Source organism: Caloenas nicobarica, chromosome 2 (genome assembly GCF_036013445.1).
Source record: "Caloenas nicobarica isolate bCalNic1 chromosome 2, bCalNic1.hap1, whole genome shotgun sequence".
Taxonomy (NCBI): Eukaryota; Metazoa; Chordata; class Aves; order Columbiformes; family Columbidae; genus Caloenas; species Caloenas nicobarica.
The window spans coordinates 94,527,101-94,599,189 of NC_088246.1; positions in this window are offsets into that span (position 1 = coordinate 94,527,101).

A 72,089-nucleotide genomic window follows, 5' to 3' on the forward strand; every position below is an offset into this window, starting at 1 on the left:
GAAAATTCAATGGGATTCCAATGTGGCTCACACTGGTTTTAAAATCCTCAGTCTGCAAGGTTTTAATGGTATTGAAATGGCCACATATAGTGGAGTCAACCTGACTCAGACTTAATGTCACCCACCTGCCACAAACCCTGCCTTCCCTGATTTGTTTCTTCACTAAAAGGATTGATAAAAATGTCAACATTTTACAATTAACACAGAAAATGGTGTTTAGCACTTTGCTCACCTGAGACTAAATACTAAACATAGATCACTCATTGCTTTTATGATTGATGTATGTCTAAATAAAAGTCTATCATTATACTAACAACACCAACTGTTCTGTATTTTAGTTTTGAGAACACTGGCAACTTTGACTTTTATAAAGATAATTAACCTAATCCTATGTGGTTCAGGAATATATTAATGCACAACAGAAAAGGAAAAGCTCGTTTTCTGTAGTTGTTCGAATGGTGCAACTGAAAACAAAAATAACCTCAATTAGTATTGTTTTGTGGCCAAAAATTCAAGCATCTAGAGTATAAATTAGAAGGATGCCATGAGACATAAACAGATCCAAATATGATCTGACATTCTGGTTACCAAATTAAATATATCAGAATACAGGTAGTTATTTCAATCTCCCTGACTGTATAAACAAAGGTCTCCCTGCTACAGTACTGGAAGTGAGAAATTCCCTGAGCTTTCCCAAGAAAAAGGGAGGCTCACAAAATCTCATGACCCAAATAACATAGATACAGTTATTTGTACAATACACCGCTATTAAAGTACACAACAATAAAATAAGATCTCTAAGAATACTTTCCATATTTTGAGACAAATAAGTGTTTTCAGTACAAAATCTCTGGCTAAACTATACTATAATTTCTGCTGATTTACAATCTTTCAGCTTGTGTATGAGGCAATCCTTCCCTTTCTTATTTAAAAATACTAAAGGTATAAAATATATTAAAACTTGCTTGAATTTGGAGACAGGAGCAGAGAACAGTGAGAGTACCTCACTATCTAAATTGCTGTATGTATCAACATCCTGTCACTATTTTTGGTATTTTTCCTTCCACACAGTCACCTACTCTTGCAAATAAAAAACAAGGACAAAGGGTGGGGAAAAAAAGGATGTTCAGAAAGCTGGTGTTAAAAATAATAAAAAGGATGGTATGGGAAATAGAAATCTCTCACCTCTCAGAAACAACTGAATGATGTTAGAATGAGAGTAGGGTGTAATGTGCTCTCTCAGACTTTCATACATATTCAGTCATGAAGGGCTCACTGACCCATGAATATTAGCTTGACAATTTACAGCTTATGCCTTCAACAACCTAGCTAAAAGATCCAGTTTCCTCCAAGTTCTGCAAATATTTTTTCTTTTTTTTTTAATAGGGAAAAAATACTTTAAAAGCATCTGTATTTAATAGAAAATGCATTTATATATTCACAACAGATGACAGGAGAATGTCAGAACATAGTTTAATAACAACATCAAGCTTCCCAAAATTGTTCTCTCTGAAAAATGAGAAATTAACCACTAAACAAGTTATCTGGCTAGATTTACTGGATGCACACTAGGATCTCTCAGCCAAGATATCAGACTCAGGCAGAGATTTAAAAGTCAATTACTAGCCAACTTCTGATGTTAAAGGAGATTAATTTTATTTCCAAAAACTGGAGTGAGATGTAATACATGACTAAAGCTCTAATGAAGGCAAGAGCTGCTGATGAGACATCACTTGAAGAATTTGACAAAGAAGATGACTGGTCTGATCTTTTTGGTCTAGATTAAGGCTCAATGGATGAGTGATTTTTTCCAATTCAAAGGCCAAAGTAGTGAAAACATATTTCAAATAAAGCCAAAAGTAAGATTTAACATAATACTTTGCATTTAAAATCAGAAGTTTTGTTAAGTTAAAAGCAAAATTATTTAATTACATTTTCAACTTTATTGGTTGAAGTGGAGGGATAGATGAACAAAGAGAGACACCTGCACAGCTAAAAAAAACTTCTAGAGAAAAGAGTTATATTGTTCTTTCTACTTTGTGAATATCTGGTTAGATGATTCCTCTGGAGAGCAACTCTCAAATGCACTTTATGCACCTTCAGAGCACTTCCCCAAACTTTAAAATGTAAGCTATTCTGGTGCAGACTTGTCTCAGCTTCCTTTTAAACAATTTCATTTTATGACATCTACCTAAATAAACATTAGAACAGGGACTGGAACCCATATCTTCTGGACTGTAAAGATCATTCTCACATTAAAAGAGTATAAGACAAAATTGTTAACACTGAACATCTTCAGCAAGAACGAACAAGAAACATCCATTCAAAATTATCTTTGTTCATTATTTATCTATCTTCTTAGACATGGAAGACTATTTAGTAAATTTGAGGCTGCAACAAGCTTCTGAAAAGGATCAGCTACCTCCTCCAAGCTGCTTTTATAAATGTTGCTACATCCCTGATGAATCCAGACAGAAATATTTTGAATATATTCCAGAAAATGTTATTGTGGAAATCCTTTTAAAATTTAATATCTGAAAGTATTCACCCAATTTTACAAGTCACAAAAATTTCAGGTTGACTAAAACTGCAGTTTTCACTGAATAAAATATTCACTTTGAAAACAATACTTAACCTCGTTAAGAGACCATGAATGAGCCAAAAAAGGGAAATTCTGCAAAAGAGATGCTATCAGGAGATAACAGGAACAAAAGAGAAGCTAATAGGAAGCTTATAAAAGACAAAATAAAGAACATATTAGACTAACATCAAAAGGAACAGAGACAAATATGATGAAGGTGATGAAGATTAAAAATACTATTATAGATTCTATAGCCAGAAGGCCAAACATAACACCTAAGGGGAGGGAGGAAAAAAAAAAGCAAGAAAAAAAAAAGAAAGAAAACAACACAAAAACAAAAGGAGAAGCTGAAAGCCAAAAGGAAGAGGAGGAGTATAAGGTAATAGACGAGAATGAAACACAAAAGGAATTCAGTTGAATTTAAAACAAAATCCTGTTCTCAGCTGAGCCAGGGTTTCAAGTAATCTAATCTGCTACCAGTGTAAAGTAAATGGTTGCAATTGGTAGACTACCCAAACAGTATTTAAAAGGAAAAACACACGAAGTGAAAAATGCTGTAGACTTAAGGAAAGACTTTGGTTTTACTCTCATTTGTTTGTTTGGTTGGTTGGTTTTGTGGCTTTTTTTGGTGCTTTCATTTGCATGAAATGCCTTGTGAAAGTAATTAGGAATACTTAACTATTCAGTAATACGAGATGTCAATATCTCTGCTATGTAGCACTATGACTGGAGCTAGCCATACTATTACAAGTGCCATTTTTCAAGCTGACAGAACTTGCCAATATTTGACTGAGGAATTTTATTTTTCTTTACAAATTCTCAACATTTTTGATAGATCTTTGATTTTGCTGATACAGTTGTTTAGGAAGTACTCACTCCTGCAACAATCAATAAGCCTCACCACAGTCCATGCTTCTGCCTGTTCCCACACAACAAAATACAGAATCATTTTTAAATGACTGTAATACTACATTTAAGAAGAGCACGTTTTTAGTCTGTGACATTTATCTCACCTAAAACAAGCTTCCTTTGCAGAAAGCCACATCAATTCTCAGATAAATCTAGACTGTAAATTTGTTGCTTTGAGAAAAAGCAATTAACTACTGCCTAAGCAATGGAACAGGTCTCCTTGAAAAGTTTATTTGTGACTTCATAATCTAAATCTCTCACTCACCAGCAAAACTTTTTGTTCTTCCATTCATCCAGCTCAATATTCTTTCCATGATATTTTGCTCCTTTGTAGTGATATTTTTCATGCTATTAGTTATTTATTGCTAAATTGGTTTCTAGATGTTATATACATAAGTTGCTACGAATCAAAATGAAAGATGCATTTGATTCAGTACTAGAACTGAATATATCATTGGGATTCTGCCCACATTAATGTTTGCAGGACCTCAGGTCTCCAGAGGGACTGGTCTCCTGCTGTGCTATATTCTGTACAAGTTCAGGTGACATGCAGAGGAGCTGCTCAGCAAAGCTTATAATCACACACACTCAAAATGGAAAAGGGAAACTAGAGCCTATTGCAAGGAAATTGTAGAAATCATCAGATATTCAAGCTTGATTTACTTTTCCACAATTATTATTCTTGTTTCACGACCATATGCCTCTCCTCATTAGAAAACTTCTCCTAATTTCCAGTTTAAAATCTATTATTGCTCGTGTCCATTTATCTCCTAAGTTTGTAATTTTGCTTAAGGAATTTTTCTTCCTCAGTATTTGGTGCACTGACCAATTCAGAGAATTCAACATGCGCCTTTTCCATCTTTGTTCCACTAGCTGCAAGTCAGGCTTTTGTCATCTCCTTCCCAGGCAGCACTGGCTTTCCCTTCTCCTGCTCAGCTTAGCACCTATGCCAATTTAAACCATCATTCTTAAATATGACTGTCAGGTTTTCACACAGTATTCCTACTTTTTACTAGTAATATCTGTGTCCTATACTTAGAAACAAAAGATGAAGAGATTTTTCTGGCAAATTAGTGATTCTACTACACAGGTGTCAAACACCTGGCCCGTGGGTCGGATCTGGCCCACCTCCTTGTTTTATCCAGACTGGCACTTTGTTTCTACCCAGTGACAGCACCGAGCTCCTTGTCCCCAAGCTGCTGCCAGCGCTGGTCACCTCTGCAGTGTGTGTGACACACATTGTGCTGCAGGAGCAGGAGAACGGTGTTTGAATGAGTTTGATATCCCTGCATTACAGGATTATATCATCGTAATAAATTTATGGCTAGAGAAAACACCTTTTGGGATTTCTCTGTGCACAGAACAAATGGGCCTTGCAGAATAGAGCACAGCATAGTTTTTAAAATAACTTTGCTCTGTTTGTTTTTCTCTGAGGTATTTATAATTTTACCAGCTGTATATTGCATTATTAAGTGATGCCAGCATTTCCCTCTTCTGCTTGGGCTAACAGGAATATTTCAAGTTGCTCGAGCAAAGTGTGGAGGAGTAATATGCTGTAATTCCTACGGTATTTCTTATTAGAAGATGTGTTCATATGTAACCGTTTGGAGAATGAGGGTCAGAGAGGAGAGAAGTATCAAAAAAGCTAAAGGCTGCATAACAGTACCTGAATGTTTTATCCCTTTTTAGTTAATATGTAATTGCAGTTATTGAGTGGAAACTATTTGGTTTCCACTAGTGTCATTTAAACTGGTGAAACTAGTAGATTATTACAAATATTTGCTTTTGTTAATTAAAACCCAATCTAGTGTTCAAAAATTAAAGACTGAAGTCTATTTGATTTAGTTAACATAGACCTTTTAAAACAGGACTGTATAAATAGTCCTAAAATTACATTCAGCCCTTTGAAGACAACTGCGAGGCTGATGTGACCCCCAGTGAAAATGAGTTTGACACCCCTGTTCTACTAGGAAAAGCATTCAAGGAACCTCAGCTAGCTGACATCAATAATAAGCCTCCCAACAAGATTTTTTGTGTAATGAAATGTGCAATGTGTTGTGGTGCTACAATCTGACCTCTGCAGAACCACTGTAGCAAAGAAAGATATGAACCCACTCAACTAAAAAGTGCCAGATTTCTATCTGTGATAAAACTTTTATCATATCAATTCAAATAAGAAAATAGGCACTAAATTAAGGAACACTGAAATAAATGTTTTCTAACATTTCCAGCTATAATATCTACCCATTTTTCAAACTCAGAGTATTATATTTAAACATCTCTAATACACAGCTGAAGAAAAATGTAATACCAAATAAACAGATACAACTCTAAGCACAAAGGATATATGTACATGCAAACATACCTGACCTGTTAAGAAAGGAAAGGAGATTTTAGAATCAGTTTTTGAAACATAAATGCAATTTAAATTTGGGCTGAAAGTATCAATATTTGCTAAAACATTGTATCTGCCACCATTATCTCCTATGCCAAACAGCTAAAGTGGGGTACTCTTATTAATACCTTGTAATAATAATATTTTAACATTTAAAATAATTCATATTTTCACTACATAGGAGAGACCTAGATAAAATCTATTCCAACATATGAATGGAAATGTAGCATAAGGAGTATATGAATCGTATGTTATACAGTTAATTAGTTCACCACAGAGAGTTTGCTTCATAAGAAGTATAACTTATTGCTAGACTACATCACTTAACCTTTGTAACTAATTCTAGTGACCTAAATGTTTTAACCTATTTAACAGTACATGAGTCATATATACTTCAAGTTCTGACGGTTTCTGTAAATATCCAATACAAATATATTCTGAATATTGATTTGATAATTCCAGCAAACAGTATGTAATAATCACCGTAATCCTTTCTGGGCAGCCAAAAGAAACTGGATTAGATGAGAGGCAGGCAGACCAGCACATAGCTGTAACAACAAATGCTCAAGAAGTAAAGCACACCATCTTCCTTTCTATCTCTCAAGTGATTTCACCTTTCCAAGGAGCTTCAATAAACAGCAGCCTCTAGAAGAAATCACTGAACGTACAACACTGGAATAAGTACAGGTGGAGTTTTTTGATCTTCTGAGGTTCTTTTGATATCAATCTCTTTAATTTAAAAGAAGAAAAAAACTAGAACAATCTGCAGTCTATAAACCAGGAAGGAATTTCAGATGTTCTCAGCATTACTCCTTTAGACGTTAATAGCAATATTCTCACTAACTTTACCGGTAGATAAATTTTGCATGCTTTTCAAGAGAACCCTTGATTACCTGCAAGGAACAGAAGCCTTATATTGAGGAATTTGTATTGAAGAAACCAATGAGTGCGTTTGGTTTAGACCATATACAGTAAATTTTACCACAAGTTACCTCTGTAAAAAGCTATGAGACTAGATCTGGAGCTGTCCGATGCATCAAAAATTATTAGAATTACAATTTTAGTGGGCTTATACAGGCTGTAAGTCTTGTAAGTCTCTTGGATTCCACTGCTTTGTTCTATTCTGTGCTGCCTCAACTGGACACTGAGAGTCAATTTATTCCCTAAAGAGTTCACATTTGTGTGAGAAAGTAGGAAAGCAGAAAAAGCAAGGATAGAATTACTTGCAGATCCTTTGAAAGGTTAAAATATAGTTTACAGCTTTTGGTGGATTAACTGATGTTTATTCCTATGACTGGCTTGCTTAACTTTTATGTTCATCCTCACCATAACAGCCATATTTACATAAAAAATAATAACTTCAGGATAACGATTCAAGTGTCTGATACATAAATAGGCCTATTTTTGATGTCGAACCATTCCTTATTGAGTCTTCTAAGGAGAGAGGGCGACAAATGTTCCTAAAAACATCCCTATGGAACTAAGTGATGTTCTCAGATGTGTACAACAGAGCTCATAGGACCAGGGCTGTATTCTTTTTCTAGCAGGTAGGAACCAACAACTTTATTGATTTATTCCTTGACACAGCCAAGCTAATATGCATCCCATGACTCTAATTTGCACATACACAGACCAGACTTGATTATGCAGTTATGACCATCTGTACTATCAGCAGCTGGTTACTTCTCTAAGGAGTAAGAACAACCATTAGAGAATTGAAAACTCTGATCAGATGTTTGCTCTCTAACCTGGACTCTAAGGGGACAAATCTTGCACAAATCTATTATCTGAATGTTTAAATATTCTTTTTTGTCTATTGTCAATAATTTTCTAATAAGAAACCAAATGAAACAGATATTCTGATGATACTAAGCTCCTGTAGGAACTTCAGCACAAGTTCCTGAATCCAGAAAGACTAGCTGGTGAAAACAAAACAAAACAAAACAAAACAAAAAAACCTATTAGTGCCACAGTAAAAAAAGATCATACTGTGAAGTGTGATCTTAATAATAAGACAGAACAAAATTCATCTGAATAAAATCTTCAGCTTGAATATATACCATTAGAGAATATCCCGTGTATTGAATGTCATAGGAAATTCTATTTCAATTACTCTGCCACTTACAAAAATTTGGGATCTGCAGAGGCAGGAAGAGGGAAATAGGGGTTTTTGGTGAGAGGGATTGTTTCATTTAAGCTTGGCACCACAGAGAAACTGGTTGCATTATTTGTTCATTTCTACTAGTTCCAACACACACAGGGTGATTTAGCACCTAAATAATATAGAATATGTGTCCACCTCCCAAGAGATCTTTTTTGTTTTCTGAATGAGAAGGTATAAAGACTAAAGTAATTTTTTTTAATTAGACTATGTAGCTTCACTATACCTCATACTTAGATCTGATTGAAGCAGTTTTCCTATTTATTGTGTAATTAATCCAAATGCTGCAATTTCCACTGCAGAATTCTGCTTCCATGTCAAAACTGTATTAAAAAAGGACATCCTTCATTAGCGTTTTCCATCATGTTGTCCATGCTCTGATCAAGGGGACAATAGTCACAGTCACGCTCAGTCACAGATGGCAAAATGTAATTTGAAGGGGTTATAAAGAACTAATCTCCTAACAGACTAGTTGCCTTACTCCCTTTAAACAAAGAAATGAACTAATTCATCCCCTTTTGAAAATTCAATTTAAAACCTAGCTCCATCTCTAGGCCTCTGAGTACTTCTGCCAAGCTCTAGCTTTGCACTTTTTTCTCAGGCTCAGTTCTGAACTGGCAATGCAGTTGCATCTATACACATATAGAGTTGCCAGTGAAAATTCATTTACATATACCAGCGCAATACCTTTCCAAAATGAAGACAAGTGTTCAGAAGCCCAATGCAAAGGGAAAGAAAGAAGAAACAGCCCCAAATATGCATTATATCCACAACACTAGAGGCATAGTATATCCACAACACTAGAGGCATAGTAACAGAATAGTTAGCAAAACTAGGCGTTGAACTGTACCATTTAAAATCCCACTACAAAAAAACTATATCTTCAAGACTCTGTAATTAACTGTCATCTATTGACTAGCAAATACATCCATAGGAGAATTACTAGTCAAAATCCTCAGACATGAAAACACCTGAATGAAAATTTCCAATTTACCTTAAATTATCTTGGAATACTAAGTGCTTAGCATCTCTCAGAATTTGACTCCAGGGAGGGGACAATTCAATACTACTGTCCGCATTGTCAGAACCATGAAAAAAGGGCCCTTTCTCAATTTGCCTGAAAATCAGGCAACTGTATTGAGAAATCTATTATAGCTTGTTTTTAACTGTAACTCGAAGCTCTGTGCTGTGACCTTGTCACAGTCTGGCAGGCCAAACCAGAAAAATTAGGTGTAATATGACAAGATTCCCTTACTTCTACAGTCAGAGCACTTGACAAGCAGCTGTAGGACAAGCTTTGGAAACATTTTAATCCAAATCCAGATGTCAGAAGAAGAATGATACTACTTAAATGGAACTTGATCATGTAAGAAAGGGGTAGAAAAACATGCTGATAAAAAATAAGCTACTACATTTAGTACTTGTTTTAATTTTACCTTCCCCAATTCCTGGGTCTTTCTACCGCTAAGGGCCACCACACACTTGGCCTCCACCACTCCCTGAAACACTTTAATAGTCACATATCATGCTGTAAAATGAGCAGAAAATTTGCAGTGCATCAATTACATTGTCGAGCTTGTGACCAGATATATTAAGAAATCATAACTACCTTTCTATTGCTCATTAGAAAGGCATGCAGAATTTTCCAATGACAAGTTACCTTACAGAAGGACCTTTGTTGGGAGGCAGAAGTCAACAAGTTGTCTGAACTGGGAAGGCTGGGAGTAAAGAAGCCCATGATTTGTTTTCTGTCTGTTGGGGTATTTGCTGATAGAAAAATGCTAGGCAGGAGAGGGACTTTGACTCAAGCAGAGATGTGTGTGAAGCAATACCGCAGTAGAAAACCCAAAGGCAGTTTGGATGTCCCTGTAGTAAGATGGGTCTGTGAGAGTTATTGCTCCCAAAACAGTCTATTGTTCATTTTCAGCCAGGTGCTACAGATATTTCTTTTAAAACACTATTAAGTACTTTTAAAGATATGCACTTGCTCCCAAACCTAAGTCACTATTACTGAAGTTTAGTTTGAGGTCACTTTTAAACATGAGTCTTTAGGCATATTTTTTCATCCTTCATTTTTCTGTGCTGTAATTTTCACACATGTCAAATGGAATCAATAATGTTACCTTAGCTCTTTTGAGCATTTTCCTCATTAAATTAAGGTTGCATAGAACTGCAAAGTTTGAACACAAAAATCCTTGCACATAAGTTACAGTAAGGCCAAAAGTTCTACTTCCCAGCCCCAAACTTTGATTATTCCCACTCATCATTCATCTTCAACCTCCAATCTTTTTTTCCTACTATGAGGAGTTACTCTGAATAAAACTGGTTGGATGGATGGAGAAACTGCCACCCATTGAATTTACCATGTTACAAACACAGAACTTCATTTTGTGTGAGGTAACACACTTTAATTTTTCTGTACAGTAAGAAATGCTCTTTCAAAAGTATTAAAAAAAGCAGAAATGTAAAGAGGCTTAATTTTTCATACCTCTCTCACTCACCATACAAAACCAAACAGGAGACCTTGGTAACCATTGCCCGTTTAAACATTGCTCTCAATTACAGCTGTCAAATATTTTTCTCTGAATGAACCTATAGCCATCAGAAAATGTAACAAAATCAAGGCTCTGTGATAACATAATACTTACCCCATACTTTTAGAAGTTTCTTACATCTTTTGCCCTTAAATCCATTATTTGTTTATAACAGAATGCTGCACAGCGTTACATACCAAAATGAAGACATTATTTTAGATCTGTCAAAAAAAAATATTCCAAGATCTCAACTCAATCTCACATAGCCACCAAAAAGCTTTAGAACTCTTGAAAGTCTACAGGGAACAAATATTTCATTTTTTAGTGAGCTCTGCCACCATCTTCACATTTAGAATTCTAAACTGAATGTGAAAAACTGTTCCAGTTCAGTTTTTTAACACAAAGTGTGAATTGACAATGGTCAAGTTTCACCTGGGGTCGAAAGGTAAGGGAGACTTGCATCATAAGAACTTCATGCCCTGTGAAGCATCTAAGAAATTCTATAAAAATTCTACAAATTCTACAGAAACAGAAAAGCTTTACTCCTTATCTGCAAGGCTCCAAAATGTCTCTAGACACACTGGTACAGAGTACTTTCTGCAAGAACTTAGGACACAAAGGTGGGCAGGCACTTTAGATAGTCAATAAAGATGATGAAGTTCTAATATTTCAACTAGGCATAAAGCATTTGAGGACTGAAAACAAACAAACAAACAAACAAACCCAAACAAACAAAAACCCCACAAAAACAAAAACAAAAATACCCAACAACAATAACAAAAAGCACCAAACAGCCAAAATTCCCCACAGTTCTAAAGACTGGGCATTACAATAATGCCTTTATTAATAGAAAATTGCCACAAGCTACTCTACTGTAAAGTTATTTTGATCAACTTCTAAAAAGCCAGTGCAAGAAGAAACCACAACAAAAGACTGCAGGACCTGTTCTCTTTATGACATATGAGACTGGATGCTTAAAATCCTCATACACTTTAGCACATTTCTGCCTGTGAGAAAAAAGGCAAAGATTTAGAAATAATTTAGGAACCCTCATCTTGCAGAATACAGTAAACCTATCAGCTTTGAAAATGCACACCTACAGCCTTTTTCATTTAAAACCATTTAAAGACCTTACAGTGTTAATGTAAAATAGAGAACATCTATTTCATCATTTTAACCCATTTAATTCTTATTAAATTTAAAACAATTAATTAATCAGAATTACAAAGTAATTTTAAAATAATCTTAACATAAATTATTCCTGAACTTTCTCTGTCTTTTCTTAAGTAAAGAATTGCACCGGGCCAACATACAGACAACATTTTAATATGTGACTTAAGGCATAACCATTCACATATTCGTGCATTTAATGGTACTTGAATTCTAGCCTTATACTTCATCAGAATAAATGTTCTATTGCATCATAATTCTAGTTCTGAAAACTACCATATGGGGGGACCAAATGTCAACATTTTCTAGGATCTATGCTTTCTGAAATTAAAGATCTCAACACACAGTTTTGAAAAACTTGGTCAAGGACGGGATTGCTCAGAAAGCACTGGAAAGATATTACAACAAAAATATAATCTTTTGTCAGAAATGAAAAAAAACCCAGAGCTTCTTGGTTTGCAGCTAAAAGTTCAGTGTGCCAATGAAAAAATGATCCATCCACCCAGTCACCTCTCTTCCTTCAAATAAAGGTACTGCATGCAAATTTAAGATAAAATGCCATAGCAAATTCTTTGGGTGTTTTTACATTCCTGTAGTTATGGAAATATCTAATAAGCATGAATGGGCTCATACACGCACTTTATCACATATGAATTAGATGTCCCAGGTGAAAAAGAAACAAACAATAGCATGTGAGAAGTTTGAAAAAAAAATCAAATTATACATATCTTTATATGACAATATTTTCACGATGAGCAAGTATTCATTCTTCTTCTCAACTATTACAGCAGACGGTCTTCCTCACTTCTCTTACAATATGTGGAACTAATGGATCTTTTTGTGTATGTGTAAATTTCTACCCAAAATCATAAAGAATGGCAATATAGCGCAAGACTGGCAAGGAGGTTAGTTAAATGTAAATACGCTCAAAGTGACTTGCACCCGTCTGTAGAAAAAGCACATACATCACACTAATTGTTTTACTGACCTTGTGTGCTTGATGAGTAGAACCTCTGTGTTAGATAACATAGGCCTGTGAGAAATTCTAGGCACCTTATCACTATGTCTGAGATTTCTGCTTTGCTGTGAGAAAGAGCAGGAGGCTGCACCTGCCTGAAGCCTTGAAATCCAGGCGGGCTCAGCAGACCCAGTGATCTTCCAGCAGGGCTGAACTTACCTGCGCCTGCGTCCCCCTTGTGTCACCTCTGCCTGGGAGCTCAGGTGCGACTTCGGAGATCCCCCAGTAGAGAGGTAACTAAAATAAAGCTTGCTCTTTAAGTGGGAATCAAAATGCATTCGTGGCCTCTGTCTCTTCTTGCGACATGCCTGAGTGTGTGTACACAGAGCCTATAGGTTTTAATTTAATGTCCTGCTGTTTTTTAAAGCCTTCCTTTTCCTCTCTTGGTGTCCTACAGTCCAAATTGTATGTCATCTTTTTAATGTGGGCTCATCGGAAACTGTCAAGACATGACAACAAACCATTATTAATAGCATCAAGAGGCAGAATAAGCAGCAGGCAGGAGGTAGCAGCAGACAGACGGACAGCTGCGGACAGTATCTAGCGGCTCTTGCTGAGACAACCATGACCCACTTGATTGCTCTACTCTATACACATAATGCATTTGCAATGTCTGCATTCAGCAGCTGTGTCACCAAGAAAAAAGTAGTTGATCTGAAGTATATCTCTGTTCTCCTTAACATGCACAACAAGAAGTAACATACCTACATTGCACCTGCAAATGCAGGCAGAATTTGGCCTGTTACAGTTGCCAAAACCGGAAATACCCACACACAACAAGCTTCTTTGCTCCTGTCACCTGTTCCTTGTGTAGTTTGTCAAATTGAAAGAATGCTGTGCTCCTTTACTGAAAAGCTCAGATTATGGTAGTGTCCTAAATTGCTTTATGTAGGACTATGCAAATGCATCTGTTTGCATATCTGGAGCTGTACATGTCAGAGGCCTAGTCCAGTACCCATTTTAGAAGAAATGTAAGAAAAAAAAGTCCAATATGTTTGGTATTAGGACTTATTATACAAGGCAAAACGGTATGAAACATGGTGAGTGAAGCTTACAAGAATACAATTCTATAAAACAGTTACTAAATAATGACATAGGTCATACATTTTGATTCCCACTTAAAGAAAAAAGCAGCCTTCTAAGAGAAAGAAATCATTCATGGAAATGTCAACACAGCCATTTCCAACAGCAAAAAAATCCACATCCTTTAATTTAAAGTATTACTTCTTTTCTAAAACCCATCGACCTAGTTTTAAATGAATACGGGATCAACCAAGCCACAAAATCTAAGGCAGTATAATGGGACTGCTGGTCACAATGTTGAATAAACACAGAGTCACAAAAATACTTGTTAAAAGGATCATCTAGGCTTACAAGTCTTATACAGCCTGGGTTGGTCTCATCTCCTGTTAACTAAAGTAGCCCAAAACACTCAGAATCAATAGGTTTTCGAAATAGTACAAATACAAAATTTAGAAGAGGGTCAGGGAAAAAAACATGAAAAGAAGGAGAATGTTACTCTTTGTATAACTTTGAAACTCCTGAGGGAAACAAAAGCAGTGATTCATAAAAGTAAAAGAACAAAGCTAAACCTTTGCCTACTCCTTGGTAAGTATTGTAGTTGTTTATTACCATTGAATTGGTGCCTGCTAGAAAACTGATGGAACATGCTTGAAGTATTAGCTATGGATTCCTCAAACAGAAATGAGATATTTGGACATTCCTACAATTCTAATGCACACTCTGCATTCATCAGGTAAATCTTATTTTCTGAAAGTACAAAGCACACGAAGTACTCGAAGGGATTTTTAAAAACATAGAATTCTGAATCATACAGGTTTTGAATGCAGTATTTTGAATAAATCTTCCAATTCTCTAAAAATTAATCAGTTGAATTACTTTTTCCTTAAATGAGACACATACTAGCTTCATTCAGTCATATGCCCTGTTGTATTTTCTAAAGGAAAAAAAAAATATAGAAAGGGTCTTAACAAAAAAAGTTAGAGCTTCTATCTCTAACATATTCAACAGCCTGAAGAGAGAGAATTACACAGAATTGTACCTCCTTGCTAGGCCCTTGCACAATAAGTCTTTAGTTTCTGTCTTGCAGATTATTTCCCCAGGACTCCTCTGCCCAGCACACTGAAGGTTTAAATTTCCTCTTCTCCCTTACATACATTTCCTCTCCTCCATACAAATTACATCCTTATTGTGGGGTAGGTTACAAGACCAAATAATCTGTTTCTTCCTATTACTGGAGAGGAAGGACAGAGTACTTATACCAAAAAATACCAAAGACAACATCTATATTTACTTAAACTTATCAAACCTATCTCCTTCCAAGATCCCATTTTCACTTCGGCACAATTCTACTGGCAGTATTTGCTGTAGGCTGAATGTTTTGGAGAGCCATCATGAAAAAAATAGCTTCTTTTAAAAATCCAATAACTTAAATATAAAAATCTGAGCAGTCATTCCACAGGAAAACTCTAATTGAGTATCTATGGGACAAAGATTAGAAGTTTGTGAAAGACAGCATCCACCTTACGCCAAGCACATGCTATCTAACAATGATTGTCTGTCTTCACATAATAAATAACAGAAAAACTGTATTTTGCATATACTGAGTGCAGGTTTCTTTCCTGAAGACTTGGTTTTTAGGATTTGGAAGATGCCTTCTCCAAACAACACGTATCAATTAAGTAGTACACCCCATAGCTAATGCCAGGAATTTTGCTCTGCAACTTCCTACCATGACCTGTTTTAGAGGCAGGCAAAAAGCTAGAGAAATTATTAATCAGTGCTGCTGATGCCCCTCCTCTGCAGATCTCCTCTGGCATAGGGAGAAACAACCTGCCTCAGCAGGGCAGAAGGGCAAGCAGGCAAACTGGGGTGTGCATGAAGAGTCTGGAACTGACAGAGCAGAGACACTTGGTAAAAAGAAACAGTGAACAGGAAAAGAACAAAGCTCCAGGGGCATTGGGAGGGATAAGCAGGTAGCAGAACATACTAAATCAGGAGGGACTTTCTCTGACACCAGCATTGACCTTCTGTTGAGCAGCAACAGATGTTACAAGATGAGTTCTGACTGAAACCACATACATCCTGATATAGACCAAACTGCACTTTTTTTTCTAATAAAATATATACTTAGTCACAGAATACATGCAATCAAGAATGCAAGTTTTTTCTTTATATCCTATATTTAAATTGGAGCCCATTGCAAATAGAAAATCTCCTTTGCTGCTCATTTGCCTTTGATGCAGACAGAAGATTTCCTACACAGCTTTGCATGACGAACAAAATGAAAAATAAAATGCCTTTTCAGGTGACCAAACTTGTTTGCATGTTGTTCTCCGTAAGGCCTTACAGCAGCCACTGCCACACCAGCAACCTGCAACAGCAATGGGAAAGGAAACTGAAATTCAGGTAGTGAGGAAAACTCCTTGCGTCTTTCAATCCCTTCATTAAGAAAGGCTGGGACAGCCTAGAACAAGTGATCTAAGAAAACAGAATCTGTGGAGGAAAACTTGAAGTCAACAGGAGGTACTTGAGAGCACTCACTGTGGCTTGGAGACTGATTAATTTCTTTCTACTTTCCATGCCTACAATGTAAATAAATTTCAACAGAGATAAATTCACAGGACAACCAATTTCCATTTCTGTTGATTGTTCTACAGATTCTATTCTCAAGCTGTAGACTGACATGCATGGGTGATGATGGGAAATGAGGAAAATAAATAGAGACAATACTTCTTGAACAAATTCTAACACAAAATTGGAGAAGATACCTATCCTCTCTGAGTATACAGTACATTTTTATAACATCTCAGACAGCTGGTCCTACACTGCGTTATATTTTCTTCCAGTTTCTCAACGTGGTGTTGAAACTGAAGAGTACTCTCCAGCAAAATGAGCTGGTGAAATCAGGTGCATCAGAAAGAATGCAGGAGAGACTAACACACTGTATAGCTTTTCACTGAGTAGAACGAAAAGTACAGATCATTTATTTCCAAGTAGTGACATGTGTTACATATCCAAAAATAAAATAAATAAATAAATAAACAAGCAAGCAAAACAAAACAAACCACCAAAAAACCCAAACAAACAAAATTCTTCAGTCTGTATTAACTTTATTAACTTCTAAAGTTTAAACAATTTCGGTTTGTTACTGCATAGGTTTTGCTTTTCATGTCCGATTCCCGACATTGTTTCATTTATATTTTCAAAACCCAAAAGGATTGCATCTGTTGCTTTCCACTGAGAAGTCTTCCGATCATTACAATGTCAGCTTTAGCAAACCACAGCTCACAGGCTTTCCCCTTCCACAGTAAAATGATGTTGAAACCTTATGGCAGGATGGGGACAGATGGGGGACACAAACCAGTCTCAACTTTTCCACATCACAGGTTTTCTGATAAAACAAATGATGCATCTTTTTTAAAGCTAGGCTGTCAGTTTGGAATTCCATCTTCATGTTGGTTCTTTTTTCTGGATAAAAGTGTAAGCCTCTTGTGGTTTTCCATTTTCTTGTTCATTGTGGCAAGGGAATTTTTTTTGTTTGCTTTTTGGTTTTATTTATATATTTCTCTCTATCCTCAACCTTATCCCTCCTCCTGTCTTACTTCTCTGCCACTTTTCCTCCTGGCCTCTAAGCAAAAGAAGCAGCTTTTTCCTCCTATGGTGAATCTTGTTGTGCAGAGATAAGCAAGTGTGCCTATGAGACAAGAAAAATAAATGTTTTACTGTATGAGTTCCATTATCTGCCAAATGGTCCTTGAAAGTTAATGAGGATTCTCAGGCTGGTTCTTTCTCGTTACATGTAAAATCATCTATAGAATTTTTATACTGTTCACAAATAAATTTGATTTTGCGGCCTGCATTCTTTTCAGCTTCTTGAATTAAGTTTACAGAAAATTTAGTTGCTGCTTTTCCACTGTAGTAAATAGCCACTTTAAGCCTTATAAAAATCAGGTGTTTGTCTTTATTGAAGTAAACTATGGTAAGTTATTTCCTTTACAATCTGATGTACCAAATCAATGAGAGAAAGCATGAGTATGTGTCTATCTTCCTATAGATCAGAAGTAATGTGAACACTGTTCCAAATAATCACAGATGACTTATTCTCATGCATAGTCTCTTCTCTTTCAATAATTGAACTTGTTCTACTATGTACAGACTGACAATGAGATGATTGCCCAGACCATGTCCAGACAGCCTTTGGTAATCTGCAAGGATGGAAACTCTACAACATGCCTGGGCAATCTTTGCCTCACACTGAAAAAGTGTTTCTTGTCATTCAGAAGGAACCTCCTGTGTTTCAGCTTGTGCCTGTTGCCTCTGGTCCTCTCTCTGGACACCCACTAAAAAGAGTCTGGCTCCATCCTCCTTGCATGCTCCCTTCAGGTATTTATTAATAAAATTCCTCCTGAGATGCTCCAGTCCCTTAGTCATCTTCACGGCCTTCTCTGGACTCTCTCCAGTATGTCCATGTCTCTCTTATAGTGCGGGAGCTTGGTACTGGACCCAGCACTCCAGGTGTGAGCTCACCAGGGCTGAGCAAAGGGGAAGGATCACTTCCCTCCATCTACTGGCAACGTTCCTCCTCATGCAGCCTAGGATACCATGCAAAGGCATGTTACAGGGTCATGACCAAGTTTGTGTCCACCAGGATCCCAAGGTCCTTTTCTACAAAGCTGCATTCCAGTCAGCCAGCCCACTCCAGCATATACTGGTATCTGGGGTTGTGCCTCCTAAATTGCAGCACTACCCAGCGCAGTAACCTAGTAATGATACAGGTTGGAAACAATTACTGTCTTCTATAAATAAATACAAATATTTATTTTCATGTGTGTATATATGTATATAGCATTTATTACTTATTTTATTTTAAATATATGTAATGTGTACATATAAATATTGTATAAATTAAACAACTTATACTTCTTACAGATGCAAGAACTTATGCCTGCACATAAAGATAGGTGTAAAAGACAGAGAAGAATAGACACAACTCCTTTCAATGAAAATTTATTTTTATTAATAATTTCTTACCTTTAATGATACTTGATCCACTCTGACAGCAAAGAGAAATGAACTCCAGAAATATTTTTAACAAAGGCAAAGAAAACCTTCATTTCATGAGGGTGTGATTGACAGTACACAGAGGGAGCTGAACTCCACTTGACACAATGGTACCTTGCTTTCACTTTGGTGGCAGGCAGACCTTAACAGAGGACGCCCAGAAGTCTTCCCAGCAGCACATCACAGCTTTATCAGGATTTCAGCTGAGAATAAAGGAATCTTATTAGTATTTTTTATATAGCATGCAACATATACTTCACATGAGCACTAACATAAGCATCCCCTCAGTATCACGCACGGGTGAGGCTGGTCTGTATTTTTTTATTCCTTCATGTAGCAAGATCATATAATTTGCCTGAGGCTAGAACAGAGTTAAACTCCGATTCTGGCATTCCTATTTCTTCGGTCAGTTTCCAAATCACATCCTCAGGCAGCAAATGTGAAATCGAAATATAAGGATGTACTTTGCTCATCATAAGGCTGCCTCTTATTTGTTGTTGTTGTTTTCAGGCTTCCATCTCCTCACTACTCTTGCAAAATACAACAAGATTACAAGAATGCCTTCCCTGGGTCATTGCGCTAAGCCATCTAGTTGCATGCCCTATCCCAGCAACAGCTAGGACCAAAAACTGCAAGAAAAGCATAGAAAGCATATAGCACATAGTGATATATATTCCTGCATGTACTCTCTCATCTTTCAGCAACATGGTTCTCACAAGCCAGAGGTGACATCTTGGGGTTAATGTCTTCTTTTTTGTGTATCTTTACTACGCTGCATCTTTTACATACTCCATTTCTTTCTCCTCTTTTCATTCTTTCCTTACTTCCCCCACCCCCATTATCATCTTACTCTTTCTTTCCTAGATCACTCAAAGTGAAATATCTGATACAGCTTCACTCCTGCATCCTTTACTACACCTCTCTTAAGACAAGGGTCTTCTACTTCATGCAGCCCATTGTATCCCATGTTCTACAATCAAGGAGAGTAAGAGCATCAGCACTTTTTCCCCATTTACTTAAAAGGAACTCTTAGTTTACGCCAGCTGTCATGCCTCTGGACAGGTTATATTGGGATGGACAGGTGATGTCCACTATTTGTTTGGAACTGTGAATGTATGAAAGTTTTAACAGACTTCAGAGTCATTTCAACATCTCTAGTTCAGCCAAATGGATTCCCATATTTCTTAACTTCATCCCTTCATTAAAATAGATAGCAGCATGTCCAACCCAATCACTCTTTTGACAAATAAAAAAAAAAGTGGGAAAAAGGACTTTTCTAATAACTTTTAAAAAGCATTTACTTCCCCCTTTCCCAATAGCCCTGTTACAGCAACAATTTCTCAACTTTTCCTTGGTATATAGCTCAAAACTTTTCTCATGCTCAGATTAAATATGCCATTTTTAACAAATAAACAAAATATTTACTAGCGTAAAATATTTAAAATCCATTCTTTCGTGAAAGGGCAGTTGCAGCTTTAAAAAGGACTACTGCCTTTCCATTATGTTTTCCTTCCTTTTATAATCTAAATGCTGATTGAAAGAAATTTCATTCTGAGCAGAACGCTGCCTACCCCAAAAGCTGTAAAGTTTCTGTCATGCTTAAGCGTTCACAAATACTTTCCCAAAATGTGTGACTGTACTAACAGCAAGGTGAATTTCAGTAACAAGGCAAAATTATCAATTTAAACAAAAGTATTTCATTCTGCTCCATTACACAGACACACCACGTTATTATGCATGAAATGTTCAGCTGATTATCACTTATTGTAAAAGGAAGAGACTACCATATGGTCACAATCTATCCAAAAGCACATGGCAAACCCTTAGGATTTACATATGGGTTTGTCCAATGCACTGTGCGAGTGTTATCTTACCTCATGCAAACGAACATTACTGCAAAAGATGACTCATTCTTGCATCAAATGAGGTAATAATCTTGTAAATGGTTGTTTTCTTAAAGCAAGCATTAGCTCAAACTTATGCATGCATGACTTCTTCTTTCACTACTAAATTATGACAGTATTTGTATGTAAAGTACAGCTATAATCATTAGAGTGTAATAGTCTAATGTGGAGAAGCTTTTAGGCACAATGTATTATTTAGACTGAGCCAGCAATATGTGTCATTTCTGTGTTTTAAAAAACCCCACAAAGTTATTCTAGGACTACCTCCTGGATGTTGCTGCCAATTCTGCCTGTGCAGTTGAATGAACAATAGGAGGATTTACTACATACAGATAAATATGTTTTATACCTGAAGACTCTTACATCATCCAACCGAAGGCTCTACAACTGGCGGACATTTTATTCCCCTTAAACTGAACATAAACCTGCTGTAAATCCTAGACTCAGATCTACATACCTAGCTTAATTAAATCTAAGGTCAGATCTAGGTCTTTGACTAACCAGTAAAAAAGGCTGTGGCACAGACTCAGAGTAGGATGCGTTTTGCAGAGAAAACTGTGACCTAAAATTTACCAGACATATCTTCAGAGGAAATTCTCAGCTCTCACTGGCTTCATTGGGTGTTGAAGGTTTTCATTCATTTTGTCAGTGAAGCATTTGATATTAAGTGTTTTGAAGTGTTTTCTGAGATTTGTCATCTCACATGGTTAGGCCTCTGTTAAATCTAGCACTCACTAATATTATGAAAAAAAGCCAGAAAACAACTACTCAAAGTCAGAAGTCATACTTTTTATACCTAAACATCTAAGATGACATATAATAGATGATAATTTACTGCCAAAGATTTTGAGGAGCAATGTGTCACACAGAAAAAGTCCTTAAATAGGTATCTCAAATCAGCTGTGATTCTCTCAATTCAGAAATTCTCAAATTCAGAATGAAACACAACTTAATTATAAATAGCAAACAAAAAAGTCACATTTAAAAAATAAAAAACAAACACACACATGCACAAAAGGAAAAACTCCTCTGAATATGGAATTTTCGTCTCTCTCTGAATGGCTAGCACTTCACATACATTACACTGTTTTTTCAAATTGAAAAGACTTAGTTCTGGCTTGAATCCCACAGTGTCTATTCTCTCATTGATGGAGGGCCAACAAATGCCATGACTTTTTTTTTTTATTTTTTGATGGAGAATAAATTTATCAACCATCTGCTTCAGTCATGCTATTTTGCATAGAATGAATACAAAATACATTACTCTCAGATGATTCCTATTATTTCCAGTTAATTATACAAGGCGTTGCTCTCCAGGTTTTTAAAAAACTCAGTATGTCTACACTTGATTTCCATAATTAAATCTCTTTGGAACCTTACTTCCAAAGGACAAAGATAGCTGGGAAAGACCAAAGAATAGAAGTCATAAGCAAGATGTTTGCCTCTCCAATCCTTTCAGCCACATGAGCATGACACTGATACTTGCAGCGGGATGAGATCCCACAGACTAGTTTTGTTCCGCAGTCTCAGTGCCTGCAAAAACTCACCAGGAGCTGCTGGCAAAGGCAAGACACAACTGACCATCTCTTCCCCTCAAAACAGTGGCATCCACAATCTTTCTCCCAGTGCCACAAACACTGATTGTCACTCCAATTCCCAAACCAGTCTGCTCTCCAAGGCCAGAAGGAAATTCCAGCCTCCTCCACCTGCACAGAAGCCAAAGGAAATTTGCTCTGGTCCTTATCTCCCCATTTTTTTCCTACATTCCAGTGCATCTGTGAAGGCCTTGCCTCTGTCACTGCCTTACACGGCCTGCCTGGGAAAACAGCAGCACTGCTCCATCTAAATGTAAACGAGCTTGAGCAGATCTGTTCTGCAGTACCTGTATCATTGTTATCAGACTGCTCTCTGTTATGTGACAGAGATGTAATTCACAGATACAGGCAGAAAACGTTCACATCATCATGTTGTCGAATTTGTTCTCAACTTTTCAGTCACAGGTTTTGTCGTACTGAAATCTCTTCTGTGTAGCCAAGCAAAAGGATGGACTTCAGCATGTTGGATACAAACTTGCTCTGTAATAACATCCAACATAGCTAATTGCCTTATTTCTGCATGCATACCTGCTAAACACACATGTTAATAATACTGATTAACTAATTAGTCGTCTTGTTTGGCTGGGGCATCAGACCAGCCCCACATACTAGAAAAGAGTCGCTCAGAGGTCGCAGCCCTTACTAACACCACTGCCATACAAATGGAAAGAAAAATGTGTGTACAAGAAACATTGAGACAAAACTGAGCTAAGCTGTAGTAATATTTTAGTTCAAAGTACCAGTGTAAATTTAAAACAAATCACTTGCTGTCCCCACTTGCTGTGCATTGGTTCAGCACACTGGAAGGATTGTGTGAGCACAAATTAGATACCCTCTACACGAAATCAAACCGGAATCTCTGCTTCAGGAGTACGCAAAATACTATCTATTCCCTAAAACCAAATCAATTATGTCATGATTGCATACGTGATGACATTCAGCCCAGAAAATGAGATTAAATCCAGACCAAAGAAAAACCCTGAGTAGTGTATACCATAGATACAGGGGCCTCAGCTTCAGTTCACTGATGCTTTCCTATCAGCACAGAATTACACGCTGATGTAAACACAACCAAAGCCTCCTGACCTTCTGGCCAATAGCCCGATGAGTCTGAGCCTAGCAGATGCAATACAGCTGTCAAATAGTATCCATAAAAAATCCAGCCAAAGATCTGTCTAGCCCTGCACTCGGGCTCCAACAACAGTCAGTAGAAGATGCCTAGGAAAGGGTTTGGGAACAAAGAAAGGAAGCAGGTATTATTTCCTATCAATACTTTCCAATTTGCAGCTCAGTGAAATCTTGAGCTAGAAGCACTGTGTTTGACAGCATAGGAAGTATTCTTCTAGATTCCTTCTTTTTAGGAAATTATCTATTATTTTTTCAGAAATCCTAAACATCCACAACAAGCAAAAAAAATTCACTTACAAGCTATGTGCAAGTTAAAAAACACTACCCTTGAATTGTTATGAACATTACACCTGCATCATCTGACTCTCCCTATCCTTTCTATGTGAAGCTTTTCTTCCTCTCTATGACCTTTATGGTTTTATTAACCTTTACTATATAGGTCCTTTAGTTTTCTTCAAGAAATAGATAGCTGGAAATTTTCAAAGCACTGAGAAACACCACAATAAAGAAAAAGGAAACACATAGAACTGTGAGATACCTGACCTGACAGATACTGTCAGTTTCCAGACACCTCCTGAGTGTGAGAACGAGTTTTATGCCAACAGTAAAAGCTGTTATGCTGCCCAGTTTTATATCACCAATGCCGTTTTTATTTCTTGGTTTCCCAGTCACAAGAGAGACTACAGCATTTCCCAGCTTCAGATTGAATCCATTGTCATTCACAGGGCGATGTTAACCTGCCACATTGAGGTAAAACTCTCAGCTCTATCTGCAGATAGCTTTATATATATGCAGATTTTTTTTTGTCTTTTTTTTTTTTTTGTCTTGCTATGGGTCCCAGCAGATTGGCTTCACTAGGACTCTTGACCAGAGAGCTCTGATTTAGGATGATTTTGAAGTGCATAGCATTAGGCAAAACAATGAGGAAAGCAGGCAGAAGAGAGTGAACATAAAATTTATTTGCGGTTTACACCTAGATTCAGTCAATACTTCTAAAATCTCTTCTTTAATTTGCCCATTTTTCCACATCCTATGGATGACTGTATATTGCCAAGAAATGTTACTTTAGTTATCTGATTCTCTCTCCAAATCATTAATAAAGATATTGAACATCAATGTTCTCAAGCCTATCTCAAGGGAACCCACTTCACATATTGTTGCTTTTGCTTTCACTTTGGTGAGAGACGTAAGCAGTCTGCTCAGTTTAGGTTCTCTTTTATCTACACAACATCAGGCACTTTCACTGCTTCTGCCTACCAGGCTACAATTGTTATTAGTAACTCCACAACCATTTCTCAAGGTCTGGCAGTGACTGTGAGGCTTTTGGAATGCTATGTAGCCTGGGAGTCTGAAATTTCATCTGAAATATACATGAGAATTCTTCTCTGCACTTAATTTGCGCAGAATAGGGGTCTCTCTTCACTAAAGTGGCATTTGAACACAGTTGTGGAATGTGTCTAAGTGGTCTTTCTTTTTTTTTTTTTTCCTTCAAAGTTGAAATTCATTTTTTTATTTCTTTGGCCTTGAATTTGATAAAGATAAAGACACTGGCAAATGAGGAAGTCTCTCCAACACATAGCAGGCTTGGAACTGGTATACCGTAAAAATAACTGGAAAAAAAAAATCCGAGAGATTTGGGGGTTATGAGGTTTTCTAAGGCTTGTTTATTAGTTTCCAAGAAAGAAGGTACACTTCCAAAGAACTATGTCTCCACTAAAGATCAAATTGTTGAAGAAAAAATGTACTGACATATTTAAAATATCAAAAAATCATCTCTGTAGATAAAGGAAGACAGCAACAAAAGCTTGAACTGACCAAATGTTTCCAAAGAAATAAAGGTTCTTTCGAGGTCTAAAGAAGCCTTTGTCATGGTTTAGTTTTGAAAACTGCTGTGTTAAGACTTTTGGATCCACTGACATTCTTCTGCTTCACTGGTTCCACCATAATCTCTAGACAGATCTGGTCAAAAAAGTCTTATCTCCTGACAACTGTCTTCTCTCTCTCCCTCCATGGCACTTCTAGGATTCAAATAAGCTATACGAGGACTTTGTGAGAACATACTGTGATTTGTCTAGCACCTAGGTAGCTGCATGACCATAACACAATAATGCATCTCACTTTTACAGCCTCTGAGGATAATAGCAAAGTGTTAACTCCACATGAGACAGTTACTGAGAAACCAGGCACAAGACAGGAGGTGGGAAGAGCACAGCCTTATTCCCACACTCCTAGTTAAGCTAATAGCCAAGTAAAATAAAATAACATACAATAAAAATAAAATATTTAAAAACCAGTTAAGCCAATGGAAAATAACAGAGACAACTCAGTTCAATTTTTAAAGTCATGTTCAATGAGAAAAACTAATGGGTGCAAAAGCACTCACTGCTCTTTACAGCTGTGTGATAAGATCCTTTTCTTAGGTAATGGGCTAAAACAAACCCTCTGAACACAAATAATTGTAAACTCATTGGGAAGAATTAGTGGAAGGGAACATTAGGTCCTCAGTGCAAGGTAGTCAAAGAATAAATGCATGCAGACAGTGCTACCTTGCACAAAAAGTGAAATTAAATATTAACATATTCTGATAAATTACTCTTTCAAGTAATTTACACTAAGCTGTGTGCTGAAGGTCAAAGTCGCTACACAAGGCAAGACATAGCTGTCATATCGAACAATTCACTTAGTCTGATACAATTTGGTTATTTGGTTATTTAGTTATTTATCATCTATGATCTAGCATTTAATCAACTTCTATTAAAAATCTAGCTCAAAGGTTAAAAAACTCTTCTGTTCTCAAAAGACAGCATGTGGAGAAAACACAGTCTCAGAGTGAGCCCTGAAAGTGAAACTAATTTCACAGATCCAACCACTACAGTTGGTCTGATGCTTCTGAAAGAGGATTTTTCTGCATCCAGCAGTCCAGTCTGCATTAGCACTCGTACAGAGCCTGTTGCCCTGGAACTGAGCCAGCAGAAAAGGACAAGAGCCAAAGCCTCACCTGTTCCTTACCTGTAGCAGGAAAACTGGTCAGCATTTGGGTCATTATGAGAGTGGAGCCCCTGCTATTTGTGCTGGCATTTAGCAAAGCTGCCCAGGAAATACCTTGTACTATACTCACACTTTATGGATTTGTAGAAACACAGATCACAGTCTGGTTCTTATTGGCACTTATTTCACTCACCGCTATTACTAATTAAGTAAATTGTTGGACATTTTCTTCCCAGTTTTACCAAACATCACTGAAAATGTTCCTTTTTATTCTTCTTATAACTAGAAACACGCTGTAACTCTTGATCTGGGAACACTCAAAGGCTATCTATCTGGCAATGCACTTTCAGCTAGCTTTCATTCACAGCTTTAGTTCAGGCAGACAAAAAGAAAAAACACCCCAATATCCTGTTTTGTAGGGAAGCAATAACGGATTCCCAAATGAAAACAGGGATTCAGAGACTTCAATTCTTAACACCTTATACATTACTCTCTATAAAATGTATTGCTTCTGGAAACACGCTACTTGGAGCTATCTTCTTCCTACATATTAGTTTTAAACAACATAATTATCCTGCAAAAAACTGTAAGGCTCTGTTACTACACAGAAACACACTTGTTAATACTACATTAACTAAAATTACCAAAGTATTGCCCAAGTACAACCTGTAGGTTTCCACAACCGCCACTATGAAGGCTGGACCAGGCCTGTCAGGTGATAGAATTAAAACAGACTAGAAAAGAAATTCCTTAGGGAGCATGTTATCATCAGTTCTTTACGTGAAAAATTAATCCCCACTGTCTCACCTCCTAGCATCGTCTTAATCATTCTACATAATTCTGAAACACGCACAAATGCAGAGCTGAACCTATTTAATCCAATGCATACCACATTTCACTCTCAGAATATTTCCAATTCAGCACACAAATACTAGCTAGAAGATTTTTGGAAAAAGATACATGGGAGAATGGCATATTTCTTAGGAGTGAAAACAGACCCAGTGACCAATTTGGAAACCTTAGTCAAGCAAAACCTTCAGGGGCTTTCAGCGGTGTTTTGCTGCATAGAGACAAAATAGTGTGATCCTAATGTGTGCTGAGCACATCTGCAAAGGTGCTGAGTGCAGCCAACTACAGTCAGCTCCCCTGCCAAAGTCACTCTTGATTTTGATATAGAAAAGGTTGGCTCGGGTCATGTGCATGCCTACTTCCAGTCCAGCTAGGGAATACTTGAACTCATTACTATACCACACATAAAACAAGCTGTTTCAGCATAGCAGCTTTAACTATATGATGCACAGCTCCACATGGCAGTTCTGTTTGCCCAGAAGATCAGCATTAATTCTTCACGCCTTCATCTTGTACTCAATTATCACATCTTATTTGTAGGATTTAGTCTCAGGATTTATATGTTATCATGCTGTAAGCTTTGAAATAACAATGATCTCGTTACTACCCAAATTATATCATTAAATGCACCTTCATACTCTTGTTGCCTTTACTGAGAGCTGTGATATTTGTGGCAACTGCACTGCTTACTGGAGGTTTGGTTTGTTGCTTGGTTTGTTGGGGTTTTTTCCTTCCCAAAGCAACTGTTACTTTGGAAAAGCAAAACATAAAATGCAAACAGGTTTGAATACAGTTTTAACAGTGCATGGCATCCAACCCGTTCTAGTTAAACTGCTTAGATATGTGTCTTTGTGTAATGTCTCCTCAGGCAGAGCTAGGACTCTTACAGATGGTAAGTCTGACATACAGTGCTGTGGGTAAAAACTCAGCTTGGCCAAGAGGAAGGAAAGAAGAAGTGAGGGGGGAATGAACTGAAATGCAACTTGTCAGTGATATCTTTTCCCATGTCAAATTAGTTGCTTCATTATTAGGAATCTCTGATTAATTGATTTAGAGCTCATACCCTAGGGTGGGCATGTCAGACTCATATAGGAATAGCTACATTTATACAGTCCTAAAATTATATTCAGCCCTTTGAAGGCAAACGCGAAGCTGATGTGGCCCCCAGTGAAAATAAGTTTGATACCTCTGCCCTAGGGTATCCACTCATATTTGCATGGTTTGATGCACATTATTAAAGCTACCTGCCAGCTTTTAATAACAGTGGTTTATTTTAATACAAATCATGAAAACCAGTTGTATATGAAACAAAAGATACTTTTTATAAATTATACAGAAATGTTATAGCGTAATTTTAATATCCAAACAGGACTCTCATTTTTCTGTGTTCTCAGAGACCACAGCAATACTCAGCATATACATGTCAACCTGTAAGCAATGTTGGAAGACAACCATCCCTGCAAGTAATTTCTTCTTCTCTGTGCCACTAGACAGACTATGTATTCCACAGCTGCAAATGTTCCCAGATGCCTGATATTAATCTATCATGTACCTCAGAGAGACTTTAACAGAATCAGTACCTACCTCCTCAGTAGATGAACACCTTCAAAGCACTGCCATCATGTAAGTGATGACACACTTAAGTCAGTTGTTATCAGAGATAACAGTAAATTTAACTTCCTCAAGAAGGAAAAGTAGTCTTTCTTTTTTTGTTTGTTTGTTTAATGGCACTTGTCACACAGAGGAGAGCAGAGGTTAGTGCAAGTAGCAGCCATGGTATAATCTTAAGTGTTTAAATCTAATAATGTCTCCTGCATAGAAGAAAAGAAGCAGCACTATGGATACATAAAAACACTCAAGAATTTTAAAGCAAACAGACGAAATTATATCACAGACACTAGATTAAGACTGTCAGTCAATATTACTGATTACTGTGGTCTACTATTATTTTTCAGCTGGTGGTTTGCAGAATCTAGGGCGTGCTCTATGAAGAAATTCTGACTAATCCATGAAAGAAGACAAAGAAAAGCTGGTTAGTTTAATTTATTCAGTAATGTGGGCAGGTGACAACTCCAGAAGAGGCCTCACCTTTCTTGAAAACACCACAGACTGAAACCAAAAAATTTGCTTGCATGTTTTGAAACTTAACAGTAGCTGTTTTCTATAAGAGAAATCTGCAAGAAACATATGTTTGTCTACACAATTCATTATTCTGTTCTTTTAAAAAAAAGTTATATGTTCAAACCTAGTAACCTACATTTTCTAATTACTGCTTACATGTCAATGCAGTTGTTTGCAGGGATAGTCTAAATACACCATCACAGTAGTGCAAAAACCCTGACATAGAATTACCACTTATTAGTCAAATCTAAAGTCAGTTACACGAGCTGGAGACTAACTTAATCTCATTGTCTGGGTTCATATTTTCCTACTCACTGTTTTGAAGTTGAAGGTCATAAGCCACATCCAATTTACTTTGAAATATATATAATACATACATAAATATAATTAACTCTCTGGCCAGATGGTTATACAGTAATAACTGGTATAAACCACAACAAAAGCGTAATTTAACTGTAATTGCCAAGTGTTACATTGTACTTACATTCACTGAGTAATACGGCAGAATTATTACATTATTGGATGCTCATGTGTAGATTATTTTACTACTTTCTGGAGAAGATGTTACCATACCTTTGTCACTAAACTTCATTTTTCCAGAAACACCCTTTTTCCCAGAGTCTTCAGTCTTTTTCCCGTGCTGATTTCATTGTTACCCATGAAACCAGCCAAACATTAGTAACAAGACTTTTTAGAACTGACATGAAGATTTTTTTAAGATTGTATTGCAATTCATACACTCTGAAAGATAGGAAGAAGGATATTCACAGTGATACTGGAAGAGGACATGGTCTAGAATGAGGATTTACAGGGAACAGAAGAATGACTGCCTGTATGACAAGAACAAACATACAAGATTTCAGAAGGAAGCCAGTGATGGCTCAATTCAAGTGATCAGAAATGGTCAACATAGGAGAGGGTAAATTAGCCCCACACCCTTTACTGTTTGTAAGTAATCAAAGCACTGTAATGTAGGGGTGAATCAGTACAATTTTTCAGGGAGCCTGCATTCCCTTTTCATGGCGATGGTCACGACACTAACATGATACTGGCTCTGTTTAATTCTTCTTTCTGTTGAAATAAATAATAGCATGCAAGTACCTGAATTCCTCCTCTTGGTGAGCTGCTCAAAACCAATGGAACAAATGCAGAATGCAAATTAATATGCAGTAATTCTATCGGTTTCTACACATCAAATCTCATATAGAGTAGTTCTCATCATTCACAATTCAGCGAAAACCAGCAATGACTAGCGTAATCTGTAATCTCTGTGAAGTAATCTTCAGAACAAATATAGTTTAACATAAAAATCCCTTCTCTCCTGTAGCAAGTCACAAGTTTGTATTCTATTTTTATGCCAGGTAATTAACTTAATTGTGAGACATCTAATTGTTCTAAAAATAGGAACAGCTACATGATTAATCAGTGCACATTAAATACAAATAATCTCTTTATAAAGGAGTACTCTCTAATCTAGATTTAATGAGTTACTAGTCACAGCTACATAAAATTAACATAGCCTGAAACAACATACATTATCAGTTATACAGTATGGCAATGTGCATTAAAATTTTTTTGACCTGTTTTATGTGGGCGGGTTTCTTGTTTGTGCACAGGTGGCTCCAATTTAGTTTTTTTTCCAAAGCACCTTCAGTTTTCACAGTTTTTCTTCATGCTTTCCTACTTATTTAACTAATAGAACAAAGGTCCATTTTGTATGAATCAGAGTCCTGGAGTCTTGTCCAGAGTATACTTGGTGTCATTAAGACTAACTAGCAGGCATTAAACAAAACTTTAGCAGACCATGCCTTTAGGCCCAGTTACTGGATTTTGGAAAACTCCTCATCTACTCTATCATTATTGATGGAACAAAGCTATAACAATGATTCTTTAAGAACAAAGAAATAACAGAGGGTTATTGTTCACTGAGCACATTACTTTTCTTTGTCTGTATTTGAACCTTCCACCTTTTTACCTAGCTTATCTATTTCAACTATTAGTTGGAGAGGTAGGATGATTTTACTACTAATGTTTTTGTACTACAACCATGCATGATGAGCTAAAGACTTCTCAGGATCCCAGTTACTAATACAGCATACACAAGTACTTTGCATGCCTAAAACGCCTCTATTGCTAAATAGCAGAGTGTAGAGTTGGCTTCCATACATCTCCTCCATATACTGTATTGACTCTGACTTTGTATATAAGAACACATTGCACATATAATATGCGTCATGTGAGCGAATACACTAAGGTGGAGTCCAAGATTAACAGTTTTCTTACTTTTATCTATTCCCCATCCCAAAAAGTTCAGGATATTTTTCCAAAACCAATATAACAGAAATACAGAATTCATAAAGCATCACTTTGGTCACCTTCATGCCAGGATAGGACTGCTTTTACAAATGTTATGGATTCTAATTTTAAATAATTTTAAATATACAAGATGTTTTTATGCCACTGCTTCCCGTGCTTAATTGTTGAGCCCAGAAGAATGATTTGTTACTTAGACTGAACAGTCTTTTAAATTTGAATTATTTTAACTAGCAAGACATCGTCTCCAATACTTAAATAACTATCTATTTTACTTGGGATTTAGCCTAGTACAGGTGTGGACATCTGATTAGCCAATGCATAATTAACTCATCTAATCCTTGTAAACCAGTCTTCCAGTTCTTCCTAATCTAAGTACAGTTAGCCACTGATTGCAACTAGATCAAATTAATACATCTTTCAGAAATATATATCATGAGTTATGTTCTTGGAAAATATGTGATAATATTAACTTTAACTGGATGGGCATCTTGATTTCATGTATGTAGCTGTGTTTTAAATATTTTAAAGCAAAGAAGGTGCTTATGTAAGTCATCACTTGGAGTTCTGGAGTCTGACAGCTTCTAAAATTATAAAATGGAAGTATAAAATTTCAGACATAAAAACATTTCATAAAAACAACAATTTCAGACATAAAAATATTCTTGCAAACATGCTTTATGATTTAACTTCAGGAATCACTCTACAAATTCATATTTACTGTCAATTATACTGCTGTTATCTACATGCCAGCAATTGTTTCTGGACAGTAGACATAGAGTGTGACCCAGCATAGCACAAAATCCCTTCAGTCACTCTTCAAAAAATGACCTAGAAGTGAAAGGTTTTCTAATTGTCTCTGAGACATCATGTTTGCACTGTTGCTTTTTTTTTTTCATTAATACTGCAGCTCTTTTTGTTCTGCATAAGTAATGTATTTCAAATATATATTTTTCAAAACTATATTAGATGGAATAAACTCCAAGCCTGGTTTTTGTTGTTGGTTTGTGGGGTTTTTTTCTAAGATCTTTAATTGACAAAGAATATTTTCCATTTTCATAGGCCTACAGATATGACTTAAGCAATACTTGACACAGGCTGATAAAACTTCTACTGCTCTCTGGCATGCTAGCTTATTAAGCTGTTCTTGCTTCCTATACCACATGCACAAAAATACTGAAAGCCGTAGACAAAAGTCACCTTCTAACACTATTACCTTAGCCCTTACTAATCAGAAAAGCTCACACTTGGCTCTTCAAATAGCATATTTCTTTTGAATTGATTTTCAAATCTTAGCAATAAAACACTCATCATGATAAATAAACAATACAAAGAAGGAATTCTAATTATGAAAGCCATAAGTAAAGAGGCTATCACGTGCTTAACAGCAAGAGAAGGAAATCTAACACCTGTATTATTCCTTTCATTACTGTGATATTAGTCAATTTAATACTCTGGCAAGATAGTTTTAGAAAAAAAGTAATTAAAACCACAGTCTACATTCAAGCTGAGGAAAAAATACCATGTCTTCTAAATAAAGAGGAAGCAGATTTGCTTTTGGTAGCAGCCCATGTAAGCAGTATATTAAATCTCTACATTTTTAAAGAAGTTATTCCCCTAAGCAGGACCTGTATAATATTTCTATTAATTACTATCCTAGTACTTTTAATGTCATTTGCTTACAAGCAATAATATTGTGGCAGGTTGACCCTGGCTGCACATCAGGTGCTCACCAAAGCCACTCTATCGCTGGGAGAGAAGGGAGAGAAACACTAAAGAAAGGGTCATGGGTCAAGATAAAGACAGGGAGAGAGATCATTCACCAATTACCATCATGGGCAAAACAGACTCAACTCGTGAAAAATAATTTATTATGTTACCAACCAAAATCAGAGCAGGGTAATGAGAAATAAAATTAAATCTTTGAACATCTTCCCCTCACCCCTCCATTCTTCCCAGGCTGAACTTCACTCGCAATTTTCTCTACCTCCTCCCCCTGAGATATGTAGAGGGGTGGGGAATTGAGAATTGTGGTCAGTTCATCACACCTTTCCTCTGCCATTCCTTTCTCCTCAAGGGGAGGACTCCTCACACTCTTTCGCTGCTCCAGCATGGTGTCCCTTCCATGGGAGACAGTCCTCCACAAACTTCTCCAATGCAAGTCCTTCCCATGGGCTACAGTTCTTTCCAAACTGCTCCAGCGTGAGTCCCTTCCACAGGAAGTCCTTCAGGAACAGACTGTTCCTGTGTGGGTCCCCCACGGGGTCACAAGTCATGACAAAAAACCTGCTCCAGCCTAGGCTCCTCTCTCCATGAGTCCACAGCTCCTGCCTCCATGGGGTCACAGCCTCCTTTGGGTACCCACCTGCTCTGGCATAAGGTCCTCCACGGGCTGCAGGTTTGTGTCCGCTCCATCATGGACCTCCATGGGCTGCAGGGGGACAGCCGGCCTCACCGTGGTCTGCACCATGGGCCACAGGAGAATCTCTGCTCCGGCACCTGGCTCACCTTCTCCCCTTCTTCTTCACTGGCCTTGGCGTCTGCAGAGTTGTTCTTCTCACATATCCTCACTCTTCTCTCCAGCTGCAATTATGCAGTTGTTTTGGTTTTGTTTTGTTTTTTTTTTTCCCCCTTCTTAACTATAGTATCCCAGAGGCTCTACCCATCACTGATGGGCTTGGCCTTAGCCAGCGGTGGGTGGGACTGTCTCGGAGCTGGCTGGCATTGGCTTTATCACACACAGGGGAAGCTTGTAGCAGCTTCTCACAGAAGCCACCCCTATAGCCCTCTCACTACCAAAACCTTGCCATGCAAACCCAATACAAATACATATCACATTCTTCTATGTAATTTCCTATGAAAGAATACGCATTTTGAAGATACAGTTCCTAAGAAAAAACTGTGCAATTTTTCTTACTAAAACCTGAATCTAGGACACACAAACACAAAGAGTCAGAGGTAACTCTTTGGCCTAGGCAAGCTCCTAGGATTTTATCTGCTTTTCTTCTAAGGTAACTGCAGGGCCTTCTTTCCTCTCTGATCCCTTTTGTTTTACTATTAAGAGTAAAGAATAATTTTGATCAACAAAATGCATTGCAACCTGTGTTTTGCACAATGATGAAATGACAGCCTTGCCTCACACAATTTTCCAGATGTCATCTTGAGTCCAAGTGCCATTTGGCAATAGCTGCAGATGCTCAGACTATACAGTGGAAGGTTGTGTACAGCACAGAAACCAAGGCCGTTGCAAACACCAAAGTTTCTCTTTCTACAAACCTTTGCACACAATCCTCAAATTCATTGCTTAGGGGAGTCAAGTAAAACATATCTTAACTTTGACACAAAAGCCTTTACAGACCTTTAAAATTAAAAAATACATTCATCTTTGCACACGTCTATTTGTCTATGTATACAGTGGCTGTCACATATCACAGAGTTGTGTCCTGCAACAGCTAAAACATGCAGATTTTCTTCTGTTTTGTACATAAAAGTAATAAAATGCTACATTAAACCCTTCCAAGTAAAATGGTATCATACAAATCCCTTAAAGAACAAGGTCTGTATGATTCATATCTGAGAGAACCCTTTTCTTCTCCTTTCTCTTTTCTCTTACCTTCCTGAGGTCAAAGATCAGTTGAGTCTCTCATTTTCATCTCAGCTCCACAGAAGTCTTCATTTTGTTTTGATTCTCATCGGCAGATATTCTTCCATTTCTCTGCTACCCAATTCCACAATTTCTCTGCTACCCAATATCCATGTCTGTTCTAATGACCCATTTGGTGTTTGCCTCCTTTACTTCTTTAATCAGAAAATTATGAGATTGCTGTCTTCTTCATCAGGATCCAGGCTTTGGAAAAGTACTATTATAAGAAGCAAGACTCCGTCATTCATAATTTTCTCTTTCTTCTCCCTCCTCCTATTCCTTCTTTGTGGGAGACATGCCACTTCAGGTCTCAACATCATGGATGCCACTACAACAAGAAGATATTGTGAGTATGTTAATAAGTGTAGTCAGCAAGTTCTTCAATGTATAAAAATCTTGAGTTACCTCTTATAAAGAGCTCATCAGTGAGAACAAAGTCATTAAGCTTTATTTCCCAAAATGAACACTTTGCTGTACTTTCAAGTCACAGAAATATCACACTGTGATAATAATGGGAATCAACTTACACAAAAATATCCAAATCTGTCTTTATGGATGGTGGGTTTTATCTGGGGAAGGAGTTAAAACGTTTCCATATATTCGTCTAGCAGATAAAGTTAAGTTGATTTACCTCTTTCAGTTGCAAGACGAAAAGCCACCTAAAGAAGACTCAAAAAGGATTAATTTTATTATTTAATGTATTATTGAAATAGGTAATTCTATTTGAAATGGTAATATGAAGCAACACGCACAGCAGTATTTACAAATTATTACATCCCTAGAACTTTTAATCTGGAAAAAAATTACCATATAAGTGAAAGTTGTAATGCAAGATCATTTCCAGTCCAAAGTTTGTAAAAGATGCTCTGACTCTTTCAAAAGACACAGTGCAATCCTCCACAGCTTAATGATGGATAAGTAAGTATCTCACTTAGAAATAATTTATGAATTCACAATCAGTCACACAGAATTTCTATTTTCTGTGACATTTATCTCCCTAATGAGATGTGTTGCATTCCTCATATTATAGTGGAATCTCAGAATTGATACTGATGTCTTGAAAATAGTTTGGCTTATCGACCAATAAACTGACCACCACCACTAACAACAATCACACTTGATCTAAGATGAATCTCAAATTAACTGATTTAATTCTGGATGTAAAGATCAGGGTTTCATAACTTAATTTTCTTCGGGCAGCCAATAAGCAGGTTAATGACTTTGATGCATAGATAGGAGTTTCATTAGTAGCATGAGATCAGAAACATAAAGAGTCTTCTCATTATTTTGTTCTCTAATTATGGTTCAAGGAAGAAGATCCTGCAATGTAGAGAAACACAAATCTCTAGAAAATGGCCTCTGTCATCCTAGAATCAATAGCTGTACTGGTGAGATAAAGCTGAAGGTGACCAGACCATATGCAGACCATAATAACACCTCACATGTACAGTTTTAAATACAGCTAAAAGTGATGTAAATTTCAGACACCTAAGTACGAACAATGAAGAGAAAAAAAAAACTTGGAATATAATTATCAAATCAGAGCCAGCTCACTGAATTCATGCTGACTACCCTTCTGCTTGAAAAAACATTTACAGTCAAAGAGAGACAGGAGGTCAAGATCACAATTACATCATGAAATATATACACAATCAAAAAAGGCAGCAGCTAATAGTTTTTCAGACTCCGTATAAGAAAGACATTATCAAACCTATTAAAAAATACATGAACATGAATGTGCAATGCTGAACATCAACAGAACAATGACAAAGTTGAAGTTTCATAGTGTTTTACAGAAATATTCCCAGGAAATTAATTCTGAAGCTTACTCTTAATAACTTCAGTATTTGAACTGTGCGCTTTAATTACGAGATGGCAATAATGAACTGAGGTTTCAAATCACTGGCGTCCAAAATTTCCAGAAAAACTCAATAAATGATTTGCAAAATATTCAGTACACAATTTACTAAATAGATGCCTCACCAACTGGGCAATAAAGCCAGTAAGAGAGTTTCACTGGAATCTGAAAGGAGGACATTTGAACTTTTCACTACCATAGGAAATTGAATTAATATAGTCTAAATATGGTATATCTTCAATTAAGTATTAAAGGATAAAGACAGCTTGTGAAAGAGCTAAAACCGAATTCATACTATTAATTAATTTCTTACTCTTACAACTGCATAAAAGAGCATTCTGAAAACCAATAAAATTTGCAAGTTCAAAAGAAATAGAATCTAGTTCATAAACAAGGATTTGATACTTGACAGTCACTGCACAAGAAACAATACTCCAAAAGCAACAAACAGCAGTTTGAGCAATATCCTGGACCAGTTTGTACATTCTGAAGTTGTGTAAGGACTAAAGCATTTTCTTCAACAGCAGAGGAGTATTTGAACTCTAGACTCTAGCAAAGCAAACATATGCAGTTAAATGGTGGAATAATGAAATGGATGAACTACAGCCACATGGAGACCAATAAGAAAACTACATTCTATCAAACACTTAGTGTGTTGAGCTACTAAGCATGCTAATTACTCCCTAGTGTATGGTAGATTGAAGTGAACTGTTTACCCAAAATCATCCAGCATCTGTTATGTGCCAATGACAATTTTTATCAACTTTCTTAATTGAGAACGGCATTATTGCATGCACCAGACTATTTGAAGCAACACAGAATGATTTCAGTCTTCCTTATACATGTGCCAATATTTTCAAGGTTATAACATATTAAGAAAAGCAATGTTTGTGGACCTACAAGAATATAAGGTTTGAACTATATAGATTAACAACACACTTACCTACATTAAATAGAAACAAAAAACAGTAGATAGGCAAAATTGCACCATCATCTTCATCTGCAAAAGAATATGGTAGTTTTAAGCTCTTTTTTTCATTACTAGTTTTTGAGAAAGTATCAAGCAATTCTTTCATAGGCAGTAGCTGAGCAACTGCTTATGATACAAGAAAGCCCCTCTATGTTAGGAGCACATTTATGCAAACAGTGTTGCTAGGAAATGGAGTGGAATTTGGGGGGTTGTAGACAAGGGAAGGAGGAGGAATCTCTTGTACCTCTGCACTTCACTGAGGAAGGAAGGGAGGAAGGGAGGAAGGGAGGGACGAAGGAAGGATTCAGTCAGCGCGAAGCCCTGAATTTTCAAGGCCTCTAGGAAAAGATGGTCTAACTAAAATAATATCAAATAACATTGCCAAGGACATCAGATGGTCATCTATCCCATTCCTCATGCTTCCCTTTCCTTTACAGTGATGAAAAGTTGAGGGAAAGTAAATTTTTGTCACTTTAAGAAGTATATATCCTTCTCATTTTTCTATATCCAACCAACTGCACAGAGCAGCAAGTGGGGAGACAGTGTAGCCAGTCTCTAGCCACACTGTTCTGTACCTGTTTAGCCAGAGAAAAATCCAGAAAGGAAGACACTAGTAGCCAGCCCTCAATAACATTGTGGCAGGATGGAAACAAAGGAGAAATTTTGTTTCTTTCACATAATGCAGTTGGGCTATGTGAAATCATAAATCAGAGACAAGTGCATGTAGAAAGGTATGTCTGATTTGAATCAAGAAGCAACTGTTCCTAACTACCTGGAATATATGCAAAAATAAAAATAATAAGAATAATAGCAATATTATGTCATAAGCCAGTATATTTATAGTTCAAGTGAACACATTCAAAATAAAACAAAGAAGAAAATTCAGAAAAATAGTTATATTGAAAGTAAAAGGTTTAAAAATACTCTTCCAATATTATCTAAAGAAATATTGAATTCCTTTTTGTGGTTCCTCTTAAAAACAACATAAAAATCAATGTTTAATTTGTTCTATTAAAACTCATGAGATTGAATATAAAAAAGATCAATTTTTCTAATTTTCTAGTTTCTAGTTAACTCTTAACATTCGATAATTTAAAAGACATACTTTCACACACACACATATATGTGGGTGTTATATTCAGTCATTACATTCAAACTGAAGCAGTCCTTTTTCTGTCCTCAAATATTGCAGAAGTAAGCAGCTGCAAAAACTAACCATTTCCTTACATGTAAGTATTTATACATATTTTTTCTATCTTATGTCTCATTGCCTAAACATACTGATTTACATAAATTCTTTTATGCTTAATTTTGTTAGTCTTGAAGCTAAAGAAACTAATAAGAGAGAAGAGTCTTATGACTGAAACCAGTAAACTCCTTTTGGAAAAGGCTTCTAATTATAATGAAGACCATAGTAAAATGAAGTAAAGAACTTGATCAGAAACAAAAAGAACAACTATGGAAGACATGAGACTATGTAAGAATACAACACAAGTTTGTTGTACTACCTTTTCCATTCATCCAATCAGCAGGAAGTAACAAACCAAACTAGAATGAAAAAGTGGCATATTTAGTGTCACTGAGAGAAACATAACAAAACAGAGGCTCCCCTGTAAGTCAGAAGATAAATTCTGTCTTTCCCTTTTGATCACAAGCATGTAAACATTTGCTTCTGGTCACCTGTCTGACAAGGGTTAATTATCTCTCTGTATTTACATTAATGTGTTTCTAGGCAGATTTAGTAGTGCTTATACAGCACCACCAGTTGAATCTGCTTGCTCAGAGACATGAAGAAATCATGACTAAACAAACTCCTGATGAGCATCAGGCATTGCACCTACTGTTTGTTTCCTGGGCTGATTTACAATGAAGTCTCAGGAATCATTACTGATGCATAAAAACATTGACGCTTGCCTTTACAGCCAACTATCATCTGCTTCTGTATGCACCAATATTCTCTCTGAACTTTGTTATTTTATGCAGGTAACAGGGTCTCAAAAATGTTGTTTTCTCTATAAGAGGTAACACACAGTACCACTCTAATAGCTTCAAGTGGGCTACAGGTTAGATGGCTGTGTAGCACATACTAAATGATATCTAAGCTTATAGCACAAGAACTTTCATGTTTTGTATTTACTGTTAAAGCTGTACAGGATATCCCTGCAAAAATGATATCAGAATACATTTGGACCTCTTTACATGGTGCATAAAAAAGTTACCAAACAAAAATAAGCAACGGGAATAAAGTACTCTAGCACAAATGCATTAGCAATATTGCAAACTACAAAATTAAGAACTACAAAATAGTTTAGCCTGTACTGGTGATAATTCATTAAAAAAAATAAATCTTCAAAAGTTTCTGTCTAAGAAAGCTAAATACATATCCAAGTACAGCTAAATGACCAAACACAATGGTTTTATGACAGTTGAATCCATGAATCTACACAGCTCATGGTCTTCAGCAAGTGCAAGGTGGTTCCCTTAGATGCCCACTGGAACACTCTTTGCTAAGTATTAGCAACTGAATTATAAACAACAAGTTTCAAACCTACCCCAGACAAGTGTTTGGAACAAGTTGTGTATTCACAAGCTTTTTAATATAATTAAGGCTGAAATTGAGGCCTTGGCACACAAAAGATACTTCAACATTTTTCTTCTGTCTTTTCTTGTTTGGTTCCAGAAGCTGTCTGTCTGACATGTCCATTTCCCAAAGGTGGCATAAGTTCTACAGAAATTAGGGAAAAAATAAAGCATGAGCAAAGGCTTCCTATGGAGTACTCCTCCTGGGAAGGTTTAAGGTATTGCCAAAAGGCATAGTAGTTGACTCCTATCAATTTTAAAAACACTATATCAGGATAAGAGAAAAGAACAAAATATTATTCTCACAGGGAAGAAAACAATAAGAAGATCAGAGTTAGGTATAAGCCCACCTCTAAGAGCACTGGTACATTCTAATGGAAGTGAAGAGGAGGTGACCATCAGGGGAAGTTCGGAAATAATTAGATGGAGCAGGGACAAAGTTGGATATATTTGACCAGACCAAACACAGAGAGGAGCACTGACATATGACCTGGTTTAACATTAACTGGGACTAAGAATGTAAGAGTCAAAGAACAGAATTTTTGAAGGGAAAAGCCTCCTTAACATTCTTCATCAAATGAAGAAATGAGCAAGCAAAGGAGAGATGCTACCAAAAGTTAATGAAATACTTATGGAAAATGTACAAGGCTGGGGCTGGTGACAGAAGAATTTTTGAACTTTCATGTTATGATTTAGTCTTCCTTGTCAATTTATTTTCCATACTTCTCCAATTAAACATGTGAAAGTTTAATTTCTATTCTGAATACTTAGCAGTACGTAGCAAAATATTATGATAATTGCATAAAAATGCTCTCAATATTGTTTTAGTTTCGACAGTTAAATGAGTCACCCAGATATCTTCATCTTAATCAGACTTGCAGCTGTGAAAGAAAGTATACAAAATGTAATCTGGGTGTCCAGATTCTAAGTACATACCCAGACATAATAATGATTAGGACCACACAGTTACATAAATACCAAGGACAACTGTATGTAAATGATTACTCTCTTCTGAAAACATATTTTGAGAGCTCATTTATTATTAAGATGTGAAGCAGGAGATACCATAAAAATTTTACCATCTAAAACTTAATGTTCAGTGGAGTTATCTAAGAATTAAAGTAGTGTAACAAGTCATTCAAATTCCAGACCTTAATTTCTTCTATATTTCTTTTACCCAAGGATTAAAATATTTCACAAGAGACAGTCCTCTGACTTTCAGGAACCCTACTGATATGGTATGAACTCCTGATGTGTTATTAGTGTTCTTCATCTGCATATTTACTTATTATCATAATTTGTTTTATCCAAGTATTATAATAAAGATTTGATTATTATACCAGTTATGGGATTCAGGCCACCACCTGCAGCTACACCAGGAAATCACTTTTGATAACAATAAAATTCATCCTTTCCAACTTCCTCCATTCTTCAGTTCTGTCTTCAACCAGACTAGAATTGCCTTTAGAATTTCTAGTCACCTTCTTGCACACTTAAAATGTATATCTTCCACCTTTCCTGCTTTTCCTGTTTATTGATCCAGTGGTCTCATCTTCTTGTTTTCTTATCTATTTCTTCATAGTGCCATTTTAGTCAGTATTTCAACATTTTAGTGTCACCTTTTTGTTTCAGGATATAAATGGTTTAACATTTCTCATTTTTTAAGTTTCTTCTGCAAGTTTATTTTACCTTTTTTTTTTTTTCCTAGGTAATTCATGGTGCTTTCATAAAACTGCTTCAGTCATACAATGTTCAATTTTACAAGCAATTAAAGTTGAAAATTCCATCTCATTTCTTGTTTCTTCTAAACTGTTGTCTGGTAAGGAGAAATAGTTTGCCCTTTCCTCTTTCTTATGAGGAAAGGCTGAGAAAGCTAGGTTTATTTAGCCTGGAGTAGAGGAGACTGAGCGGAGATCTTACAAATACTTATAAATATCTTAAGGGTGGGTGTCAAGAGGATGAGGCCAGACTCTTCAGTGAGGCCCAACAACAGAGTAAGGGGCAATGGGAACAGACTGAAACATCAGAGGTTCCTTCTGAACATGAGGAGAAACTTCTTCACTTTGAGGGTGACAGAGCACTGGAACAGGCTGCCCAGAGAGGCTGTGGAGTCTCCTCTGGCGATACTCAGAACTTACCTGGACATGATCCTGGGCAACCTGCTCTAGGTATACTTGCTTTAGAAGGGCTGTTGAACTAAGTGATCTTCAGAGGTCCTTTCCAACACCAATCATTCTGTGATTCTGTGATTCTTTCCTCTGACTTGATATCCAATTTTGCCAAAATGGATCAACATAATTCCAAATTTGTACCAGTATGAAACCAGGTATCTAGAAGTATTAATAATGGAAGAGAGGAAGAGAACAATTGTGACTTAAAATAATGGCAAGAAACCCATCTGCATTCAGGGATCATTTAACCACCATTCAAATCCCATTCCACTTTATTCATTTTGTGACAGGCTGTGCTGAGATAACACTCTGGTCTGCTCATCAATCTCACTTATTTCACAGGCAAGCAATCTGCTTCCAATCACAAGTAAGACCAGACTGCTGAACCAGACCATAAAACCAACTCAGTTATGGCCAAATTAAAGTTTCTCCCATTCTCCAAAGTTGTTTTCCTACCTGCAGGATAAGAAAGAGAAGATCTGTCTCTAGTATTCATCTTCTAATTCCTTTACACTTTATGCCAGCAGTTAAAAAAGCTGGACATTCTCAATGTATTACATTTGGTTATGATTTTTGGGATTTAGTAGGTTTTTACATGTATAAATCTACCGGAAAGTCTACTACTCAGAGATGCTCTGTTCAGCTATAATTCCATATGTAGTATAGCATGGACATTTCCACTGTCTTTTGACTTGACTGCAAGTTACTTCCTGTGTCCTTTCTCTTTTGCTTCAAACACTTGTCTTGAACTCCTGCCTTTTAATAATGTTAATTTGTACAAATTTAGGACCTTTGGCAAGTCAAGACAGTATCCTTCACTGACTCAGGGATCCAAATGTGAGGAACCAGATTTGACATAACTTTCCTTTGGCTCTCAGAAATTACTTGCTTTCCTCCTTGCACAACCTGTCCATCAGAGTCAGTCCTTAATCCTTGGAAAACTTCTTTAAATTTTTATTTTGAATCTTAGATTATATTTTAACTGCTCTTAACCGTTCTGATCTTTTGGAAATCCCTTGGGTTCAAGTGAATCCAAATTTTTTTCACTTTCCCCCAAGAGGATGAAAACATCTAAAGCCAACAAAACATGTGTCCACTTTTAATTATTTACCAAAACATGATGCAAAAATCACAGTTCATTATTTTCCATTTCCAGATACCAATAAAATTGTCAAGACATAAAAAGAAGCAAGGCATGAAAAGTCCAAGACATTTTCTTCTTCCCTTTCAAAGTCCTGCGGAAACATTTTCCATTATTTTTATTAAAATTCTTTTCTTACCATACACACACACAGAATATTATAGCAATTTTCCTTTCAACTTTTTAAAATAAAAATTAGAAATGTGTAGAGTCCCAAATTGTGAGTGATGCAGTTTGCATCCTTTCCTGTACATTTTATCCCTTGTTTTTATTATTCCAAGTGTGTTAGTCATCAAATGAAGCAATCTAGTTTTTCATCTATCCGTCTACCTATTCATCCATCTGGCCTTGGCTTACAGAGGGACACAATTTTCCCTCAAAGCAACACAATTAAATGTAGAGGTCATTGGTGTGTTGTATTATACTAGAAGTTACTTCTCTTTGCCAGCAACAGAAAACAATACTATATATTCCGTCAGGTGATTGTTCATTTTTTTTATTGTCTACCAACTACCGATATATGCCCTAAAGTCATGATATGAATAATACATGTTTTATATTTACCACTTCAGTAAAACATTACATTGAAAAATTATTTTCACTGACACCATGTTTAAGACTGATAACATAGAAGCCAGGCAATTCCAAGTTCTTTACATGATCTCAAATTTTACATTTGAAGGAAAATCATAGCATTGGTAAGTTTAGAGGTATTTGTTCCACGAAAGGCCTCAAAGATCATAATGCAACGTGTGTTTACTGACTGAAATAATTAAATTTCTGGATCAAGTAGGAATCTATACTTCAGAAGTAATAAAAACACTGGTCTCTTTCAGATGTCAGTTTGCTTAACTCTGATCTAGACAGAAAATACATTAAAGTGTGGCTATTTTCCATGTCTAGACAGTGCAAAAAGCAAAATTCTGAACCTGGTGAGACAGCACTATAACTGGTTCAGAGGCATAATGTCTTCTCTTGGTTTAAGTACACCATGACAACTTTTCGTGTTAATGTTTAGATTTCAGTTTATTCATATGTAAAATTACTTTTCTCATTTCTCTATATGATTGTTAGAAAAAAATATAGCAGAAGATATAATTTTAATTATTTCTGTGCTGGCACTTTGGGTTAACTAAATTATTAACTAAGAAACCAGGCTGCTTCTTGACTTAGTACCATCTTTACTGTGAGCTGAAAACTGGAAGAGAAGTCTATTTGTAGGGGCTACAAACCAGAAGAACAGGTAAAATGGCAAAAAGTTCATTCTTATAGGGCCAGAGATGAGTAATCCTTTGGTGAATCCTACCTTTATGTCTGGAACTTAGCCTCAGGCTAAGTTAGATACAGGTTCATGTGATACAGGATGGACTTTCATCTTTGCAATGTATTCACAGCCTTGGATCCATAGGTAAAAACTTTGGAAGAACTTTTGACACTTGAATGTTCATATATCAGAGCCAATATCTCACATCATATCGAAGATGGACACTTTGAAAGGTGACAATGACAAAGCCAGCTACCAGCCACTTACTTCTCAAGTCTACAGCTTGACCAGTCTGGTTTCACCAGTGGTTTTGGTACACATGGCACCAAGATGTTTAATTCTCCTGTGACAGATGATCATTTGAAAAGTTTTAAAACAAAACTTTTGGTGGAAGCTCCTCTAATCCTAATGAATTTAGAACAGATTAGTAGATAAATACAAATTTAAAATGGAAATATCCATAGAAGCTGTGATTGAAATAAGGACATTATTTTAATCATGTGATACAATTTACTGAAATACAAATATTAGTATGATAATTTACTATATGTTTTTATATTACATGGATTTTTTTGCAGTTCAGAATCTGAAAGAATTTTCCATTGTTTAATAAGATCCATCAACAATTTAATTAAAACCAAATCTCCCTTGCAATGCCAAATGTGTAGATTAACACATTGGCAAAGTGTAGGTCTGGAAGATGATTTAAGTAAGACAAGACAAGCAAAGATGGAGGAACTTGAGATCAGTATTGGAAAAAAAAAAAATTAATTCAGCCAGCCTAACTTTAGCAGAAAACAAAAAGGCTCATTAACTTTGCTCATTAATACATTTTCTCTCTACAAAAACACTAATTAACTTAAATATATTGAACATCCTGAAAAAGAGTCTCAAGCTATGATGCATCTTCCTTTCACTTGCTCTTTTTTATGTATGCTCAGTGATCACTCATTTACTTATAGGCAGGAGAGTTTTACAGCTGGAACAAAAACACTCTTCAGAGTTCAGTGCTGGGACTGATAATGTCTGCACAGTAAGATGTTTGCTTTGGATAAAGTTTTCTCTTCATTTGTGTGTGTGAAGGGGTAGAAAACATTGTTCATAGAATCATAGAATGTCTGGAGTTGGAAGAGACCCACAAGGACCGAGTCCAACTCTGACGTTTTTTCTACATCTGTTCCTCTAAAAATATATTTCTGACAGATTGCCATCTCTTATCCACAAACCATGGGGCCAAATAAATTTGTTAGATTAAAAAATATGTTACTGATTATGTAGGAACAAAAGGAAACAGACATTCCAAGGAAGCGGGAGATGCACACTCTGATTCCTCTATTATTTTCCAGTCACACAATGAGCACTTTGAAAGAAGAGCTTGAGTAGTTGAACCTTTTCCTAACCATTGGATCTTTGTATACATGCCCAGTAGCAGCTGGTATCCCAGGGGTTCTGTGAAAGGTGGTCAGTGAAAGTTTCTAATTTCACTTCACCAAATGTGCATATGAAATACAAGACAGGTATAATTTTTTCTCATCTTCGAATAGATTTGCAGGAACAAGAAAAGAGGCTCTCAATGCCATTTGTAAAGTAACTTTTCTGAACAGACCTGAAGAATGGAAATCACCCAAGCTTTTCTGTAAGTGGTTGCAGTTTTTTGGTTTTGTTTGTTTGGGGGTTTTTATTTTTGTTTGGGATTTTTTTGTGGTTTTGTTTGTTTGGTTGGTTTGTTTTGTTTTGGTTTTTAATAGACTGCATTTACAGCTTGCATTCAGTCACATCCACAACTGTTATAGCTCGCAGTGATCAATTATAACACTATCATACTGAATCTCAAGGAAAAAACCCAGTGATTAAGGTGCAATTTATATTATTACATAAAATATTTCAGACTTCATATGTCAAAATGAAACACCAGGTTCAGCAGGTTGAGACACTAAATAAATATGCTGTATGTATTCACACATTGTGTTGCTATAAAGTATGTTTTGCTTTGCCTCAAGTGAAGGCATTAATCAGCCAGTCTTGACTCAGGGATTACAAGAGATCTGATAGAACAACACCAGTAATTCTAATGAAGAAAGGCAGTTCACAAGATAAGGAGAGAATCAGCAAGACAGTTTCCTGAGAAGTTCAGAAGCAAAAAAGCTTTAAGGAAGAAAAACAGATGTAAACAGAACTCCTGGAAACTCCTAGGAAGACTAGCTGTAAAAAGTAGGTGCTTTGCCAGGAACTTGTTCCGTCTTACAAATGAGATTTAAGTAGCAAATAGTGTTGAAACACAGTGGTTCCCTGATACCTGCGGCAACACAACTGAACACAGAGAGAAAGGAGGACTCGTTTAAGTTTGATCCCGATAAAGTAGATTAATAAAATCTCATTTCTCCATCTGTAAATTTCATAGCAAATGTGATATGCTATAGCAAATCTTGTAAACGATTATTTTAAACCGGTATTTTATCTTAAATTGGCTTAAGAATGGTCTCCTGGTAACTGTTCAACCTCATTTTATACCAGACTTTCACACAGAGTGATCCTTAATACATCCTACGTGCTCCCAGCAAATTTGTGTGGAGTATGCAAAAGGCAGCAAAACAGGTCTTTGCTCAAAACTTTACTGGTTGGGTTTGAGAGCTTCGATGTTGGGGGCCATAAGAAAAAATACTGTTTTCCAGCAATACCTGCAGAAGTTCTTGTATGTCTGAAATGTGGCAAATACATCAACAAGCCTGGAACCATATCTTTCTGAAAATACTGAATTATTTCTGTTGGAGAGATCCAGGGGCCAAGGACATACTATTCAAGTAGAGTTTGGTATCAGACTGGGAGGAGCAGGAAGAAACAGGGGACATGAGAAATTTCCAGGGTATGTTTTTCAATATAATAGTAAGACTTGAACAGCATTGGTTTACTATGCTCCAGTCTTCTCCAAATTTCTAGAGTTCAAAGAATTCCCTTTTCTTATTTTTATGCTTCCTTATTGTGACTATGTCATTGGAACTGTGTTTTACAATCTTACTTAGAATTAAATCAACAGAACACTTGATTCACAGAGTCAGAACTCTAATGTATTGGCATAACAGTAGACTTTCTGATTTTAGTTCAGACTAGTTCACCCAGTATGCATCTACATAATTTTAGATGACCAACACTTAAAAAGCTGATTTTGTTCTATTACTTCATAAATGTAATATGAATCTAGGAAAAAAAATACATTTTCACATTCAAAGTGCATGACAGACTAATTTAGTGAGTGTCATTGCCACTGAATTTTTTCCCATCAAGCCTCATTTATACCTGCTTCTTGGATTTTATTCAGGTATAGAATTTGCATTTAGATTGCTCTCCTAGAGGAAAAAAAGCCAAACCAAACCCACTCTGAAATCCTGTGACTTCTTTTAACCTTAATGCAGCAACAATCACAATTATTGCATGTGGCTGAAAACATTCTAGCATATTGAGCTGCATTTCAGTATTCCCCATTTAACCAATCCAAAGTTGTTACCATCAAGTACTATTTTATCCCTTCCTTATTCAAACTGCAAACAAGATGCTCAAGATCACACTTTGTGTTATGGAAGGTTATATTATTTCATTCTGTGCTAAATATATAGTTAGTAAAACCAAAGAAACTTACAAAGATAAAAAGAAACGTGTGACACTTAACAAGACAACAATCTGAAACTCTTACAAGGTCTTACAATTGCTAAAATTAATATGGTTGCAGGAAGAAGCAGCCATAAATCTCTAATTGTGGAATTTATACTGGAAATAAACAGCCAACTTACAATGTCTTGATTTAATTCTTCAAATGTAGACATTTTATAAGCAAGGCTAATAATGTGACCATATGTATTACAATACAGTATATAAATTCTTGTAGTCCCTGTAAATTCCCTTTAACAACTCTTTATCCCACTTTTAACAATGGAGGAAATCTGATGATGGACTTTTTTTTGGGTCATTAACTGAATGTGAAGTTCCATCAGTTAATTTTCCCATTACTTTTTGAAAACATAAATAAATCTCCTCTTAAAATGTTCTTCAGACACCATAAAAATAACCAGCTGATTGTAATACGCATTTCTACTGTTTTTACAAATTCAGAATATGAGACAGCTATATACAAGAAAACATACAACGCCAAAAGAAAAAAACCAACAACACAGAACTGCAACACTTAATTAATTTGCAGATCAGATATCTAGTATGGCAAGCAATCTTTTGGAGGAGACTGCTTCCTTTAAAAAGAGATAAGGGATTGATAAACTATTAACAGCCTGACCAAAGACTTCATACAAATGTAAATAAACACAAATACAATTCTATGAAGTAATGAAATGAACTTTAAGTACAAGCTAAATGGAATAAGTGGAAATATGTACATCCATTTGCAGAAAGAGAAAAATGAGGCCTCCCTCTCCTACAGAAATGCTGGCCATTGAATCTAACACAGGGATGAATAGTGAGAGACATCATGTATTCTTTTAAACAACTAAGTCAGCGAGCACAGCCACGTGCAACTGCCTTGAAACCTGCCTCAAGATCTAATGAAGTCAACAGGAAACCTTTGGCCTGAATTATGTGTTATCTGGATTTACTCCAAAGGCTCCACCTCATCACTGGGGCCTACACGTGCCAGGAGGCTCCAGTTGCCCTGGCCAGCCTGTAGCCCTCTTTCTCTGCAACCAAATCCTCCTGCACTATTCCTGAGAGCCAGGTGATTGTTGATCAACAATCAATGTGTCTTGGGTAAACTTTAGGGTTACAGGCTGGTTGGGACAACTGGAACCTGCTACTGAACCTAGGGCCCTGATGGCTATAACCTGCCAACAGACTTTGAATTATCACCTGAGTGTAGGCACCTCTCTTTTATGCCCTGTGATTTAAAGCAACGCCCTGAAACAACATGTTTAATAGTAATTTAAATATTTTTAGCTTATCTAGAGTAAGCTTGCCAACCAAAGTCGTGTTCTGAACACATCAACAGAAAACGTTATTTATAATGTTATTAGTTGTAGAACAAAAGGCCAACAATAACCAAGAAGGTACCAGCGATCACATCCTTGACCTCCACTTAAAAACATAGCATTTGTTCAGAGCTGTTCACCATTCATTACTATTTTGGATCACTGTCTTCAGACTATGCTTGTACAAGCCATCATTGCATGCTGGACGCCAAAATGATAAGGAAAGGTCTATTGTACCTAATCAGCCCATCTTCCGTGTGTATAATTACTAAAGGAATATAACGATGGCTGAGTTAAATCTCATGGTAAGTAAAATAAATCTTTTCAGACTGGGATAAAACTATTTTGAACACATGCCATGTGTTGCATTTGGCACAGAAGCATCCACAATACAGCTTGCTAAAAGTACTTCTCACTCTATCAAGAGGGGAGCATTTATCAGAAGTAGCAGTCACAGATTCTGAAAGTTATAAAGCTGTCAAGAAAATGCTAATTTAATCAAGTGCAGATTTCCATAGGGTAGAAATTCACCATGATCTCAGTGCGAGTGCTTAAACAGTATTGAGAAATAGATATATATTACGCTGCACATGAGATGATGCTTCACCACAGATTAATCTTTCAGATAAAGTAACAAAGTACAGAATAAATGGAGCCATGGAGATCAATATAGCACACACGATAGCTGATGAGTGACAACGACAAGATTGCCCAATATTCTGAAATCTGATCTGTGTTACACAGATTTAAGATATGAAAATTGCAAGGTGCCAAGCGCTTGTCTTCCGCAGACATATTCATAAGTAATTTTACTCAATTCAACTTTAAACTGTAATTTTTAAATTCTACAGTTGCAGTTTAGCTGTGCTAGGGATTTTTTGTACCTTGGATACAAAATAATCTCAATTACTGCAAGGATGACTAAGTCCGGCCCATGTGAATAAGGGTTGGTACCAAGTAGGGCCTCTTGGTTGCTCACACAACCCTGCCTAGTGAACTAGCCTAGTAGGCAAGGAATCCCTCATGGACCTACATATACACACACAAGTCTACCAGAAAAATTTTGTTGAGACACCCAACCAGTTGAAAAGAATTTGTGCCACTGCTTATATGGAACTTGCTTCTACCTGTCTAGGGCTGAGCCACACTAAACAGATGATCTACAGGTATGTCTTTAAAACCTGCTCCCTAGGCAGTCCAAGGTGTCATGTCTGCATGTATCATACAATCATAGAATCGCAGAACCATAGAATAGTTTGGGTTGTGAGGGACCTTCAAAGGTCATCTAGTCCAACCCCCTGCAATGAGCAGGGACATCTTCAATGAGAAGAGGTTGCTCAGTGCCCCATCCAGCCTGGCCTCGAATGTTTCCAGGGATGGGACATTACCACATTTCTGTTCCAGTACTTCAGCACCCTCATTGTAAAAAATTTCTTCCTCATGTCTAGCCTGAATCTCCTCTCTTTTAGTTTAAAACCATTACCCCTGGTCCTATGACATCAGTCCCTGCTAAAAAGTCTGTCCCCATCTTTCTAATAGGCTCCTTTTAAGTACTGAAAGGCCACAATAAGGTCTCCCTGGAGCCTTCTCTTCTCCAGGCTGAACAACCCCGACTCTCTCAATCTGTCCTCATAGGAGACATGTTCCATCTCTCTCATCATCTTGGTGGCCTCCTCTGGCCCCTCTCCAACAGGACCACGACTTTCCTGCACTGACGGCTCCAGAGCTGGACACAGGACTCCAGGTGGGTTCTCACCAGAGCGGAGTAGATGGACGGAGTCACCTCCCTCAACTGGCTGGCCACGCTCCTTTTGATGTAACCCAAGATAGGATTGGCCTTCTGGGCTGCCAGTGCACATTGCCAGGTCATGTCCAATCTCTCATCCACCAGTACCCACAAGTCCTTCTCTGCAGGGCTGCTCTCAATCCCTTCGTCGCCCGGCCTGTATTGATACCAGGAGTTGCCCCGACCCATGTGCAGGACCTTGCACTTGGCCTTGTTGAACCTCACGAGGTTCACGTGGTCCCACTTCTTGATGCTGTCGAGGTGCCTCTGGATGACATCCTGTCCCTCCATGTATCTCTGCATGGAGTCCTCTCTCCAAAATTCTTGATAGCTTAGTGCAGTTAACACATTATTTTAAACAATGATGAAAATTTAAAATATCTTTAGAAACATAGAAAATTAAATACTGGATCATATCGGGAGTCCCCATAAATAAGCATCTTGACTTTCACACAGTCAACACCAAAGCCTGAAAGAAGGACCACAAAAGAAGGAGGTTAAGTATATGATGTGCACAGATGGGAGAATGGCGGTCAACTTCTATTTCCACCACCACCCACCCTGATCTCTAACAATCAGGTAGAGGAATAACTTGAGGTTTATCATGTAGTAACATAATTGTTACTGCCATCAATCATTTACTAAGTTTTCTGCTATTGAAGATTAAGATGTACATTTCTTCAGCCTAAATCACCACAAACTCTATGTTAATTATATTTTCCTAAATAGTGTTCAACAGATACATAGTATATGTTTAAGCACCAACTCATGCCAATAGCATTAAAGACTCAAGCTTCCTAAGATAAATTGAACAGGCATTTACAGTATCACACATACACATACATACATATTATAGGATTAAAATAATTTCCTTGTTCCCAACTTCAAAGGTAACTAAAGTTGTTGGATTAATTTAGATGTTGGAAATAACTGTGACTGTGAATGTGGCATCTGTCATTTTTTTTCTTTCTCGTGTAGAAGTGTAGTATGGAATTACAAGACTCTGATTGAAGATTGAAAGTTTCCTGGAAAATTTCTTGGGGGAAACTGTATTTCTCAATGATCTAGTAACACCATTAGGAATTAGTTCAATAAATATGAGATTAGACTCCATTTTTAGTATTTCTTAATGCAAAATGTGACCCAAGCATTTACCCAAGTTAATAGCATTCCTTTCATTGTCATCAACAGATTTCCAATGAGATTCAAAACATGTTCATCTGCATTATTTAACAACATAAACGTATGTACATTTAAACTCCAATCTACTACTAAATATGAAGAGATGCTGAGAAACAATGAAATAACAGGGATTTATTTGCCAAAGCTGATCTGCTGTTTGTAATCTGCATTGTCACCAGATGGTGGTAGGTTCTGTAGCACCTCAACAGTCTAATTCTGCTGTAAAATCAACTAATTTTGCTCAGTATTTCACTGATCATACAACCAAACACTCTATGTAACTTAATACACACATAAAGCTCTTAACAGAGCTGGAGTCAATAGTGATATGCAGGAGCTGGTGGCAGCCATTTACACTTCTATGGTTCTTAGATTGTTTTATACATGACACAGATACATGTGTCTAAATACAAAAATGCATATACTTATGCAAAATTGATACCTAGTAGACACTGGTACTCACAACTCTTACGTGGATCTATTTTTTTCTTTATTACTTGCTTGCTAATTTTCTGCTAGTGCTTCATTTCAGAATATTATTAAAAAATGCTGAAAGTGCCCATGCATTGCAGCAGAAACCTGCAATCCATTACCTCTTTTTATGAGTTTCTAACTATCTCCTATTCATTTGATTCCTTAATCAAATCTGCAACTGCCACCTCCAATTTCTGATTAAATATTCCAATTAGACTAACTTTAAAAAGAGACCCAAAGAGCAAGTAATTCCTCCAGCTGCTGTTTTATTACTTTTTCTCACTTGAGTCTCACTCTCTGCTATTAATAAAATAGTTCATCATTTAATTAACTGGACTGATTGACGAAAACTTTCTCGTTTCATAAGCAGCCAGTGTTCTATGTGAGCTGACACGAGATCTCTTTCCTAGCTAAGTACTTGAGACAGATTCTATGAATACATATGCTAAGACACTCTATCTCAATACAGAATCTCAACACACCAGCCCAAGTAGCACAGAGGGTGAGCTATTCCTACCTGTGAAACAGAGGCAGCTCTAAACGAATCATGCTCTGCAATTGCACGCAGGAAATTTTCATCTAACACAGCACTGCTAATTAGCCTGTCTGAACAAGAGGACTGAGATACCATTTCTACAGTAGTAGGTTTGGCATTTTTAAAATACATAATGCTTTTGGCATTGATTTTGCTTTGTTTTTATTTGGATGTCCAGGTACATTTCCAATGAGGTAGAAAGCTATACTTAAAAATTTAAGTTTAAATACAGGTTCAGAAAAGAACATAGAAGACTTAAAACCTAGTGAGAAACTTCAATCCTAAACTTGTGAAGTTCAGCATTTTCTTAAAACAGCACCAACAAAAAAAATCAGGATTTACCTTACCATATAACATCAAAAATCAGGGGAAAGGTACAAACAGTTAACACAAAAACCCAAGTCCACATACTTAGCTGGATAAAGCAAACAAGGGAATATCTGTGGAGCCTCAGGGCTTTATGCTAAAAAAATACTTAATTTCTAATTCTTCTTACAGCAGAATGGACGCAGCTTTCCCTGGAGCAAAACCTTTGCACTTATTCTTTATAAAATTCAACGCGCTGCACAATTATTTCCTTTAGAGTCTGAGTCTGCTTTTCTTCTTCCTAATATTCTGAAGAAAACATTTACTTTTAACAGAAATTTGATTCAAGAACACAGAAGAACTGATTTGCATCTCACTATTTTTTTCTGATGTTGACATAACCAACAGTCTTGGAACACTTTTTAAAAACCCAGTATCCTTCAAAGGTTAGTCTCCTAATATAGCTAGCAGGATAGTACTAAAAGTGCAGATACGATATAAAGAAATAGTGTTTACTTAGAAAAATACAGGGATGCACATATGAATAATGGTTTGCTGCAAAGCTTTTCTAGAAAATGGTGCTAAGAACATAAACTCATATTGCTGACTGTTTTATATTAAAAAGCAAGTATTTTAAATGTCTGTGAATTACCATTTTTCATACAATACTGTTATTCTGATAGAGTATAACATATGAACTGACGAGTATTAATATAAAACTAGAAAAACTCTCAAGCGTATTTTATGAATATTTTCTTTTGATTTCTAGTCCCTGTTCCCAAATACAGAATGACCTACCCTTTAGCATCAGCAAAGCCGTATGCATGAGAATCCTATTGACCTTAACTAGACAATTAAATTTTCAGTTACTTACTTATGAGATAATACACTTGCATATAGAAGTCGCTCATGGGATAAAACTTTCCAATAACACAGAAGGTGATGGATTTAGAGGGAAATTCCTTGAGGATCTGAAAACTGAAGGTCAGGACTCCTAACATCCAGAACAGGCGACAATTTTTGAAATGCCTCTTTCATCTTTAAATGGGAAAGCATGGCATCCCTGAGGGAAAAGAGCGGAAGTCTTGTGATGGGCTGGGAACCGATTAAAATAGAAAGGATAGGGACAGCCCCTTCAAAAAATTGAAAAGCTTAAGAAAAGAATGAGACTATCATTCTGTTATACATTAAAATTCAGTTATCCCAGGTGACATCTGAAAATGGAGGTTTAGTCAAGCCATGCTCCTTCCCCCATGTCTTTCTTCCAAAATGTCCAGGATAAAATTCTCAGAACATATAGATTAATTCTCGTCTCTGCACACAAAGGTAGTTGGATTTTTAAGAAGTGCTACAGTAGGAATTTTTTTCCCAGAACATAAGAAAAGCTTTCCTCCTTCCAACTCTCAGATTTTTTGAGAAGTTTCTCAGTGTGTTTTCTCATTAATACAACTATGCACATTGAATACAATTTTCCTGCAGTATAGACTTATCTTCTGTTATTCAACATGATAGTGACATTAAAAAAACCCTAAAATTATGAAATAACATTTGCTATTTGAAGGGAAAAAAAGGTATGATACAATGTTCTAAGTTCCAGAACAGAAAATACTAGAGATTTTAAAAGACCCAGGGGATTAAATCCTCCCTAAAAGAAAAATATTTTAAATAACGGTAGAGAAAATGCAGTGTGTTGAAAATGTACTTAATTAAATATATTGTATATTTCTCTAAGTTGTAGGTAAAGTTCCACTTTCATTATTCACAGAAATTAATCCACAGAATTGCACAAAAAACCTGTATATTACTTATGATTTCTATGACCTCTAGGAATCAGCTTTGAAAGAGAATCAGAGTCAGGTGATTTGAAAGAAATCAATAAATAGTTCTTTCTTTCCATTGGAAAAACTGTCAGAAAAGGTAGTAACAGCTACTTAAACATGCATATAGACCAGTTCTTGAAAGCAGAGATAAACTCTTCAGACGTTAGTCTGAATCAAGGATGCCTAATCCTGTCAGAAGCCAGGGAAGCCTCCTGAGAAAGCAGCATCCTGCAGGTTATAACACAGTTGGCTCTGTCTTTGAAGTTACAGTTTAAACTTGACCTTTCTGTGACCAGAAGGACAGACACTTGCGTGTGCAGGCAAGCATGAGCTGGGGACCACTGAACTCTACTTTCTGGCAAAGTCAGGAATCTCACCAACAACCCCTCATCCCTGCGCTTTTTTGGCAGTCCTCCAAGTTCTTAATACTTCCTTAGGATAAGAAGCTTGTAGCTCAGCTGCCTGCAGGCTAAGAAGTTTTTTTGAGGCCATCACTCAAGACATCCTTCTTGAAGAAAGAGAAACAGGCAGCTCCCAAAGAAAGATGGTTCCATTTTAACAGAGGTGTTAAAAAAAGATATGAGATTAATTTTTCCATAGAGTTACATTGCACACGGAGTCCAGGTAAATCATGCTAAGCTTTATCTGCAGCTTCTTGAGAGAAAGCAGTTCAAGACTAATCACATCCTTACTAAATTACTCATTCCTTACATGCTGCCTATCTGCTTTAACCTTTTTTCTTATAACTCATTCAAAACACTGGTGCTAAAGGCCATCTTCCAGTCGCACCCTCTCCTGGCTCACTCATGAGCTCCTGCAACAGTTCTTTTGAACTGTGCATGCCAAACTACCTTCTCATACTCATTTTCCATACGTGCACTGCTTAATATTTAATTATCTCCTCTGCAAACTCACTCCACTTTATGTATCCCCTGACAATTCCCCTTCTTGGTTCTTGATGGCATGCTTTACCACAACAGTCACCAAGATATTCTGCTTTCTACACATAAGTGGCTAACCAAAACACACCTAAACAAGTAATCTAAGATCAAATCTTTAAATAAAATCCTGATGGGCTGGATGACAAGCTGTTACACTGGCACAGGCTGCCCAGGGAGGTTGTGGAGTCTCCTTCTCTGGAGACATTCAAAACCCACCTGGACACACACCTGTGTAGCCTAATCTGATTCCTGCTCCGGCAGGGGGATTGGACTAGATGATCTTCTGAGGTCCCTTCCAATCCCTAACATTCTGTGATTCTGTGATTCTGTGATTTGGCTAGGCAAAGGATACCTGTGCCAGAGGAACAACAAGTCTCAATGTATTTGAATGTGCTTTTGGTCTAACTTTACTTCCATTCAATTACTGGTGCAATTATTGGCTTGATATATCGAAATTCAGTTATTGCTAATTGTGTTCAGAAATCGTGAGCCTTAAATCCAAGAAGTGTAGCCTACAGTTTTTTAACTAGTACGTTCGGTAGAAAGGACTGCCTTTCCTCACAGTGCAGTACTGAGCAGGCTCACACAACTCAATTATCATTCATGCTTTCAGAACAAAGTAGTGAGGAAAAATTAAATTAAATCCGAAATCCATCTTCAGCCCTTCTGAGCCTGGAAACATATCTAAATTATTCTGTGCATTTTTACATGGAGGTGTTAGGGGGATTATGGAGGATTAAAACTGAAAGCAAGAATCTCTCCTTTGGCAATGGAAAAATTAATCTCTTCCTATGCCGAAAGAATGGACTTACTGTCTTATCAAATGTAGCTGTATAGAAGAAACTTGGATTTACAGATAATGCAAGACTTCACTTTATTAAAAAAAAAAAAAGGTGGGGGTAGGACTAGGAGGTGAACCGTTTTTCCAGCCAACTTCAAAAACTCTCTTGGAAATTATGGATTTTATAGCACCTTGAAATGGAAATATTCTCCTTCTGCCCTGTTCTTTACCACTTTTCTTCTTTGTTTTATCTTTCTTTTTTAACTTACAGATTTTTTTTTTAATGTGAAAAACATGCATTAATTAAATGATGATAAAATAGTGAAGAAAACACCTCAGGAAGATGCTAGAAATGCTGCCTATTAAGTTCACTCATTAACTCTCCAGCAAATCAGTCAATTCATATAAGTCACCTTTCCACAATTTGTATTGAGCCCTCCATTTTATTCTTCCTCTTCACTGCTTTGTGAGACTCCTGCACGTTTCTATTATTATGGAGTTATGGCAAGAAAGGAAAGGTTCCTTTTGTATCATATATGAGAAAATCAAATGAAATCTCATAGCAGTTTCAGATATGTCATCTCTTAATCCACTTCCTGATGGGTTGTTTCGGTTTTGGACTTTGTTGTTGTTGTTGTTGTTGTTGTTGCAGGGGGGTTGTTGTTTTGGTTTGGTTTGGGTTGGGTTTTGGTTTTTGGTTTTTTTAATCAAGGAGCTGGATAGTTAAGAAAGAAAAAAGTAAAAAAAAAAGATCAACAGCAAAAAAACACACATCAAGTCATGCATTGAATTCCAACATGGCTTTTTTTAAAGGATGCGAAACAGATGTTTCAGTTAAAAAAAAGAAGTGAATAAAACTCAAAAAGCAACATTACTCTCGTGTTTATAAAAAGAAAAATCATTAACCAGTAACCATTAATGCAGCTAGATGGAGCCTGCATTTATCCCTTATATCCCACAAAGATATTTAGGAAATGTAAGATTCACTGATTTGTCACCCATTTCAAAATTGAAGATGCCAGAAAATGCTACTAGTATGATAAAAACAAAACAAACAAACAAACAAAAAACCACAAACAAAAAAAAACCCAAAACACAAACGTTTCATTAAGCTCTGTAGAGTTTTAACCTATTGACATTCATAAAGGAAATAACTTTGCACATCATATCAAAAGCAAGTATTGAAAAACCTGAAGTTAATTATATAGTGAATTATTTTAATGTTATACTGAATTGATTAAACCGTTTTCAAAAAGAGAGTAGAAAATGCTTGAATTATAACAATAGAAAACAAATAAACAAAAACTAAGCCAAGAAAATCAGAACAAGATACATTTAAAAAAAAAAAATAAAATAATAGAACAAAGAAGCCCCAAAAGTGATACCAAAAGCAAGCCAGATTTTGAAATGGTTGTAGGCAGCCTGACTCACGTACACAGTGAACTACAGAGTATTATTCGGATGAGGGATGATTTGAATAGACTGTACATTTCATAAACATAAGAGTGTGACTCAAAATTTTTGTGACAACAAACCCGTGGCTTATATATCACTTCTTAAAGAAAAGCACTTCAGCTGGGGAAGGTTGAGTGGAGCATTGGGGGGGTTTTGTTTGCTTGAAATCAAACTATGCAATTTCAAAGAATGCACAAACCGTTACTTACTGACAGTTACTCTGGATTCCCCCTACCACAAGAGTATATATTTCAGTCATGAAGCCCAAGACAGTTTAAATGACTCAGCCTCAAAGTGAAGGAGGAATTTACAGAGTGAACAGTGCTGCTCAGTTTACGTTGAAGTCTGATCATCTCTCTCACTATTAAGTCACTTTTTGAATGTGTGGGAATAACCAAGCATTTTGTGGCTATTCAAAATACAAAGAGCTAGAGAAGTACATCACATTTCTAAAATGTTGCATCAGACAACAGACTATGGCTACGCATGTCACCGGCTTATTTTTAAGTGAAAACCATGACTGTATTTTTCCTGTTACATATTAAATGTATGCCTTATGCAAGTTTTCTTTTCACTTGTTTTACATGTTTTTTTCACTATTCATTCAAGTTTACAGAAAGAAAATAACCAATTGTAGACAATATGTTCTACAAAAAAAAACCCCACACTGTAGATATTTCAAATTACAAGAAGCAGATTTAAGTAACTTCCACAAATATTCTGCATTACAGAAAGACAAGGCTGGGTGAGAATAAACTTTGACTGTTTCTCTTTAAGATGATGACAGTATGTCTGTGCAATGTTTGGTTTATCTGGCTCTCAGCTCCTTCTGTCCATTATTGCTAGCAAATACATACTAAGGGTTACTACAGAAGATGCAAATATTATTCAAAATCCAAACTAGTCTGTTTAGTCTGACAGAACATTAATGCAAAATTGAATTTATGAAAAATCAGCTTGCTATATGGCAGATTTGCCCTCAGTTTTCTCTGTTTACAGTCTTTTATTCATTAAAAAATATAATTTTGTTCCATTTCACAGATCAGCAACTGCTCTTTTCAGGTCAGATACTTCAGCTTTTGCTTTCAGTGCCTGCAGGTGCAGTTTTGTGAGGCTACCAAGACCTTGCAGAATGTGGCACCATTAATTACCTCTCATTTCCCAAAGACCTTGCGCTACACTTTTAGCATATAAGAGCACACTTCACCATGATGCTCATACAAAGCTTTATAAGATGTTTCTCATTCAGATTGACCTTATGGTGAGGCACTGCACTGCCCTCTAACTTTTGAATATATTAGCCACTTTGGGTTGAGTTTGAGAGAAGGGAGCTGCCTTAAACATATTAATTAAATTCTTACAAGTTTCATTTAAAAAAAAGATGGCTGAGTAGATCATTAAACAATCATTTATAACTTACGTAATCAAGTGGCAGCACCCAGCCAGCCTGAATGTCAGCACATTGTGGCTAGTTTATAACTATACGTATGTGATGCTGTTTCTCCTCAGCCAAATATATTGGGTAGGTGGGTACAGTGGAGACAAGGAAGAAAAATTAGGGGATGGGGGACAAAACCATAGAAAACCTAGGGATGTTTATTCTGCTACTCATGAAACAGCTTGCTTTCACTTCTACCAGCCAGCTCTAAAAAAACCCCAAACACCAAAAACTATGTTTCTGAGTCCAGATGAGATTTGTCATTCTATGAATTTTGGGTTAGACTCTCTCTCCTTACTGTCTGTGTCCAACGTATTTGCTGTACTGCAGGAGTCTTTAGATATTCACTGAAATTCCCACTGGTGGCTGGAATCAGTTTCAGGGTTTGCATTTGTCTGTACATTTGTATAATAACTCTGCTGCTGTCACGGAATGCTTCCTTGTTCTGTAGCACGTTGTTGCAATAGTGCAATGGATCCTTGTCCATAACTAGGTCTTCTGGACATAAAAATATATTTTAAAACTCCTCTTTATGCTATTTATGGCAATGAGACAAATGGGTTTATGATGATTTAATGAATTTGGTTCTTTTTGTCACCAATTTTGCACTCAGATTTTCCACTTCTAATTCCCACTGTCTGCCTTAGCTCTGCTGACATTTTGTTTGTTCATTTGTTTTCAATAGCAAGAATGCTTAACCTCTCCAGTTTCAGTGAGATGCAGAAGTCAGGTACGGTACTAGATTTCTGCACATTCGTTTCATTTGAACAAGACACAGTGCTTCTTTTTTTCCTCCAAAGATGCTGAGTGCAAGAAATATGCAGAGCTCACTATGTGACTGTGGAACCACGTGCTGAGACAGACACTGACCAACTGGTTGAAGCACAGGACGATTACACTCTTTGAGAGACAAGTGACTGCACAACATTGATAACAGCAAACAAAAGGATTATAATAAACAACCTATTAACTGCAAACAAAGCTGCATTTTAAAAACGGGAAAGCCATTATGCATGTCCTAAAACCAATGCAAATGAAACACTGCAGAAGTATCACCTAGTTTGTTCCTCCCAGGAAAAAGCTTGTGAATCAAAGCTGTGCTGTGACATTGCAAAGATGACAGTTGTTAGCATCCGTGACTGTAGCAGCAATAAACCTCAGGTTTTTTAAGGTATTTCAGCCCTGTGATTCAGAGCGATTTGTTCTCTGCTTCTTCCTTCAGTGAAATATGTAAACATACTTAGGTCTACCGCACAGCTTGGAGAGTCCTCAGCCTTGGAGCTTTTCAAAATTTGCTGTGACTACACAAAGCCACAGCTGACCTGACCTAGCACTGGAAATAGCCACACATTTATTTGTCAAATCACACAACAAAGAGCAACATGGATGTCATCAGCCTGAATAAGTTCTGGGTTAGTAGCAAAGAAAAAAAAAAAAAAGACCATTTCTCAGAGTCAGGTCAACCAGCACTTGTTCCTTCATAAACAATTTTTTCGAGACTCATATACAAGTCTGACACATTTCATTTGTACAAGTCCTGAGGTTTCCTTTGTGCTTTCTTCTTCAAAACATAAAATTTATCTTAACACATAACTCATAAGAATGAAGAATTTCATTTAATCAAAGGATAAAACACTGAACTTAGCAGAGAGAGTAAGGCAAGCGAGGGCCAAATGAAGGCAAACTTACTGCTAGTTCTCTGGCAGATGGGCTGCTGGTCCACTGCAGTGGCAGGAAAGGTCTCACAAGGTAGAGAGCAGGATGGCACTCTGGAAATCAAAGTGCCTTACTCCAGTTCTGAAGCTAAATGCTGCAGAAACGAGCTGTGACAGGAAAAAAAGCCTTTAAGAGGAAAACAAGCCCTTTGTGAAAGGAAGATTGAGTCAGCTGAAGGACGAAAGTCCCCTTCAGCCAGTTAATAGGGCAAACTAAAGAGATCCTAATGAAACAAGAAAGAGTTCCTTTTCAAATCATAAGTGCTACATTTTCAGCAAGGGCATGAGGAATGAAAGAATAACAGCACTGAGCTATGCAAAGGAAAAACAGGAGAGGACAGGTCTGTATGCATGGTAGACAAACATTCAGAGTGAAATGTAGACTTTTGAAATGCACATTCGAAGGAAAATATGTATATTTTTCAGAGTGAAATGAATAACCGTCTCACTTATGCATGCATGCATACCAGGTACAGGCTCTGTCACTTGATTTTTGTAATGTTAAGAATGTCAAGACAGGGAAGTACAGAATACTGATACATTATTACATGTAATCCTTTAACAGTAAAACTTTATCCTTAGCAGATTAATAAAAAAGTTTTTTAAATGACTACCTAATGTGTCCTAGAGGAAGGGAGGAAGGACTCTGAGAGCTGCTCTGGCTTTTAGTTGGGTGGTTCAAGCATATAGATTATGAAGCTGATTATACATAAGCTCTGCATATAGCAAATGTTTGTTCAATTCAATTATTAAAAAAAATGCTGGAAGGAGTGTCTTTAATATTTTGGACTTGTTAAAACCATTTGTTTAATACAAGCAATTTAATTTATTCCAAATTTTAAATCCACAGAATCCAGAGAAGCTTTAGGGAAAAAGCCAAGTCAGGTGCAGCCAGCTAAGCACAGCAGTTAATACGAAGGAAGAAGATGTATTTCCACTTCTCAAATATGTCATGCTCGTTTGTGTGGAAAGGTGAGCGCCATAGCAAACAGTAGCAAAGAGGCCTGGACCTCAGAACATTTGAGAATAGCTTCACACTTGCAAATTGCCTCTCTTACACATGACTAAGGACACCACGAGGGAATCAAAACCAGATATGATTTCAGTCAGTCAGAGTTCTTGAGATCTGGCCTCCATTGTTTTAGCATAGATGTATGCATGCACACAGGCTTTCCTAAGTACCTACTCCTTATCCTTTCAAGCGTGTCTTTGCAGCACTGGATTTAGCATAATCAGTTTTGTGGATGTCCCTTCATCTCATTCTCCATCTCCATGGGGATCTATTTTATGCTTTTGCAAAATACAACAACAAAAAATATCCACCACTTCTTGAATATTTTACTGAAGTATATCCTTTATTCTTCTACATGGACAGTAGAATCTTTTCCAGCAGCCTAAAGGTTTTTTCAGTTACAGCTATTGTCTGGGGCACTGCATAAATGTTTCACTGCTAAAACAGAGTTACCCCATATGAATATCTCTTCAAACATTCAGAGCGAAAGAGAAAACACTCTCTTGGGCAGCTCACTGATTATTGGTTTTGTTATTTACTGACATTTCGCTGGTGGTCAGTCTGTAGTGTTTGTGAACATAAACACTGTCTAGTATAATATATAGCAGCTTTTTAAGGGTAGATGGAAGGATTTTCTCTTCTGGTCTTCCCTGGTGAGAGATTTATTTATTTTTATGTTTGTGTGCAAGTTTCTCCTTATTTCACAAAGAATACATTGAAAAATTAAGGTAAAACACTCTTCTGACGTGCTGTTGATAACAAATCCCCATTCCTGATTATTTGCCCCCGTGCTGCTTCTGTAATCAAGAATAGGCAGCAGAGACCAAGTTCTACTATGAGAGACATCTCCATTTCCTACACACACCACAGGTCTACTGAAGCTATCTGCAAACTTTGTCTATTTTCGTTTGAATGCCTGCAATAAGAGCTCAGCAGCTTCTGACCTCTCTCTCATACTGAGAGTTCAGAAGTTTTGAAGGCATCTGGGAAAGCTTCTCCCTGTTCATGCAATGAACCTTTCCTCCTGCAACAGAAGTTGGCTTTCATGTCTGCCTGCTGTTTCAGCAGTTTATTGCCCAGAGGGGAAGAATGCCATTTGCATTAACAAGGATGAAGTTTTCTCTCTAAACTGGTAATGTGGCACACTCATCCAGTTCCACAGAGACAGAACCATGTGGGCTCAGCACAACTGTGATAAGCCATCTCTTAGGTAGGATCATGAGTGATTTCATTTCATTATAAAAGCTGGAACCTCAAAATATCCTCTAGGTAAGCTGGCAAAGCAGCATTTTGTATCCTTTCTGAACTGAGCCCTACCTCCCTTTTTCTTACACAGAGAAATAACTGGGAAAAACACACAGCAAACAAAGCTCCATGCAGAATACTGATTATTTTCCATGCTCCCCTGTCATTAAGTGGGTAAATAGGAAGATGGTTGGCAGAAAATTGCTCAGATACCTACTGGAGCACCTGGAGACACTCGTTAAGCAGAAATTCCTCTTGAAGATAAAATGGCAAAGCTTTTCAATTTAATTTGAGTCTGAGTGATTTGACTTAGAGCATTGTAATAATCTTGAAATCCATATTTGACTGGTAACTTTTGTGCTTACATAGCTATAGGCAAAGCTTGATATGAGAGCAAAACCCTTTCTTAAAGTAATACATGCAAGTCAACCTTCCATGCCTGTCACCTCCTCTGTTCTTTCTTACCTTTTTCCAGTATTTGCCATAAAATCAAGCACTGCTCTAAAAGAACTCTTTCTTGCCTTGTTGCATACTCAGGATTTACTTCTCATACAACCCAATCTATATTTATAGCTCTTTTTAGATCATCAGAATATGTACAAATACAAGAGCTTACACTCAAATAAATCTGTTGACAATACACTAGCAGATAGCATAACATCGGATGGAGGGAAGGGCAAGCTAATGTTTAATGTTTGTTTCTCAAGCTAGAGTGCTTTATAAGACTTATGCATTTTCTTTAGCTAATGGGCTGCAGGTTAACAAAAGCCCTCAGAATCTAAAAGTGCATTTCAGAGAAGTTAGAAAAAAAATCTCTTTAGGATAAAAAATAATGTATTTGGAATTCTGCACCATTTGTCCTCTGAGTTACTTCTTTCTCTCTTCCTTTTTGTTTTCCAAAACAATCTTACTCTTGCTTTATTTCATAACCTGCTTCTCATACTTACTCCTCTATTGCATTCCTTCTGGCCGTCCTGCTTTCTCAGTGCCTTCTATCCAGGTCTGCAGCTCTGTACTTAATCAGCTGTCCTGTAACACTTTCACAATATGTCTACATGGCTCACACAACACACGTTTATACACCCATATTAAAACTCCAGTTGTCTTAGTGGCACATATTCTCACAAACCTCCAGTTATCCCACGGTAATCAGGCTTGGACTGTGCTGCTGAAGTGGTATATTCAGAGCACAGATGTGTCTTCTACACATACACCCCCATACACCGACGCCGACCCCGCACCCACCCCCGGTGGTAAGGCAAGAGTAAACATTACAAAAATCAGTCCCTTTCATGCCTGACACCAGTTTGGATACTTGAGACCAGAGTCCAGACTATTCGGATAGAAGAATGTGAAGCACTATCACCAGAGCAGCATACAGGGCATTTCACTTCAACAAAGAAAAGTTTTCCAAGGAGTGATAGCAAACATAATAGTCACCAAGAAAAGCAACAAGCTTCCCAGCAGTATTTTCCATGTGCTCAGAAACAGCTCACCAGGTACTCTCTGCACAGGTCTACCCTGAAGACAGCCAGCTTTATCTGGGCTACTAGACACAGCCTGAGGACTAAAGCTGCAGATTCAGATAAACAGGTTTGCCCTTTATTTGTCTGTAAGCATTTTTAGCGCCTTTTCTAGCTACAAAATACACTACAGGGAAGTTCAGATTAAGCCTCTGTGCCTAGAAAATGTCTTTAATTAATCTTTCACTTATCTGATTGAAAACAAAAGAAAATACTCCATTCACCAAAAGCCATGTTGTATCAGCAGTGTCCTCTTTTGCCAGCAAGATCTTCTACTCTTCCTTAAAAATAGCTGTTGTTAGAAGACAGGACACGCTTTTACCACACACATGTGCTGCCCTTCCATTTATCATCATCCGCTTCCCATTGAAGTAAATGTTGAGAACAAGCCTCTTGGCACAAAATGTGTTGATTTTGCATGGTACAAAGAGGGTTCAAGTGCAAGCAATAGAAGACTCCCAGCTTCCAGCAGTACAAATATAGAAATTGTATTTTGTCAAAACCAACAGAAGTTTTTTATTAAATCTCTTTTTTCTTTTTGTTGTTTGGTTTCTCCAAATAATATTTTTAGAGGTATAGAGAGAAGAAAGTATAGATTTTGTACAAAAATAAACAGAGTGATCTCCAACACCAAAATAATGTTGGTATTGGTGAGAAAATTGACAAGAAAACCTTATCAGGATCTGCAATATTTTAAAACAATTTGCCTCAGTTCTGATCCAGCTCCTGATTTAGACATGCCAGATGCAGATATCAATAAATACAGCTGATACTGCCTAAGGGAGATGTCAGAGAAGAAACAGCTTCTACACAAGGCCTTTTATAATAGCAGAATTTCCCAGAGGAAACTTCATTTTTATTTTTTCTTACACACAACTACTTAAAGCACAGAATATATTGAAAAAATACTCAGCATAAATAATTGCTTAGACAAAAAAGGCCTAACATAGGGAATGTATATTTTCTGATGCACTTCGTGGAATAATGTACAGAAAATCTGACTCCAGGGCCAATTTCAAATAATGCAGCCATTACCAGAATAATATTGCACTCCTCCAGGTTGTACTGTGTAAATAAAAACACAAGATTCTCTTCTTTTCTACTATGAATCATAAATGAAATTTTCAATACTTCACTAGGTCACTGTAAAATTACCATGCGAGAAAACAACAGCACCCTATGATAGTTAGAGACTACCCTTCCTCGGTTCAGTTGTTAGCTCAGTGCAGGAGCTGATTTACGTTCTTCAAGCTGCATTTCAAGGACTCTCTTCATTAACTGCAAAGGCCCCAGACCCTGGGCCTGACATGGGAACCTGTGGTAGGAGTTTAAAATCCAGGCACGCTGAATATCCCATGTTTATGCACACAGTAAAAAATAAGGTTACTCCACAGCACAGTTCATATCCACAAACCATGGTAAACACCCAGGGCAAGCAGTTTCAAAGGCACATCTCCTACTGACTTTAGCAACAAAATAACCATCCTGCCTACAAAATACAAGTTCTGAGGTCAGCCAGTTGTAGTAATGTTACGAGCTTTCCTCCCTTTCTTTCCACACTGTGGAGGTTTGGACAGATGATATCTGCATCACTTAATCCCTTCTTCTCTTGTGCACAAGGAAGTTCGTATAATTTATTCCTTTTCTTTTTTTTAATAGAACAAATAACAAAACCAGCAACATCCCATAGAGATGGTTTCATTGACAAAGAAACAAAAGAGAAGTATTTATTGCAAATGTCAGTAAAAAAATTCAAACATGTTCAATTAATAGTAAGAGCCAGACTTAGCATACCGATGAGTAAACAATTGTTGAAAATTTTGAAATAAGTTGCTTAACAGATATTTTACAATAAATAGTATTTGTATTTCAAAAGGTACTAAAAAGTATATTTCAAAGGAAATGTGACTGAAAATAAGTATGAAAAAATACATTGGCTGCATAAAATGTTATCAAATTTACTCATCTGGCATGTAATTGCTCTGTATATGTTGTTTACCCATGCAACTTCAGTTCCCATAACAAACAACATGTGAAATCCCAACCAGGCAAGTTCTCACTCTGTAAGTAGTTTTACAGCTAGTTCGGAGGTCTCAACAGAGCTTTCCTTCAAAAAGATTAGGCTTAGCTACCCTGTGGTAGTTTTTTGGTTTGGGGATTTTTTTTTGTCCTCCCCATCCTCCTCCCCTCCCCACACACAGCCCAGCTTCAGAGGAACATTTCTCATCTCAGTTCAGTGGTTTGGTTTGTTCATGGTTCCTATTTTAGACTTTTAATAAAAGACAGTATGTTTTTTAAAAAGGATCATGAAGCACTGATGTGGTCCTATGACCAGTGTGTTTCTACTGATATGGCCAATGAGGTCTGCATTGATACTCTAGTGCCCTGAACCTTGCTTTCTTGGAAAGATCCTATCTAGGACCACAATCTTACTGACAGCAAGTTCACAAAAATCAGTAGGGTGACTCACAGCAATAAAGTTGTCATGCAAATGTATTGATCCTGATCCTGCTCTGCTGAACATACAGCTTGGCCTGGCCTGTGCTGTGCTTCACAGATACCTTGGCTGCAGGATCACCTCAACCAGCTTGTTGCAACAGAGGTCCCTGCAGGCAGCTCCTGCTCCATACCTGCCATTACACCACCTGCATGGCCTTGCCTTTATCTAACAGTGCAGCAAGACATTCTCATGAAAATATCATTTCGGTTTGACTGCTCCCTTGTAAAAAAATCTTAGAATAGCTTGAATGATCAAAAGAGAAGAATCTCTGCTATAGATGACACCTGCATCCTGTGCTGCCTGTGGCTTAGAATCCTGTTCAATGCTATATACTTCTGGTATTCCCGGTGTGTAAAGGGGCGTAAGATTACCTATGCTATTCTCTTCATGGAATTATATAATACAAAAAAGCAAGCTGATTTTGTGATATTTGCATGTTCAGTAAATCAGAGTATGCAGATACACTAAATGGTCTCATTTATGTGAAGGATATATTCCTTAATGCTTTTCTGTCACTGCATCACCACCAGAGAAAATGCCCCACTCAAGAGTAAGAAGAAAAAAAACAAAAAAACCAAACCAAAACAAACAAACAAAAAAAAAACCCCACCACACAAACAAGAAAACCACAGAGGGTGAATTCAACATGGTATTCAGACAGTATGGGGTATATCAGGTTACTACTGAGCATAGAATCATAGAGTCATAGAGTAATAGAATAGTTTGGGTTGGAAGGGACCTTCAAAGCTCATCTAGTTCAACCCCCTGCAATAAGCAGGGACATCTTCAATGAGATCAGGTTGCTCAGAGCCCCGTCCAGTCTGGCCTTGAATGTTTCCAGGGATGGGGCATCTACCACCTGTCTGGGCAACCTGTGCCAGTATTTTACCACTCTCATTGTAAAAAATTTCTTCCTCATGTCTAGCCTGAATCTCCTCTCCTTTAGTTTAAAACCACAACCCCTTGTCCTATCACAACAGTCCCTGCTAAAAAGTCTTCCCCATCTTTTTTACAGGCCCCTTTCAAGTACTGAAAGGCCACAATAATATCTCCCTGGAGCCTTCTCTTCTCTAGGCTGAACAACCCAAACTCTCTCAGCCTGGAGAGGTATTACAGTCCTCTGATCATCTTGGTGGCCTCCTCTGGACCCTCTCCAACAGGTCCATGTCTTTGCTGTACTGAGGGCTCCAGAGCTGGACACTGGATTCCAGGTGGGGTCTCACCAGAGCGGAGTAGATGGACAGAATCACCTCCCTCGACCTGCTGGCCATGTTGTTTTTGATGCAATCCAAAATAAGATTTGCCTTCTCAGCTGCAAGTGCACATTGCCAGGTCATGTCCAATCTCTCATCCACCAGAACCCCCAAGTCCTTCTCTGCAGGGCTGCTCTCAGTCCCTTCATCCACGAGTCTGTATTGATACCAGGGGTTGCCCTGACCCAGGTGCAGCAGCATAGCTGTGGGAAGGCTACACCCATAAGAACTACAAAAAAGAAAACAGTCATGAAGTGGGAAAGACAACCAGTACTAAAACCAAGTAGGGATTAATATGCAAAAACCTCACTTCTGCGAGGAACTAATTGTATCACACATTCTACAAAACCACACAGAAAATAATGAAAAATGGATCAGGAAAGTGCTAGTTATAATAGCCTATCATATAACTGTATGGACATAGAACACTTGACACAATTGTATAATACTATACAGTACTCTATGACTATTCCCACCTGTACATTGCTAAAGACATTTTACATAAATTACACACCAAATTCCAGGAATGCAGGGAAATTGTGATTTCAGACACTATTCCTTCCCCTTGCAGAAGATCTATATAGGATTTCTAATGGAAGTAAGGAAGTTAATAGTGGATCCTATTCTGATGGATGCTTTTAGCCAAGCTGCTGGGCTCAGAACAAAGATAACAGAAGTTTAACCACCTGTGATCTACAAGAGATTATACTAAATGATCCTTCTGCTCCCCAAATGCATTGAACTCCTTTATTGTCTGTGTTGACTGTACACCCTATTGAATTTCACCTCTATACAGAAGTAGAATTTGATTTGGTTTGGATTACAGATTGCAAGAAGAGAAATAACTATCAAACTCTACAGGATCTCCTATACAGTCTCCTGCAAGTACAGGGAAGTTTCCTGCAAGTACAAACCAGGAGCTTATTTTACAGATTCTTAGGACCATTTAAATATTGATGGCAACAGCAAGAGTCATACAACAAATTATTTTCCTATTTCAGAATCAGCATGAGTAAATGCAATTGATTCTATCATCACAGAAAATAAATTTGGGAACAGATAACTACAACTGTGACTCATAATGCTTGCAGTTATCTGATCTAAGAGTAATCCCTGAGCTGTTTCCATCAGAGATATTTTTTGCATGTCATCAAGACTCACTGCAGCAGACATGGCAAAATACAAAACTATGGCTTTTCAAATTCACAGTTGACCACTCATGAAGGATCCAGGAAAAATGTAATTTCCCCTTTCTATTTAGGATTCCAGTCTCTTCTTCCCATTCAACTTCAACATAGTCCTAGTTAAAAACATTATTTTGAAAACCAGCAGCAAATATCAGCTAAGGCATTATACTGTGAACCTTGCAGAAGACTTCAAGGTCTTGTATAGTCCTTGTCTGCCCTACTTGTCCTTATACCTTGGGAGAAGCCTTGTATTTTAGCATGAGTAGCTGCTGTAAGGGAATCTGCTGGAGTGCCCTGCACCAGCCTGTGCTGCACATTGCTGGATGTTACGAAGACATAACATCCAACCTCTGAGAAGACACATGACTCTGGATGTTACAAAAAATAAAAGGCACAAGGGTATGTGAAGGAGGAGGAACCTCTCCATGAACAGGATCTGTGCAGCATCATGGGGGAAAGTCCATCCAGGATCTGTCTGATGCTGCATCAAACTGCAGTTCACAGCATCTGAACAGATGTAATATTTACTTGTTATATCCATTCCTCTTTTTATTTTATCTTACTAAAACATCTATTTTATTATGTCATTTGC